General features: G+C 34.9%; 1 protein-coding gene across 1 annotated transcript; it reads left to right on the forward strand.

Annotated features, from left to right (window-relative positions):
* Positions 1-8,067: 8,067 nt before the first annotated feature.
* Positions 8,068-55,125, forward strand: LOC149564657 (leucine-rich repeat receptor protein kinase HPCA1-like). The gene is made up of 9 exons (XM_089816206.1): positions 8,068-8,167; positions 9,049-9,660; positions 10,033-10,110; positions 10,218-10,340; positions 10,819-11,040; positions 11,236-11,354; positions 11,470-11,730; positions 11,889-12,086; positions 54,970-55,125. Exons 1-9 carry the CDS (start codon positions 8,068-8,070, stop codon positions 55,123-55,125), a joined length of 1,869 nt encoding a protein of 622 aa, XP_089672332.1.
* Positions 55,126-72,089: the final 16,964 nt, after the last annotated feature.

Here is a 72,089-nt window from a genome sequence, read left to right on the forward strand (position 1 = left end):
AGGTGCATTAGTGAGTCCAAATGGCATAACAAGAAATTCAAAGTGCCCATAGTGACATCTGAAAGCAGTCTTTTCCACATCTTCACTCCTCATTCGGATTTGATGGTAGCCTGATCTTAAGTCAATTTTTGAGAAATATACAGCACCATGTAATTCATCAATGAGTTCATCTATGTGTGGTATGGGATACCTATTTTTTTTGGTCTTCTTGTTTAGAGCCCTGTAGTCTATACACATTCTCATTGTACCATCCTTTTTCTTGACAAGTACCACAGATGATGCAAATGGACTAGAGCTAGGCCTTATGAATCCCATGTCCAGGAGTTCTTTAATAGTTTTTTCAATTTCTTCCTTATAACCGCTTGGATGGCGGTATGGGGTTGTTATAACTAGTTTGGCACCCTGTTCTAACTCTATAACATGCTCAAAACCTCTATCTGGTGGTAATCCTAGAGGCAAATCATTGAAAACTATACTATGCTTATCAAGAATATTTTGAATTTCAAAATGGAAATTACCTTGATTCTTTGGAGAGCTTGTTGGTTGGATTATGACTCCTGCTGCCCATGTTGCTTGTCCTCTTCGAAAAGTCCTCTCCATCCTCTTTGCAGAGACCACCTTAGGTGCTCCATTCGATAACCCTCTCAATATGACTTCTTTTCCATTGGAATGAAATTTAAACTCCATAGTTTGATGGTTCATGTAATAGCCTCCGATAGAGTGCAACCATTGAACACCCAATACAAGATCTGTCTCCCCAATACCAACCACATAGAAGTCATCACATAACTCATAATCTCCTAAGGTCATCTTGAGTTGTTTCACCACCCATGTGCAAGGCATAGTGAATCCATCAGCTACAGTAACATTGAATCCCTCAAAATCTTCTGCTTTAAGCCTTCTTTTCATGACAAATCCCTCATCAATAAAATTGTGAGTTGCCCCACTATCAAGAAGAACAGTCAACCTTTGCCCTGCTAGTACCCCTCGAATTCGAAAGGGATAGTATCTTGGGACTCCTGATAATGCTGCTAAAGTGCCATCCTTGCTGATTTCTTTTACTTTCTCTTCTTCTACCTCCTCCTTAGTATCATGAAATTCCTCATGCTCATCTGAATCAGATTCTGAAGCAACTTCAATATAGTGCACTTGACCTTTCCCCAAATATCTGTGTCCTGGAACCCATGGTTCTCTACAAGTAAAACAAAGCTTTTTCCTTCGTAATTCACTCCTAGTCTCTTCATCTGCCTTCTTTTTTGCCACATTTGTCACATCTTTTGATGGTAGTGTTGGGAAAGTCTTTTTCTGAAAATTTCCCTTATGTTGCCAAAGATTTGGGGGTTTTTGATTAGTGATTGATTTCATAGGCACACAAGTTTCAAGTTGCAAGCTTCTTTTGATAGCTTCCTGTAAGGTTAAGGGTGAGAAAGCCTTAACCAAACCCTTAACAGAATCTTCTAAACCATCAAGAAAAAGATAAACAATCCTCTTTTCACTCATATCAGGTACCATAATAGCCACTTTTTGAAATTTTTCTATATACTCATTAACTTATTTGGTTTGCTTCAACTTTGACAATTCTTTAAAGTACTCTTCATCATCCTTGAGGTCAAATCTATCTATCACTCTTTGACTGAAATCTTCAAATGTAGTTACTTGATTGTGACCTTGAGTAGTCATTCCATGATACCACCAATCATAGGCTGCATCTTCCAAGTGTAGACTTGCAAATTGAATAGCATCACTCTCTTTCATGGGGTTAAGTGTGAAGAAAGTTTGTAATTTTTGTAGCCATGCTCTAGCTGAAATTTTATTTTTTCCATCAAAAGTAGGTGTTGTAAACTTGCTTGTTTTATTTTTGAGCTCTCTTCCACTTGTGTCATGCTCCCTCTTGTTCTATTTCTTGGGCATCAAAGCGTTCATCATATCCACATATTCTCTAAAAGGAACTGAACTACGAAAGTCATCATCTAAGCCATTGTAAGTAGCTCTTAATGTAATCAAATTACCTGTAACCTCTTCCACTGGATTAATGGCTGGATTTGGTACTGGTGGCTCATCTGTAGGCAAGAAAATAGATTTGGTTGATTTAGATAGTGTGGATCTCCCATTTCTTGGCTCCTCTGAAGTGCTCCCTTTCTCATTAATAGATGCAATTCCTTGTAATTTTTCTGTCAATATTCGCAAAGCCTCTCTAGTTTTCGCCAAACCATCCACTGTTTGCTTCTGAGTATTTTGGATGTCTTGGAAGAATTTCTTTGCCATCTCATCTGGATCAGCCATACTTTTTTCTTCCTTGAATTTTGTACTTTTACTTTCAATTGGGGGTTTGATCAAAATTTCTTTATTCTTTTCTCGCTGCAAATATCTTTTTTCTCTTTCACTTAGTTGCATGCAATCATAAAATATGACATGCAAGATCTGGGTAGTTGTCAAAACTTGACATGCAAGATCTGGGTAGTTGTTAAAACTGACATGCAACTTCTACAAACCCTCAGACTGGCAAGATCATGGCTCTGATACCACTGAAATGTCCCTTTACTGATTTTGTATGATATTTCCAGCCTCAAATCAGAACTTTAAAATTAAACAACCAATATTACAAAGATCTGCCAATTTTCCAATAAAACCCAAATCGGGTATGTCCAAATTAGTGCCAAAAACTTCACAACTTCACAATTTTTTAATAAATCTAAGAATGGACATTTTTACAGAAATTTCAGCAACATAACAGCCTACAAAATGAAATTTCCAGATTTGTATAGCCTTTACACAACAGCTCACAAATGTAGGGCAAAACTATGCTCAATCGGGCTTCCGAAATTAACACAAAAATGTCCGGAAACACCACAAAAACACTCATAAACTATCTCAGAAGTTTAATCACGACCCAATACATATATTCAGCTCTATTTTAACATCATAAAGTCTGAAATACAGCAGCAAACCAAACTAATATGAAACACTCAACTGAAAACCCAAACTCAAACCAAAAACAACCCCGAAAACACCCAAATCGGCACTATTCAGCACAAAGGAAAACTCTGTATGAGCATGCACATGGAATGGCTTCAAACTCCCATCCTTAGCCTTCCTGGAAACCTGCAAACTCCCATTCTTGGGTCTCCTTCTCCACAGGTTTGGCAGCCTCTAAAGAACAACAAGAAAATTAACAAGAATCAAGTTGTAGAATGAGCCCAGAATGCCTCCAAACCCCTTTTAAAGAGGGCATAACCCTAACTCACGTCCAAGAGGGGTTACTAAAATATAATTTAATAATAATTTTTATTTATTAGTCCATTGGTTTCCAAAGATTAGCCTCTTTTTTCGAAATTTCACCTTTTTGGAGCCTGCCTGCCTTAACAAAGTTTTTTTTTTTTTAATTATTTGAATAGGGGACATGACAGATATACCAATAAGAAAGGTATGAGGAAGATTATGATGAGAGTGTGAATTTTGCCTTATTTTCTCATAGTGATCCAATTTATTTTGAGGAAGCTATGGATGAAGAAAAATGGTGCAATGCCATGGATGAGGAAATAGATGCTATTGAAAGCAATGAGACATTGGAATTAACTACTTTTCCTCCCAAGAAGCAAGTAATTGGAGTAAAATGGGTCTATAATACCAAGTGTATTGCTGAAGGAAAAATAGATAGACATAAGGCATGCTTAGTGGTCAAGGGGTACAAGCAGTAGTATGACAGAGATTATGATGAGACATATGCCCTAGTTGCAATAATGAAAATTGTGTGTGCTGTCATAGCAATTGCAGTCGGACACAAATGGAAGTTATATCAAATGGATGTGAAGTCTACCTTCTTAAATGGTGCATTAAAAGAAGAGGTTTATGTAGAGAAGCCACCTAGTTATGAAGTTGCAGGTGAAGAACACAAGGTGTATAGATTGAAGAGAGCTCTATATGGGCTCAAGCAGGCTCCAAGGGCATGGTTCAATAGAATTGACTCATATTTGATGAGAAATGGTTTTAGAAAAAGCGATGGTGAGCCCACTCTTTACATCAAGGCAGAAAATGGTAAAGTTTTGATTGTTGCCTTGTATGTAGATGACTTAATCTTCATTATAAATGATAATTTTTTAATTGGTGAGTTCAAAGAGGCCATGAAGAATAAATTTGAAATGACAAACCTAAGTCTCTTGAAGTACTTTCTACTCATAGAAGTAAAACAAATGCATGATGACATCTTCATCTCTCAAGAAAAATATGCAAGGTAGATCTTGGAGAGATTGAAAATGCAGAATAGTAAGGCAACCCCAACACCAACAATAGTAGGTTTGAAGTTGAGCAAGGAAGATTACAACAAGAGTGTGAATCCAACACTATACAAGAGTATGGTTGGAAGCTTAATGTATTTGACAACAATTCGGCCAGACATGATGCATGCAGTAAGTTTGATTTTTAGATTTATGAAAATACCAAAGGATTCCTATTAGCAATTGGGAAAGAGGATCCTAAGCTATGTGAATGGTACCAAGTGATTTGGGATTTTGTATACTGTAGATAATAATTTCAATTTGGTTGGTTACATAGATAGTGATTGGGCTAGAAGCTTAGATGATAGGAAGAGCACTTCCAAATACATGCTCCATATGGGATCAAGTGCAATTTCATGGGCATCCAAGAAGTAACCTATTTTTTCTCAATCTATAGTAGAGGCTGAATACATAGCAACAAATGCAACAACATGTCAAGCTATTTGGTTAAGGAGAATCTTGATAGATTTGAATGAAAGGCAAGAGGATGGAACCACAATTTACTATGACAACATCTTCTCAATTTCACTATCTAAGAATCTAGTCATACATGGGAGAAGCAAACACATAGAGATCAAATATCACTTCATAAAAGAGTTGGTGGAGAATGGAGATATCAAGATAGAATATTGTAAGTCAGAGCATCAGCTAGTAGACATCTTTACTAAGCCCTTAGGCACTAGAATTTTTGTGCACCTAAGAGAGAGTCTTGGTGTAGTTGATTTGGATTAGGAGTGATCTTTGTTTTTTTTTAACTTAGGACAAAGAGGGAGTGTAATAAATTTAATGCATTTGGTCAGTTGCCCTTGGAGCCAAATGCCCACCTACCTGCCTAAGAACATTCAACTTGTTAGGTGTATTTGAATTTGAAATGAGAGGGAAAAAGATTTTTTCTAGAAGACAAAAGGAATGATTCTATTTTTATTCAATGATTTGGATTAAGTTGGAGACAGAGAGTGAGAGAGCAGAAGAGCAGTGTAGAGAAGAGCATAAAGTAGAAAGAAAGTAGATCAACAGATCAAAGCAAAGAAAAAAAGTGCTAAAAGTTCAAAAGACAAAGGAAGTTTCAATTTTCATGTTTGTAGCTGCACGTGTTGAATCATTTTGTTATTCTATAAGTTCATATTGATTATTCCTGTGAAGCAATGATTGCTCTAGGCATTGTTGTATGCAGCAATTAGTGCTGTAAGTTTGAAGTTTAAGTTTTATCAGTTTGAATTTTTTTTTAGGGTTTTCTAGTTGAATTCAAATGCTCCTAAATTTTTGTAATAGTTTTAACCTAGTTAAATAGCAAGAAAGCAAGCAGACATACTTGGCTCATTGTTGTCTCCCTTCTATTTGACATTACATGTTTTACATTTAAGATATTCATACTTGCCAGTTTTGAAGTTATCCCCTCTAAGTTTTAACGGCCAAAATGCTTAGATTATAAGTCTGTTAAACAACTCACTTGGTTTACTCTTTAACCAAGCTCTCTCTTATGTTGTTCCTACCGAGTTCACTCGGTATCCCAATTGATCGAGTTCATTCGGCAATGACCGAGCCAAGTTCCACCTTCCCTTTGGTGACTGAGCTCACTTGACACCCTCTTGTGTCGAGTTTCCCTTAGTGCCAAGCTACTTGGCTCCTTCATGTGCCAAGTTCACTCTACACCTATTGCTTGTCACTTGGGATCCATTGTATGCCGAGCAAATTGTCATTTGACACCTTCTTGTGTCGAGCAAAATTTTTGGAGTTTGTGATTTATTTTTTCACATGGTATTAGAGCTTTGAGGCCCCACATCCACAGTGAGTTAGGTATTTGTTTTCTAGGATATTTGACATGGCAGGAGATGTAGGAAAGATATGGCAGCAGCCATCATTCTTTAACGGATAGAATTATGATACATGGGCATAGAAGATGAAAACCATAATGGTAGCTAATGACTTGTGGGAGTTTGTGATCAATGGGTTTAATGATGTTAAATGGTAGCTAATGACTTGTGAGAGTTTGTGATCAATGGGTTTAATGATGTTACAGTCCCATTGTGTATGTTTCCCTCACAAACCCACAAAAGACTTAGTTGAAAGAGTCAAGGAGAAAGGATGCAAAGGGATTAAAACTGAGTTGTATAATGTCTTAAATAAGGTTTTGAAAAAGTGCGATCAAAATTCAACATTTTATTTAGCTCACAGAATCTTATATAAATGCATATTATTGTGGAATCATTTTGCATATATTGGAAGCTATCAAAATATTTTCGCAAATCGTATTCTTAATTCCTTGTCTGCAAGCAATGAGTATATAATTTTTTTTGTTTTTATTTCACACTGAAAATATAAGATCATTTTTGCATGTACGCTAAATGTTTTTTAACTGCAATGGCAAATTTAATAATATTGGCTCTCCATATGATATTTTGGTGTCCTTTTTTCCATTATCAACACTTTCTGAATTAATCTTGACATGTAGCAAATTTTTCTATGCATTTCATACACATTGTTGTGGTAACCACAACTCACACTAAAGTTCATAATATGTTCAAATAAATTCATTCGCTTTCATTCATGATTACTAATTATAAATAAATTTTAAATAGACTGAAATTTGTTTCATTAACGATATTTATTCAATTTCATCATTCCGTATTTTTATTATTTAGATCTCTCTACAAACAATGAATTTGTCTATAAACAGTTATAGAGATGTATTCAATACTTTGGCCTAGCTTTGTAAAGCACTGTTGTACACTATGATAGTCAATGCACTCTTAACTATTTACATTTTTTACCTCTTTATATATTACTAACAAAAAACTTGCCACTTGTTTGAAAAGGCTAATCTCTCAACTAAAACGTAATCTTGTGAATTTTCCATCAGAATTATGTGTTAGACTTTGATGACATATAATTATAGTTAAAATAATTTAATATAGAAAAAAAAATTGAAAGAAGATTATTTTATTTTTATTATTATTATTTTAATATTATAATTTCTATTCAAAGTTTAAATAATTCTACTTGTTGACAAGAACTTCGCTGCTATGCATGCGGCCTTGTTTTAAATGTAAACATTTTTCACTTAGAAGACATAATACAATTTACTTTAAAAAACATATTAGAAAAACTGGAAGTCTGAAGTAAAATTAAATTTAAATCAATAAAAGAAAACTATTAATAAAAATAAAATTTTTAACTATTAATAAAAATACAATTTTTATTTATATATTTTTAATTGAACCCAGCTTGAAAAATATCCTTATAAATGAAACTTTTAACCATAACAACCTCACACACACAAATGGTATATTGCATAACCGACATTATATATATATATATATATATGTTTGGCATTCTTTGGCAGATATTTCCAACGCAACGAGAAAACCATATAAGTCTGTTTAGCCTTGAAATATCGAGGTAGTTTTCTTGTTATTTATTATTATTTATTTTTTAATTGTAAAATTAAACAGGAAGCCGACAATATCGTTTTAAATCTAAAATCAGCTATACTATCGTAAATATCTAAATTTATTCAACAGTCATCAAAATTTTCAATACGTTTGTCCTAATAATTTGTTTAAAACAAATTGATGTTAAAAAATAGAGAAAGCCATCGTTAATAATTTGTTTAAAACAAATTGATGTTAAAAAATAGAGAAAGCCATCGTTAGGGACTATGCAAAAGGGACATCCTCACCGATGATCACAACAACCAGAGCATTCTAGTTTATACACAGCCTTTTCTCTGTTTGTTACAAATTTCGTAGAGAAAGATTAAGCAGCCTACTTAAGCAGTGTTTCAGTGCAGATTATGACGATGAAAAACGCAGGCGGAGGCAGAAAGTTCAGCCAATTGACAATTTATGTTGCCCTCCTCGCCATATTTTCCTGCACTAAGAGAACCGAAGCAGGTATTTTACATTTTAAGAAGTAGAAGTTCAGGGGACTTCATCTTTCATGAACCGTTATTGTCTAATTGAATGTCATAGAACGATTTATCGATGAAACCGCTCTTCTCTTTACAAGATTTAAAGAGTTGATAGTGTAGATTTCTAAAGATATTTAATATATGATCTTTTTCATTAACTTTTTTATGTGAAACATACGAAATTCTTTTACTCATTGGCTTTTATTAAAGCTAATAATTCTGATATTATTATCACAATTGATTTGTTCTTAAAAATATTTTAAATAAATAGTTCATAAGCAAACGGTAATTTGCTGAAGGTTTTGTCTGTGGTATTGCATCCAAAGTGGGTTTAGTAATAGAAAAAATTTCATAGTGTAGAAGATGTAGGAAGTTCTCGTGTGAGTGTTTAGTAGATCTAATAAGTGCTAAGTGTGGGTTTAGTAATAGAAAAAATTTCATAGTGTAGAAGATGTAGGAAGTTCTCGTGTGAGTGTTTAGTAGATCTAATAAGTGCTAAGTGTTTCTTTCATTCTTATGAAAGATGGATTCTTGTGAGTCACTACTCATAAAACACATGTCTGTGAGTTTGAATAAAAAACTACACAATTTAATTCTGATAGTAATATCATAACCTGATTTGTTATAGAAAATATCTACTACTTGTCAAAGCATCAAATCTTTTATACTAAAAATTTTTCAAGGAAAATTTACGCCGACCATGGAAAGAAGAAATTTATGTACCAATAAAGCAATCTAAGACCTTTGCTGTTATTTTGAGGAAATAATACAATGACATATGTATATAGTTCATTGTTCTCTTCATTATGTGGTCTTGTCTACTCACTAATATTGAAATCTGAAGGAATGCTCTCACATGTACAGATTGTAGCCTAGATTTCACGGTGTACCCGTATACGCCTTCTCCCAATTGCTTGAGAAAGAATGGCCGTGTACGTTGGAGGGCACTGGAGGCAGAAGCATGTTGTATGGATGCAAAGGTGGCTTTTACAGAAGCATTGGCCCTCAAAGCAAACCACAGTGGCAAGGGTCCCATCTTCTTGGAAACCGATGACATGTTGTCTTGTAGAGACATCTTGATCGACCAAGGCCATAATTCTGAGCTTGCACACTGCTCTTTTTACGAGTTCACCAAATTGGGTGCCGGTTTTTGCTACGATGAGAGCGTTGATGACATTGGAAAGAAGCTTGGAGAGTCGTTTAATACTCTACAAACAATATGTAGTGGCAGTGCACTCCAAGAGAGGGTTAATCATATGAACAACACCATGGCGGCCTGCAGGGATTGTATTGGGAACTTCACTTATGAAACCGAGGTTTTGAACGAGATGATGGGTGGTGAAAGTAACGGGACAGTGAGTGCACAAGATTGTGCACTGGCCCTTCTCATTACAATGGATGCTTTTCACATAGATGATCGTCGATCCATTGGGTCCTCAGCCACTTGCTTGGTGTATCAACAACTTGAGAGCCAAGGTGATCAGTTCTTTCATATACCTCTTAAAAGTACTTTAAACGTTTGATTAAATCTGTCCAATTACTTGTCACTCTAATTACTGAAATTAATTAGTTCCATCCCAGTTTATGTTTTAATTATTACTTGATAGAATCTAATGCATCTATTCTATTATTACTTTCGCTTCCAGGTCACTCTCATAAAAAAAGAAGAGTAAATCTCCTAGGTAATCATCCATATCATAAAGTCGAGAAATTTATTGTTGTTTCTTCTTTGTAATCTTCACGCTTTGAACGATACCGCAATTAAAAAACAAGAAATGAACTTTGTTTCTTGCAAGCAGGCACCCTTTCTGATTGGGTTTGTTTATCTGTGAATGGCTATATTTGCAGCAGTTGTACTCATTGCCATTGTTGTTATTGGGATGATTTGCGTCTGCCTTCCCAAAAAGGTTAAACAAAGGAAAGCAGGTATTTGAGCTAAATTTTGCTGAGTTCTATCGTATGACTGGATTTTTATAATGGAATCAAGCTGATATATATTCTACAATTGTTTATTTTTTCTTCTTCCACCACAGGTAAAGATAAGACCAAAGCACTTGGTTCAGATGGGTCTCCTTTGATTAGATTTTCAGCCAAAGAGATTTCAAATGCAATGAACTATACCTCTCCCTGGGCTTTCCTTGGAGAAGGAAGTACAGGTCACTTTATAAATCTTTGAACTATCTTTTTTTTCATTCCATCAGTCTCAGTCCTATCGCATATACAGTAAAAATAATCAATCGACTGAATCATATTGGAAAAATGAATCAGAGTACTAAGAGAATATAACAAAAATTTTGGTGGGGAAATAGGGTGTGTCCTCCATAGGCTAAAGAATACAGGAACTTCATTGGGAGTGTGAATGGGTATCATTATTATTGGTCTCATCCTTTCTTATAGGAAACATGCTATTGATCATTGTCCTCCCAAATTCTATAGGTGCCATCTTGGGGCTTTAATAGTTTAGGTACCATTTTTTTACAAAGATTTCAAGAACATTAAAAGAAACTCTACTTGTTAAATCTTTTTGAACACTGTACTCTTCAATTTAGTATAATGTATATTTTGCTATCTTATTATCCCCATTGACATCAATAACAAAATTTTAAATAATAAAAAGTTCCCCTGTTGTTGCAGGCAACGTGTACAAGGGAAAGCTTCCGAGTGGCCAGTTTATAGCCATTAAACACATTTGCAAAAACATTCCACAGGTTGATGCATTCGAAATTGAGATTGAGACCCTCTCAAAAATCAGGCATAAAAATCTGGTATCTCTGCTCGGCTACTGTGATGAGAATGGTGAGAAGTACTTTGTTTACGAGTATTGTGCCAATGGAAATCTATCTCAGATGCTTCTAGGTGAATAAGTACTCCACTCTTATCACTGCTTTTATCAGTACTTAAATGCATTATCTTAACATTCATATTCAGTTTTCAGGTTTTTTTTCATCCTACTGCAAGACATAAATAAATTACAAGTTACATTGGTGAACTTTGGTTATTCAAGAACATTATTGATGTATTTTCATTTCCTAAATTCTGCAAATCAAACAGGGCTACAGAATAAAGTGTTGACATGGGTGCAAAGGGTGAATATTGCACATGACTGTGTGGTTGGCTTGCGTTTCCTTCATCTCTATCCAGATGGATGCATAGTTCATCGTGATATAAAGGCCAGTAAAACCCTAAACCAACACTTTAGTTTCTTCTTCAAAGTCATACTGGAAAGGTTAGTCTTATATACTATAATACTAATTTGGTGCATGTTTTTTTCCCTCGACCATACAGCCAACAAACATCCTCCTCACAGAATCCATGGAAGCAAAGCTTGCAGATTTTGGGCTGCTAAGAATATTTAATATTAAGGAAACAAATGTTTTTACTGCTGTGAAGGGGACTTTGGGATATCTGGATCCTGAATATGTGAGCCAGGGAAGACTAACATGCGCTAGTGATATTTATGGCTTCGGTATCGTTTTACTTCAACTTCTTTCAGGCAGAAGAGCAATTGATCTTGACCAATCTCATCGAGAGTCCCTTGTTAAGAAGGCCAGTGCATTCTCACTTTTATCTAGAGATCATCTATATTTCTAAACATTAGAGATTGTCCATCAAGTTCAAGGGTTTTTCTTTATTTTATTTTTTTGTTGTTTGGGGTTTATAGCTGAATGCACTAGACGTGAAGCTATAATTTGATGGTGTTACAGGCACAGAAGGTTAACGAGGAAAATCCCATCGATCCATCGAAATATGCAGATCCAAGGCTGAATGGGCAATATTCGAGGGAAGCATTTGTAATTCTACTGAAGTTGGCTGTTCTTTGCACAGCTTCCTCAAGTCAAGGACGCCCAAAACTGTCAGAGGCGTATGAAGAGATAGAGAAGGCTTTGGAGGTCTCTAATTCCGTAAACCTCTAGGACTCCACCCACTTCTGCATTATACCAAAAGAAATAAGATTTCCCCGACGTAATTTTCATTTCATATGCTTGCTCATTTGAATTCAATCTTCTAGTATGGGCTTGGTTGTAAGATTAAATGTTTCTGTTTTTTTGTATTACAGTTAATTTTAATGTATATTTATTTGACACATTGACTACTAAATGTTTTGTATTTGTGTCAATAAAGTTCTATAATTCTAATTAAAATTTGTGTTACAAATTTTAAGTATGGAAAATCATTTTAAGTATAGAATATTAGTGGTTCTTATCATCACATGTGAAATATATTAATGAATTTATTATAATTCTTTTTTCCGTTAAAATTATTAACTAGAAAATAGAAAATAGTAATAGTTATTAGAAGAGAATGGTGAATAAGCCTATGTTCTTAGTGTTTGCGCACACACGTGCACGCACACATGAATGGTCAACACTAAGTCAACCTAACTCAGTTAACAAAGGAAACCGAGTGAGCTCGAAGAACTCAGTCAGGTAAGGACTGCGATAGCTCAGTTAACACAGTAACCGAGTGAACTCAGTTAACATTGCTAGGTGGAGGATGCTCGGTCAGTACACAAACATAACAAAGATCGAGTTAGGAGGAAAGACTTGGTTGACAAGGGGACTGAGATTGATGATAGCTGACTAATAGTCTGGTTTATCCACCATTAAAACACAAAAACAAGAATAGAGACTTGCAACTCTATATTGCACAAATACCAAACACAATGCAGAATAGATAGAAATGGAGACAACTGTAGGAATTCAAAGAATTGTAGGTAGACAAATATGCTTGTTTTCTTTCTATTTAGAAATGATTCAACCTATTAAAAATCTAGGAACATATGACTTCAAACTAGAACCAAAATACATTAAACTGCAACTCCTATTAATAATATAAACTTGTGGCTATAAGGGTTGCATACAATAAAGGCCTGGAGCAATCACTACTTCAACAGGACAACATACACTTGCAAAATACAGAAAGAGAGATCTTGGCTGCAAACTTTTTTATTCCTCTATTGTTGTTGATATGTAACTTTCTCCTTCTGCTCTCTTGTCTCTGCTCTGCTTTAACTTCTTTGTCTTTCTCTTGAAAAATAGAAGACATTCCTTCTATTTGTCTCCAAACAATTTTTTCCCCTCTCATTTCAGATTTGAACTCACTCTATTATTCCTCTATTGTTGCTAATCTATAACTTTCTCCTTCTACTCTCCTATCTCTGCTCTTCTCTAACTTCTTTGTCTCTCTCTTGAAAAATGGAATACATTCCTTCTATTTATCTCCAAACAAATTTTTTCTCTCATTTCAAATTTGAACTTACCTATCGAGATAAATGCTCTACTAGGCAGGTGAGTGGTTGGCTCAAGGGGAAAAAAATAGTTTTATATTTCAACACTCCCCCTTTGTCCTAAGCCAAAAAAAACAAGGCTCACTCTTAATCCAAATCATCCACACCAAGACTCCTTCTTAGGTGTACATAACTTTCTATGCCCAATGACTTAGTGAAAATGTCTGCTAGCTACTACTTAGACTGACAGAATTCCATCTTGATTTCTCCATTCTTCACTAACTCTCTAATGAAATTATATCTGATCTCAATGTGCTTGCTTCTCCCTTAAAAGACTAGATTCTTTGAAAATGCAATTGAGGAAATGTTGTCACAAAATATTTTAGTTGTATCCTCTTGTTTTTCAGTCAAATCTATGAAGATTCTTCTTAGCCAAATAATTTGACATGCTACTTCATTCATTGCTATGCATTCAACCTCTGTAGTAGATTGAGCAACAACTGGTTGCTTCTTGGATGCCCATAAAATTGCACTTGAGCCCATATGAAACATATAATCAGAAGTGCTCTTCCTATCATTTAGACTTCCAACCCAATCGCAATCAGTGTAACCAATCAACCTAAAATCATTATCAACAATATATAAAATGCCAAATCCCTTGGTACCATTCACATACCTTAACATCTTCTTTTCTACTTGTCAATGAGAATCTTTTGGAGTTTCCATGAATTTGACAATCAAACTTACTACATGCATCATGTCAAGCCGAGTTACTATCAAATACATAAAACTTCCAACCATGCTTTTGTATAATGTTGGATTCACATTTTTGCTGCAATCTTCCTTACTCAACTTTAGACCTACTATTGTTGGTGTTGGGGCTATCTTGTTGTTTTTCATTTTGAATCTCTCCAAGATCTTATAATTTGCATATTTTTCTTGAGAGATAAAGATGTCATCATGCATTTGTTTTACTTCTATGCCTAGAAAGTACTATAGGAGACCTAGGTTTCTCATCTCGAATTCACTCTGCATGGCCTCTTTAAATTTACCATTTTGGAAATTATCATTTTCAGTGAAGATTAAGTCATCTACATACAATACAACAATCAAAACCTTATCATTTTCTACCTTGATGTAGAGAGTGGGCTCACCATCTCTTTTGCTAAAGCCATTGTTTATCAAGTATGAGTCAATCCTTATATTATACCATGCTCATAGAGATTGCTTGAGCCCATAAAGAGCTCTCTTCAACCTATACACCTTGTGTTCCTCACTTGCAACTTCATAACCAAGAGGCTACTTCACATATACCTCTTCTTTCAATACACCATTCAAGAAGGCAAACTTCACATTGATTTGATATACCTTCCATTTGTGTTGAGTTGCAAATGGGGCCTATTTTTCCTTCAGCATTGCACTTGGTTTTGTAAACACATTTAACATTAATAACTTTTTTATTGGGAGGTAGATCAGTTAACTCCCACGTTTCATTTTTTTCTATAGCATCTTTTCCTCATCCATGGTATTACACCATTTTTTCTATTTCATAGCTTCTTCAAAATAGATTGGATCACTATGAGAAAATAATGCAAAATTAACACTCTCATCATAGTCTTCATCATACCTTTCATCTTGGTATATCTCCCTTAGACTCTTAGTATTTCTTGGTAATAGGGAGGCAAGAGTTGGATCTAAATTTTCAGTATTGTTGCTGCTACTATTATGCATACCAACTCGGAGCTAATTCTTTACATATTTGAGCTTGGTTTCTTTTTTTCCTTTATTTGAAGTCACCTATATTTGTTTCTCTTTCATTTTTATAATCACCAATTTCATCTTCTTCATTAATAGTCGACACTTTACTTGAAATGTTTTAAGATTCATATACCAAGCCATCCCATGACTAATTTTCAAAAAATTCCACATCTCTTGAAATGATGATCTTCTTGGTGATTAGATCATACAATCTATAAGCCTTTGATTCTGAGTTTTAACCTATGAAGATGCACTTCACACCTTTGTCATCTAACTTTTGCATTTGTTCATTTGGCATATGTCCATATGCTACACACCCAACCACTCTTAAGTGCTCAACTGTCCATCTATGTCTTGACCATGCCTCAAGAGGAATCTTGTCATAGACTGCCATTGTACGAAATTTTTTTATCAAGTATATTGTTCTTGCTACAACCTCTCCCCAATATTCAGTTGGGAGTTCCTTTTCTTTCATCTTGCTACTTTCCATATCAACAATGGTCATTTTGCTAGGAAGTATAATTGGTTGTAAGGCGCTCCTTCTTGATGCCATTTTTTCTACAAAAATTTACAAAAGAATTGGAGGTATACTCCCCTCCTCTATCCAAACTTAGGACTTTTACATAGTGTCCACATCCCTTTTTAGCTTGGGCTTTAAATTCAACAAACTTATCAAATTCTTGTGTAAGTGCACCAAGTTGTGGTGCCAAAAAAAGAGGGGTATAAGTGGCCAATTTTTTTTGAAATCAATAATTTCTGAACTTCAACAAGAATTTGAAGATAGTTATGCTCAAAATTTTAACATATAGAAAAAAAAAAGTAGTAGTCCTTTGAATCTAGTTGCTAAACTACTAATTTATTTTCAAAATAGTTTAGTTTTAGATCCTCAAAAAAGGGGGCCACAAAAACTAGTACAATTTTTTTAGAAATAAATAACATAGTGCAAACTATGGTCCTCCTAAAATTTTAAATTTATTTTGAAATTCTTTGATCACTATGGTCAAAAGTTACCTAACACCATGTAGTTTGTCCCATATTTTTAGGGTAATTTTATAATGTGTATTTTTTATAATGAATTTTGTAATTGGACACATCCCAAAAATGTGAAATATATGTATATACTCCCCCCTATATATGATTGAAAACTAATTTAAAAACAAAACTTTCTTTTTTCAGAGTTTGTAGAATGGAGTCTAGTTTCTAAGGAACTAAGTTGTTGCGAGATTCAATGAACGAGCTAAAATTTACACTCCAATTAGTACATGTTGGTTTTTGAGATAAAACAAGCATACATTCAAAATAAATTATAGTTGAAAGGCTTGAAATAGTTCAAATTTAAAATAAAATATATGGTTATATAGCTAACATAGAGATCTATAATGTCATATAACCTAACTTTATTGATGCTCAACCATGAGGAAACATGAAGGAGAGCACCCAATAAAAATCAATCATTTTTTGTATGCTTGTTGCAAAACACGTCTCATACCAGTTTAGAGACTCCAAACCTTTGGGTTGGATCCCCAAGAAAAATCTAAACCTTAGGCTTGGTAGAATCCAAAGCTTTAAATAGCACGTGCACACTATAGAGCACACACACTATTTAAAGCATTTAAAAATTTATGCTTATATAGCACATACACACTATAGTGCACACACACTTTGTAAGCCTGAATTTCAATAGAGAGGGAAGGAGAGAGGGAGAGAGAGGGAGTAGAGGATAGGGAGAGAGTAGGAGATGGGAGAGGGTGGGAAAAATGTGGGAGGGTGGGAGAAATGGAGAGAGAGAGAGAGAGAGAGAGAGAGAGAGAGAGAGAGAATGGAGAGAGAGAGAGAGAGAGAGAGAGAGAGAGAGAGAGAGAGAGAATGGGAGAGGGAGAGGGAGAGAGAGAGAGAGAGAGAGAGAGAGAGAGAGAGAGAGAATGGGAGAGAGAGAGAGAGAGAGAGAGAGGGAGAGGGAGAGAGAGGGAGAGAGAGAGAGAGAGAGAGAGATATGGGGATGGGGGAGAGAGAGAGTGAGTAGGGGATGGGAGAGGGTGGGATAGAGAGAGAGAGAGAGAGAGAGAGAGGGTTGGAGAGGAAGAGAGAGGGAGAGAGGGAGAGGAGATAGAGAGTATGGGATGGGAGAGGGTGGGATAGAGAGAGACGAAGGGAGAAACAGAGAGAGAGAGAGAGAGAGAGAGAGAGAGAGTAGGGGATGAGAGAGGGTGGGATAGGGGAGAGAGTAGGGGGTGGGAGGGAGGGAGAGAGAGAAAGAGAGAGAGAGAGAGGGTGGTAGGGAGAGAGTACATGATGGGAGAGGGTGGGAGAGAGAGAATAGGGGATGGGAGAGGGTGAGAGAGAGAGTAGGGGATGGGAGAGGGTATAGAGAGACAAAGGGATAGAGGATGAGAGAGGGTGGGAGGGATGGAGAGGGAGAGGGAGAGAGAGAAAGAAAGTAGGGGTGAGAGAGGGAGAGAGAGTGGGGGATGAGAGAGTAGGGGATGGGAGAGGGTGGGATATAGAGAGAGAGTAGGGGGAGAGGGAGAGAGAGAGCTAGTGAGAGTAGGGGATGGGAGAGGTTTGGATAAGGGGGGGGAGGGGGAGAGAGAGAGAGAGAGAGAGAGAGAGAGAGAGAGTAGGGGATGAGAAAAGATAGAGAGAGTGGGGGATGGGAGAGGGTGGGAAAGAGAGAGAGTAGGCAATGGGAGAGGGTAGGAGAGAGAGAGAGAGAGAGAGAGAGAGAGAGAGAGAGAGAGAGAGAGAGAGAGATTCCTCACATAGTGTGCATGCACTATAGTGCATACGCACTATATGAAAACATCAAAAAATGGTTATAAAAAAAGTTTGGGTTCCTACTAACCCATATTATCTTTTTTATTTGTTGTTTGTTCTACTATTCTGACATAAAACAAATATTTGATGCCATTGGAAGCTAGCAATCACCAAATTCAATTATTGAATACACTAATTGAATTCTTTCTGAACATTCTTTCATGCTATTGGAAGCTAGCAAATACCAAATTCAATCATTGGATATTTTATTTGAAGGCTTTTTGAACATTCTTTCTTTTTATAACTTTCTGTAATGATAGAGAAATCAAGAGACAAACTTATGTACATAGGACCCCTCAATAGAATGGGATAGCTGAAAGGAGGAATAGATCTATGATGGACTATGCTAGGACACTGATGATGGAGAACAATGTTACTTTGAAATACTAGAGAGAAGCTGTCAGTACAACTATCTATACCTTGAACCAAGTACATGTGAAAAAAGGTACAAATATCACACCTTTTGAATTATAGTATAGACACTCACCCAATGTCAAATATTTTAAGGCATTGGGAAGAAAGTGTTACATTATAAAGGACAATAGAAAAGGTAAAATTGATGCTAAAAGTGAAGAAGGCATTTTTTTGGTTATTACATAAGAAACAAAGCTTATAAGTGTTTAAATACTAACACTAACACAATTTTGGAAAGTGCTAATGTAAAAGTTGATGAGTATACAAATATATATGAAGATGAACAAAATGAGGAACCTAAAGATTACAAGATATTTTTGTACTACTATGAAGGCATGACTATTGATGATTTCAAAAATCAAGTTGTTAATCAACAAGAATCAGTGACTACCAAGTCACATACTATGGATGCCGAGTTGCATTTAGAAGTTGAGTTGCAGTATGATGCTGAGAACAAGTTACAAGAGAAGAATGTTGAGTTACCTACGGAGATGTACATAATGAACCTGTGATTGAACTTCCTAAACATCCTATTGTTGAAGAAAGAAGAATAAAGCCAAGATTATCCAAATATGTCAGAAGACACCATCCTACTAAATAAATCTTTGGACGAAGAGAAGATGGACCAATGACAAGGAATAGATTGAGAAATGATACATTCTTGTTGAGCATACATCAACCTAAATCTATGGAGGATGCATTAGAAAATGAAGATCAGATTAAATCCATAAATAAAGAAATTGATCAGGTTGAGAAGAACAAAACTTGGTCACTTGTACCTAGACCAAAGGAAAAGAATGTTATTGGAACCAAGTGGTTGTATAGAAATAAATTGGATGAGAATAGTGAAGTGACAAGGAATAAGGCAAGGCTAGTTTGTAAAGGTTATGCTCAAGAGGAGGGAGTTCACTATGGAAAGATGTTTGCCCCAATTACAAGATTAAAAGGGATAAGAACTCTTCTTTCTTACTCTACATACAAAAGATTGAATGTTTATCAAATGTATGTTACATCAACATTTCTTAATGCTATACTGGAAGATGAGATTTACATTGAACAACTTGAAGGATTTGTTGATCCTAACAATATAAATATGGTATGTAGATTGCATAAAGTTGTATATGGTTTAAAGAAAGCTCCTAGAGCATGGTATGAAAGATTGCATAAATATCTTGTGAAGATTAGTTTTGAGATGATTAATGACAAAAGTAACCTATTTTTGAAGACTAAAGGAGGTAACACAATTTTACTGGCTGAAATACTTGTTGATGATATCGTATTTGGAGGAAAAAATACATTGTGTAAGACATTTGCAAATGAAATAATCAAAGAATTGGAGATGTCTATGTTTGGAGAGATTAAATTATTTGTTGGTTTGCAAGTGTATCATATGAAATATGGTATTTACATTACTCAGTCAAAGTATGTAAAGGAAATATTGAAAACTTTTAGTATGGAAGATTCAAGACCAGTTAGCACGGGTATGGTGATTGGACACAAACTATCCAAAACTTATGATTCTGTTGAGGTAAGTCAAACATTATACAGGTCTATGATTAGGAAATTACAATATGTAGTTCATAGCAGACCTGATATTGTTCTAGTTGTTGGGATTATTGCAAGGTTTTTTGCAAATTCTAAGGAGAATCACTTAATGGCTGTCAAAAGGATTATGATATATCTAAAGGGATAGAAGATTATGGTCTATACTATAAGAAGAATGACAAATTTGAATTGAGATCCTGTACAGATGCTAATTGGGCTAGAAACATTGATCACATGAAAAATACAAGTGGTGGAGCATTTTTCTTGGGAAATAAATTAGTCACATGGAATAGTAAGAAATAAAATTGTATCTCACAATCTACTATTGAAGCTGAATATATAGCTTGCAATGAATTTTACAAATGTGGTGTGGATCAAAAAATTACTCAAAAGTGTAATGGAAGAAATCACTAAAATCTATGGTAATCTATTGTGACAATACAAGTGCTATAAATATTTCTAAAAATCATGTGATGTATAAAAAGATAAAACACATTGCAATCAAATATCATTATTTGAGAGAATTGGTTTAGGAAAAAGAAGTGAGAATGGAAAATGTGAATACAAAGGAACATATAGCTGATATATTCACAAAGACTTTACCTAAGGATGTACATAAATATCTAAGAGGTAAGCTAGGGGTGATACTCTTATCTCAAGATACTTAAAGGTGAAAGAGTGGTGTCCTGCATCAACTGAGTTAAATGTCATATTTTACAACTTAATGCAATGGATCTTACTTTAGGATCTACCTAAAGTAATGAAGGAGGTGAAATATAAGATTTACAACCACAAGAAAAGTGACAAATGGTGAACTTGAATTGTAGATATCTACATGAATAGATGACAAGTCTTTGGCATTGTTGTCAAAGAGGGAGATATAACATTGAAAATATTAAGAGATGAAGAAGTAGTAAGAGGAAGATATAAATTGAATATATTTAGAGAGAGTTTATTAGAATTCCAAGGAAATTTGAAGAAAAAAGAGATTACAAAGAAAACATTGCCCTATATAGAGGAAAGACACATACTGATAGAGGGAGAGCTTTCAAAGGTATTAAGTTTGTTTTTGGTATTGCTATTAGTATTGGTTTGCCATCAATACCAAAGAGGGAGATTGTTGAAAAAAATATTTCTTGTAGTGTTGGAACCTATCATGGAACAATCATTACTTTGTCAATGATGTCAAACATGCTACTTGCTGGTAAGCTAATTTATTTTTGGTTTGAATGCTATCATTTAATTAATTGATGAAGAAGATTTGAAAATAAAGGATAACAAGAGTACCTAGAGAAAGGTTGAGTTATATGGTATATAAAAGGAACACTAAGACCAGATAAGACCTTGATGATATGATGCATTGTTGATCTACTGAAGGCTAATGTAAAAGGTTACTTAAGCTTTGACAAGAAGAAAACTATGTATCAAAATGTGTCTGCCAAGTTTGAGCAAGCAAACAATGGAATCTGAGCGCTTTAGTTCAGGCTGAGAAGAAATGAGTAGGTGTTGAGAAAAAAGTTAGTGTAAGTTGAGCAAAGAAAAGTTAGTAGGTATCAAGAAAAGAAAAGTTAGTGAGTGTTGCTCAAGAATCAAGGTAATAATAGTTATGACCAAGAAAGGAAGACTTAGTTCATCCTGATCAACCCACTACTAGCCGAGCATTCAAATACCATTATTCCCAAGTAAAAAATATAGATGTTGATTGAAAGCATAAAGATTTTAATCAAAGATTTGATAAATTTGAGCTAACAAAGTTTATTTCTTGAATTGTGTGAAACATGTTGAAGATAAGTATGATAAGCTAGTGTCATAGAATTCAAGATAAAGCATTTTGAGATGGACCAAGGAGGATTGTAAGAGAAATTTCTAAAGGGAACCTAATAGAAAGAGGGAGGATTCAATGAATCTGACCTAACCCTAATATGGATGATTGTGATTGAGCCACAAAAGATCAAAATTCTCTTTCTAAGGGGATACAATGCTAGAAGAAAAGTGTCAAGAGTGAGAACCAGAGAAAGAAAAGAAGTCTAGAGGTGTTGCTTCATATGGTGGCCGAAGGAAATAACATGTTATTGGCATATTGAGCAAGAAGGCTTAAGGAGGTGAAGGCTTGAAGGGTGGACAAGAAATTAGAGGTGAAAGGAATGAATGCCAAGCAAAATAAAGGACTGAACGAGAGATCCATAATCTATAAGTGAGTCATTTTGTTATTAGGTCAAGTCCTACTACTACTTTCTAACCATTGTATCAGTCTAGATAAATCCTTTGGATTAAGGTTGACCAAACAGTCATGAGTAAATCCTTTAATAGGGTGACATTTTAATAGAATTTTCTAAAGTCCTCTAACAAGACTCACTCCTAATAGGATGATTGAAATCCTTTAATCAAGGTCACATTTAAAAGCATGCATTGTAACCTTTAACAGGGTTGGCTCCTCAAAAGGCTCACTTAATAAGAGTGAAAATTGGTAGCATGTTACTGGTGGTTTTTCCCAAATTGGGTTTCCACATTGAATCCTTGTGTCAAATTGTGTGAATGAGTTTTTCATGTTTAATGTTTATATTTTTGCAAATTTATTTTGACCTAGGATAATAATCTACTTAGTTATAGAGTTATAGGATAATCTAATCAATGCATGCACTTATATGTTTGGTGAGTACTGAAAAGTTTTATTTGTATATTTGGACCTTGGATAATTGATTCACCCCCCTCCTATTTATTCTAAATATTCCAACAGGAGGATCTAGTCTCTTAATTTAATGGTCAACACATTGCCTTGAAAACATAAAGGAGTTATGGGAGCATTTTCTTGCCAATGCTAAAGTATGTTTCAAGACTATGTTTGGTAAAGTGTGAGTTTTTACATATTTTTTATTATATTCTTTGGAATCATTTGCAAAAAGGGGGTATATATAAGATCCAAAACAGGGTGTATATAAAGGAGTATGTAAAAGATTTAAAGGAGGTGTTATCTATTCAGGAGGAGTATAAGTCACTAATTAGTCTTTTTCACTAGGAAGTTTTGATATTTTCACTATTTTTTGACATCAATGCTAAAGGGGTAGAATGTTGAATACCTAATATTGGTAGATGACATTGAGGATGATTTTGTATAGTATGGTTATCATTTCTAGGAAACCATTACATTTGTGAGATTTTTTTTGTAAGTGTATGAAGTTACCCCAACTAGTAAGCATATATAGACAATTGATAAGAAATAAGGTAATTAGTGAACATAACAACAGGTAAAGGTCGTATTGGTGAAAGGAAATAGGTTTTTTTACTTTTAAATAGGAAAGATAGAATGTAAACTAATGGTATAGGAAAGGGTGAAGATACTATCAATTAGTTTGTGTAGTAAATGGGTAAAAGCTAAAGGTTGTTAATCAATTTTGATCAAATGGATAAATTGGTCATGTTGGTAAACAATTAAATGAATCTGGACAACATGAAAAATGTATTGCATTGTTTGAGGAATTAACTAAGTCAATCCTTAAGTAATTTTTTATGGATTTTTGTATGAATCAAAGACCTATTTTGGAAAATTAAAATTAAGAAATATTTCTCATTGGAAATGATTATGATTTTGTTGACGTAGTGAGGAATTCAAGTTTTAGTGAGTAAATTAAGATTGGAAAAGTGTTGAAAAGAGATTGTTTGAAGTGTAAAAATTATCATGGAGGAATCATTATTTTTCCAATGATGTCAAACCTGCTACTTGTTGTTGAGACAATTGCTTTTTGGTCTGAATGCTATCATTTGGCTGATTGATGAAGAGGATTTGAAAAGATGAGATAACAAGAGAACCTAGAGAAGGTTGAGTTTTTTGGTGTATAAAAGGAGCACTAGGACCAAGTAATACATTGATACTATATTGTGTTGTTTATCTACTTCAAGTTTGTAATGAAGGATTACTCAAGGAAAGACTAGAAGAAGTTCAAGTAAAGAAAAGTGTCTTCCAAGCCTTGCAGAGAAAACAATGCAAGCTAAGTAGAAAATAGTAGAAGTCGAGTGAAAATCAATAGGTACTGAGAAAAGAAGACAACCAATGCAAGTCAAGTGAAATTTAGTATATGTAAAGTAAATTTTATTTGATGTCGAGCATCAGTAAACTTTATTGTTTACTGAGTGAACTAGTGTTGGCTAAGTGACAACATAGTATAGATGTTGAATGACAACAAAATATGTTTGATCAAATATTTGATGAATTTGAGCCGACTAATTTGATTTCTTGAATTATGTGAAGCATATGGAAGATAACTATGTTGATTTGGTGGCACAAAATTCAAGTTACACTATTTTGAGGAAAATTCAAGGATTATTGTAGAGGAAGTACAAAAATGGAAAGGTGGGTAGATTCAATGAATCTTACCTAGCCCTAAAATGTATAATTGTGGTTAAGCAAAAAAAGATCTAAATACTCTATTTATAGAGATAGCTAGCCAGAAGAAAAGGCTATCATGTGCGGGAACCTAAGACAAGAATTCTAGGGTGTTGCTTCATCTACTGCTTGAACAACATTGGAATTAAAATAGGAAAGGTAAACTTCTCAGAGGAGGTGGGTGGGGGGGGTGAATCAGTAGTTTACACTAGGACCCATAAAACTTTCATCATACATCCATCTCATACATTTTGCAAGTAAACTGAAATACCATGTAAAGGATGTATATCTAAGGCATTTAAGTAAGTAAAAATTCACACATTTAACACCAGATACTCAGAAACCCTCCAATGAGAAGGTAAAAATGGGGTGGGGATGACACCCACAAATCTTCACTACTGCATTAATAAAGTGTATCCAATCTAAAATCGCCTGTTAGAATGTCTCAGCATTGATCCTATGGTCAGCACTTGATTGCTTGATGCCAGATTGCCTCTAAACTGATGTATTCTCAATCCTCCTTGATCAAATGTCTCCTTGATGTATCCTTTTCCTTTCCTGTATTCTACTCTAACTAATTCTGCAATGTAGTCTTACTTCATAACTCCTTAGTCACCATGAATGCTTTATTTGCACATGCAAACTTCTCTCTTCTCTCCTTCAACAACTTACTAATGCTCTTCATTTCATAGATAGTTTAGGGTTTGTCCTCCTTAAAAAGATTTTGGTTACTTAGGGTTAGGTATGAATCCATGGTTGTGATTCATATTTTTTGCCACTTAAACTTTTCATTTTTCTGATTGGTTGCATATAATTGCATTGGGAATCCAACTTAAGATTCTTCCTTATCTCCAAAATATCATAATTCATCCTTAAGTCAACTCAAAAATGGTTTACATAGGGGTATGTGTAGGATCATGGTGTGCCAAAAAGTGGCAATGTGAAAAAATAAGAGTTTGAAAATGTCTAAAAACATTTCAAAATTTGCTTTGACTTTTTTCCACCCATCCTGATACCAAAGTTAAAAAGTAGGCCCAAGCCTTATCTGGTATCCAATTTGATATCAAATATCCAATATAAAATTGGATATTTGATAATATCAAGTATTCGATATCAAATTGGATACCTGATAATTGTACTAATATTTAAAAAAACAAAACCCAAGGGTTGTTGTTTCGATAGTGCGTTCACATTTTTAGCTCAAATATCCGATTGTAAAATGAAAATGTGAGAAGGTAAGTGACTTTAGGTTTTTCTTTTATGTTTTCAATCAATTTTATTATAATTTTTTTAGTTTTAATTGAATTTGTTAAAATTTAGGCATTTTTAATATAAATTATGTTTTGCGAATTAATAGGTATGGTTGACCAAAATGATGATACTGAGGTAAGGAATATTGTTCCTCATAACCCCCCACCAAATGATCCAGTGCCCCCTCAAAATAGTCCACCAAATGATCCTTTACCCCCTCAAAACCCTCCTCAAATCAAGGATTTGATATTTGAAAATCTCACCAAATTGAGGGCTTTGTGTACAACATATAATATTGTACCTGCATTGGCTCTTATGTTATCCATGTTAAACACCATAGTGGATAACATTGAAACACTTATTAAGGAACAAAATGCCACTTTTTGTTGGCATGACAAAATGCATGAGATGTTTGATGATGGGTTGGACTATGATGAGGTTGCGGCCCTCAATATAAGTAAAGATGATTTTTTTTCCCTTTTTGCAAACCCAAAAATTGGTTTACTAGTCAACCACAAAAAGCCCAAACTATTGATTAAATAGTGCACAAATGATGCCATACATGTGAACTTTTTGGATTTTTGGTGGATGGTTTTTGACATCCCTCCACATAGTAATTTAGAGGTGCCATTTTATTTCCTTAGAAAATTGTGTGCAAAATTTTTGTTGGGCCTCAAGGTGAACTATTGGAGCATGAAGCCCAACATGGATGTAGGACTAGGAGCTCCTTAAGATAAACCCTCTTCCCAATGGAAGAAAGTTGGCCCTTTTTTCCCCCCTACTGATGTCTCCCCCCCTCCTCAAGCGTAGCATCCTAATATCATTGCAGAGGCTAGCTCTCTGATTATTAGAGCCATCCATAGATTGAGTAGCCTGTTGATATCCTAGGCTAGGTCAATGCTACCTCCCCGTGTTGATGATGCTGGTGCAAGTTCATCATCTATGAGCTCATCACATGTTTGTGTGCCCCATACTTGCATAACATGCAAGAATATTTGTTTGGATCCCATAGGTGATCATTTTGAGTATCAGTTTGTATTTGACGAGGATACACCAGATGCATGTGCAGAGGCTACAAACCCTAATGTGAGAGAGGAGGGGCATACAAAAGCATGGACTCCTTCTGTGTCGGTACTTGTATACATTTTTTTGCTATGAAAAATGTGATTTAATGTTAATCTTTATAATAGAGTAATTTTTAATTTTTAAGCCATATTGAATTATACACCTATGTGATCTTCATTCATGTTTAGTTCACACCTAAATATTATATTGTATAATGTATGACATCTACCGCATATATTATAATGTATAGATGTCATACATTATACATTAGATGTCATACCATAGATGTCTATAATGTCATATAGTATACCATAGATATCTATAATGTATGACATTTACGGTACATTATGTTGTGTTCTCATTGTTTTTTCTATTTGATATTGTAGCATATATGGGTTCTAATCTTTTTTTAATCTTGTAGATACCACCTATCCCTAGGGGACAAAGTGCGGGGGATGAACCAGGACCCATTGACAAAGAAAAGGTAATTAGGTGCTTTCTATTTGATTAAATATCGATGCATTCTTGTAAAAATTTTATGGTAATGAAATTTAATTACATTCTTTATTGTATAGGGTGTGGCTACTGGCGATGAGCCCATGTAGATTTCATGTCGTAGACACTTAGGCATTTCCATTCACACTGAGAGCCCCATTTTATGTATAAGTATCATTTATTTATTTTTTTCCTTATTTTCATAAATAAATTCAAAACTGATTTATGTGGCATTAACAACTAGTATTTTGTATCTCATAGGAAACTCCTAGTGCACACGAGGTTGGACGAGAGAGTTTTGTATCTTTGATGATACAACCACAATATCTTGAGGAGGAGCCTACACTAGTAAGTTGTAGTTTGAATTTTTGATTATATGTTCTAAATTTAGCATGCTATTAATTATAATGTTATAGTTTAAGTTGTAGATTCATCTGGCAAACATATTTGAACATACATAGGGCAAAATTAGTGAGGTACAAGCATTACCGAGGGCATATGAGAGGACTCTTGAGTAATGCAGGAGGTAGACGAGGGAGGTATTTATGATGAAAGTTTAATAGTATAAATCTTCATTAAAAAAAATATCAATATGCATTTGATTAATTCAATGCTAGATACAAAGAATCATATAAATTTAGTAGTCTAATTTTGGTTTTTATTTTTTTGTTTATGTCAGAGTCATCCAATCCACCTAGTGCAACGAAGAGGCTACATTTTGATCATCCCCTAGAAGCCTAAGATAATATAGTTGTCATAGGATGCATCATGAGACATTTTGAGATGGCATATGCCACATTGTTTATAGAAATATTGATATTATACACATTCCAATGGCATGATCAGCCACATTTTGTATATGGATCTATGTATTTTGATATATATTTGTGTAATTTGTCTATGGATGCATGAACTTTGATATATATATATTTGTGTAACTGGTCTATGGATACATGTATTTTGATATTTTTTTAATTTTTTTATGTTCACAATGATATACATATTAATTTAGTATCTAGTATTGTTCAATTTATTGCGGATCATGTGTATTGTTCATGTTTATGGAATATCATTAATTTTGATCATGTTTGTTATATTTGATTCAAATCCAATAATTTGTGAATAAAATTTTAACAACCTTTTATTATTAAATTTTGATTCAATGTTTAATTTGAAGTGCTATCATAACATAAACACACTTGTTAACCTCCTACACAAGGTTCACATAACCCCAAATCTGATTTTAAACTCCACCTTCAACCTTGAAACTAACTCTTGGCTTCAAATCCAATCTCAACACACTTAAGGACTCCACTTCTCAACCATGGATTCTATTCCTAACCATGAACTCATTCCTAGACTCATAATCTTTGATAACTAGCCCTTCACTTTGTTACTATCCTCATACTACAACTTTTCAATTTCAACATAAACTCAAAATATCCCAACTTAAGAGACTTGATTGGATTAAACTTTTTTAACTTGGTTCCCCAATACCATATCCATATGAATAAAATCTATACATTTCTCACATTGATCATATTACCCATATTGAACCACTTAACAAAACTTAGAAACCAAATTATCCAAAATATACCTTCTTGTTGTCCTTTGTATAGACCCAAACACAATCATTCATAACTTTTGAACCATACTTCATTTCCTCAATCCAACCATCGATTAATGCATTCTATATGTAAACTAGCTTCATTAATGCATTCTATCATTTCAAAACCTATATAGGTGTTTCCAACCTTGTATGGTCGTGCTCAAACCCCTAACTAACTCTTTGCACTCATTTTCACTTTGCAAGAAAAAGTTGCAAAATTGCAATTTTGAGAAATTTTTGCTATAGCTTTAAATTCCTAATTAGACGAGTTCACCAAACTTGGTAAGGGGTTACCGATAGCCCACATAAGCTCCAAGTTACAACCCTTAGAAGATTGACCTTGATATGCACTTAGAGCATCTTGGAGACTCCTTTGTACCAGGTGGCCATAGATGATGGAGGCTCTCCATAGCCAAAACAAGGGTCTCACTAGGGTTGACCCACCCATCTTGAGCTAATGACACTAACGATTCAATTCCAAGATCAACGATTTCAAATTTACGATGTGGTGCACCTATGAACTGAGGCACACTGTGAGTTTTGGCATCGAGGAAGATTGCTATGTTGAATTTAAATGGAATTTGATCTCTCAAAAATGAGATAGATAATTTTAGGCCTTGGCATGAATTTCTTATAAAATTTGGCATTTCATCAATAGCCCTCACGAGCTCTAAGTTACAACCCTCAAAAGATCGACCTCAAAAGGCACCTAAAGCACCTTGGAGACTCCTTGATACGAGGTGGCTACAGATGATGGAGGCTCTTCGTAGCTAGAACAAGGTTGTGACTAGGGTTCACCTATCTATCTAGAGCTAATGGTGATGATAATTTGATGCCAATACCATTGGTTTCAAAGTTACACTGTGGTGCACCTATGAACTAAGGCACACTGCAAATTTTTGCATCAAGCGAGATTGCTGTGACAAATCCAAATGGAATGTGATCTCTTAAAAATGAGAAAGATTATTTTAGGCCTTGACATGACCATCCTATAGCATTCGATGTTTCATTGATAGCCCTCATGAGCTTTGAGTTACGACCCTCAGAAGATCGATCTTGAAATGCATTTAGAGCACTTTGGAGACTACTTGGTATGGAGTGGCCATGGACAATGGATGCTCTCTATAGCTAAAACAAGGGTGTCACTAGGGTTCACTTGTCCATCTAGAGCTAATGGCACTAATGATTCGATGACAAGATTAACGGTTTCAAAGTTACGTTGTGGTGCACCTAAGAACTAAGGCACACTATGAGTTTTGGTATCGAGCAAGATCGTTGTTCCAAATCCAAACGGAATGTGATCTCTCAAAAATGAGATAGGTTATTTTAGGCCTTGGAATGACCATATTATAGCATTTGACATTTCATTGATAGCCCTCATGAGCTCTGAGTTGCAACCCTTGAAAGATCAACCTCGAAATGCACTTAAAGCACCTTGGAGACTCCTCAGTACAAGGTGGCCGCAGACGATGGATGATATTCATAGTTGGAACAAGGGTGTCACTAGGATTCACACACCCATCCAAAGATAATGGCACTGACAATTTGATGCCAAGATCAACGGTTTCAAATTTATGTTGTGGTGCACCTATGAACTGAGGCACATTGTGAATTTTGACATCGAGTGATATCGTTGTGCTAAATCTGAACAGAATGTGATTTCTCAAAAATGAGATATGCTATTTTAGACCTTGGCATGACCATCCTATAGCATTAAATGTTTCATCAATAGCCCTTGTGAGCTTTGATTTATGACCCTCGAAAGATCGACCTTGAAATGCACTTAGAGCACCTTGGAGACTCCTTGGTATGGGATGGCCATGGACAAGGGAGGCTCTCCACGGCTGGAACAAGGGTTTTACTAGGGTTCACCCACCCATCTGAAGCTAATAGTGCTGATGATTTGATGTCAAGATTAACAATTTCAAAGCTACGCTATGGTGTACCTATGAACTGAGGCACATTGCGAGTTTTGGCATCAAGCGAGATCGTTGTGCCGAATCCAAATGGAATATGATCTCTGAAAAATGAGATAAGTTATTTTAGGCCTTAGCATGACCATCTTGTAGCATTCAACATTTCATTGATATCCCTCATGAACTTTGAGTTATGACCCTCGGAAGATCGACCTCGAAATGCACTTAGAGCACGTTGGAGACTTCTCGATATAGGGTGGCTATGGATGATGGAGGCTCTCTGTGGCTAGAACAAGGGTGTCACTAGGGTTCGCCTACCCATATGGAGCTAAAGAAACTGATGATTTGATTCCAAGATCAGTGGTTTCAAAGTTATGTTGTGGTGTACTTATGAACTGAGGTACACTGTGAGTTTTGGTATCGAGCGAGATTGTTGTGCCGAATCCAAATAGAATGTGATTTCCTGAAAATGAGATAGTTTATTTTAGGCCTCATCATGACCATCCTATAGCATTTGACATTTTATTGATAGCCCTCATGAGCTCTAAGTTACGACCCTCAGAATAAACACCTTGAAATGCACTTAGAGCACCTTGGAGACTCCTTAATACGAGGTGGCCACAGACGATGGATTCTCTCCACGGCCAAAACAAGGGTGTTACTAGGGTTCACCCACCTATCTAGAGCTAATGGCACTGATGATTTGATGCTAAGATCAGAGATTTCAAAGTTATGTTGTGGTGCACCTATTAATTGAGGCACATTGTGATTTTTGGCATCAAGCAAGATCATTGTGTCAAATCCAAACGAAATGTGTTCTCTTGAAAATGAGATAGGTTATTTTAGGTCTTAGCATGACCATCCTATAGCATTTGACATTTCATTGATAGCCCTCATGAGCTTTGAGTTACGACCCTTGGAAAATCAACTTTAAAATGCACTTAGAGAATCTTGGAGACTCCTTGGTACGTGGTGGTCGCAGATGATGGAGGCTCTCCACAGCCAAAACAATGGTGTCACTAGGGTTAGTATTAAAATAAAAAATATTAGTTTTTACCTCTCTCAAGTTTTTGGTGTAGGGCACAATGTAAGTTTGGTGTTAGTATGTATTAAAATCATCATTTTTTAGGTCCCACCACATAAATTGCATTAAGTAAAATCATCTTTGTTTCTTACATTAAATCAAAAAGTTTACATTTATAATATATCAATTTTTTCATCATTATTACATCAATACACAACTACCAAAAATCATAGTGTCAAAAATAGTAGTGTCAAAAATCATAGTGCCAGTAAAAGTATTATAAAAAATTGTAGTGTCAAAAATAGAATAGATTTTTCTTCATTTTGCTCCTTATTTAGCTTTTTATCTTCATGCATGGCTACTCTTCATGATGTACCTACATTCCAATATCATAAAATATATTAGTAACTTGTTGTATTAAACAAGATAATCATCGGTTCACTGAATCATTATGAAGAAAATAACATAAGAAGTAAATATACCTAGTCGAGTGTTCTAGTAGGGTCCTCTCTTTGTTTTAGGATCTCCAATAGGGCTTCATGATTAGTATTAGTAATAGTAAAAATTTATTTTACTTTTGATCTTCCTTGATGCTTCAACAACTTTACATTTGTTGCTATAGTAAGATGCGAATATATGAGAATTATTTTGTGTTTTTGATAGTCTTTGAATGCAGGAATTCCATTCCTTCTAAGCATGTATGTCCACAACCATGTTCCAGTGACAACCAATGAACGAGTAGTATATGTGAATCCATCATCATTTTTGATTGGTTGTGCAAGCTTTTGTTTACCTCTTACACAATATGCTAACCAATAATCTGATTTCTCATCATTCCCCTATGGTGCAACTAATGCAAAGACATGTCCTAGGTAAAGAAGATCTGATACATGGTTATGCTCAAGTGAACTTTCCATGTCATCATTTTTTATAGAGGGTATGATAGATAATGGAGAAAGATAATGTGGAGCTCATGTGTCCACCCACTCACTTGACTCAAAGTGAAACCAATCACACTAAAAATAACTAGGACAAAAGAAAGATAGCTATCATGTCCAAATGGTCCATGTACTAGAATCAGAGCTTTGGAATGAATGCATTTTTTATGAGTCTCTCACTATAGCACAATCTGATGTATCACCTCTGGACCCTTCCTCAACAGACCAAAAGAACTTGTGTACTACTGAGTCAAGAGTCCCTCGTGTGATAATATTGAACTACACCAATCAACAATGCTATGAGCATCAAGAATCTCTACTCCTGAAATCTTCAATTGCTCCTTAACTTTCCCCTTTCCCATGGCTAGACTCAAAAAAAATTCAACTATGAGGCACACCCCTCTCTACATGCATCCTACACAACCAATAAAACATGCGAGTATTCTTGAATTGACCTATACAATTATATGACCAAATATGTCTATCCATAGCAATTGCATGTTTCTATGAGAAATCAAAATAATTCTCGAAACAATGTTGCACAAACTTGTGAGAGCAAGATCTATCATGACTCATATAAAAATAATACTCTCTAATAATCTTTCGATTATCTTTCATATATCAGGAGCATGTCTATATATTATGTGGATAAAAATAATAATCTGAATGAAGTTGTAATACTGAGATTGTGTCTCATTTTGAGGTTGCAATGTGTAGTTCTCAACAAAGTCAACAACTGATATAATAGTGCCAATGGGAAAAGTCTCCTTACACATTCTAAATTTTTGATCCAACCACTGAGATCTGTGACTATGTCTTGCATACTTGTAGAAAAAAATTGTCTTAAAATCGGAAATAAAACTAGCTACACTAATTTTTTTTGCAACCAATTCACATCTAGAGCCCTCACCCCCACTCTTCAATGTGTATTTCACCATTTCATATACCTTTTTTTTTACTATTGTCTTTCCAAGATCTTGTTTGCACTCCTCATAGAAACATGTGTCAAACATGGATAAGCCACCACATTCTGAACACTTCTCATTTTAAGCAAGCATTTCTATATAAAAAACAACCATCGACTCTACAACATAAAAATTGATCTAGCAAGTCTCTTGATGATTTTGGAAACCCACTAGCACCACATTTCTCCAACATTTCTTTACTATGCAAAGTAGAATGGATGGAGCGTAATAGTTCATGATGCATAGAAAATTTGAAATGATATTTGTAACAACATGTATTTCAAATTTTAAGTGGCATACAATAAAATGTCTTCAAAGATTCAAAAGCCATTTGTGATATATGAAGACTTGGATGATTCTCTCTAAATTGTTTGAACAACATAGTTTTACTTACCTCCAAATAATTTTTAGGATGTGGTGTGCAATCTTTTATACCAATTCTTGACTTTAACATTGGTTGATACTCTTGAGCTAGAGTGCCAAAATTATGTAATTTCTTCCTTCACATCATCGGATAGCTTCTTATAAAAATGTGGAAGTCTCCCACCAAAAGCCTATGTTTAATTTTGAAGAGGATCATCAATTCTCTCTCATCTACTAAGTGCTCATCTCAAAGTAGTATGATTTAGGTTCAAGTCAATACAAGTTTGTCTCATATATCTACCTTTTCTCAAATGATGGCTTACCAAAGAGGTTGTAATAACCCTTTGAGAAACTCTCTTATCCTTCTCCCTATTTTTTTTTTCAATGCTATTGAGAGCACTTAAAAGATTCATCACAATAATGAAATTTTTTTTTTAAAAATTATTGACACAAATCTTCAATTTGGAAAGCATAGATCTCATCTTTTGCATCTTTAATAAGTGCATAAAAAGTTGACATTGCTCCATCACTATCTTGATGCCGAAAAACATCTTATATAGTCTTGAAGCCCATAACCAAATGGTTCTTTCTAATTTTTTCCCTTCCAAATTGCTAATAATCATTTCATCAATTTCAATTATCCATTTTGGTGTTCTAGAACATGTTGATTATAATTAGGAGATATGTAGGATTCATGTGCATTGTCATGTTCAGCATGGTCAATCATGCAATTTACATTATGACCTGGTAGCATTTCATCCTCTAAATTTTCATTCTCTAAATTTTCAATCGCAACATTATCATTATCAATTGGTACATTTTCATTCCCCAACTACACATACTCATTATCTGACTCTATGATTTCACCTTTGACCAATACATCATCAACTTGACTCACATTTAACATACCTTGTCTTTTTCTTCGGTGATTTACCTTGTCCCTTTCTCTATATGCCGCAACATCTTCATTGGATGCCTTCCTTTTACATTTAGCCTTTTGATGACTACTGCTCCCCATTCTGATGAAAATATCAAACACCTAATGATATATTATCCAACCTTTTTTGATCATTTGGGCCCCAAAAAGTCAGTTTTCCCAAAACCTGAGAAAATGGCCCACAAAAAGTGGTGTTTTCAGGTCTTTAGTGACAGAGAATATGTTGAAAAAATAATGCTTGATAATAAATTAGATATTTGATTTTAGATCAGATATCTAATAGTGATGCCCAAATTTTGGAGGGAATTATGGGCAATGTATGATGATTAATATATATAGGATTATTATTATGTATGGTTAAATGTATGATGATTAATAAATATAGGATTATAATTATGTATGATTAATATATATAGGATTATTATTATATATGATTTATTGAAGATAATTATTATATATGATTATTATATTATATTATTATTTTTAATATTATTATTAAATATAATAACATAATATATGTTATTATTATTATTATGACCTATGATCCATTTGGTTAGTTCCAATGTGTTGAGAGGGTCATACGTTAACCTATGACACCTATCAACGCATTTCATGACAACATTTGTCCCTAAGGGTCCTAGGGCCCCTAGGGATGCATTTGGTTGGTTCCAATGTGTCAAGAGTTGATGCATTTCATTACAACATATGGCCCTAAGGCCCCTAGATGCATTTAGTTGGTTCCAATTCATTAAGATGGGTCATAGGTTACCTATGACCCCTATCGATGCATTTCATGACAACGTATGTACCTAGGGGCCCTAGCACCCCTAGGGACGCATTTAGTTGATTCCAATGCATTGAGAGGAGTAATAGATTAACATATGACCTCTATTGACATATTTCATGACAACGTATGTTTCTAGGGGTCCTAGGGCCACTAGGGACACATTTAGTTGGTTCCAATGCGTCAAGAGGGATCATACGTTAACCTATGACCCCTATCAACGCATTTCATGACAACATATGTCCCTAAGGGCCATAGGTCCCCTAGAGACGCATTTGGTTGGTTCTAATGCATTGAGAGGGGTCATAGGTTAACTTGTGATCCCTATCGATGCATTTTATAACAAAATATGTCCCTAGGGGCCCTAGGGACGCTTTTTGTTGGTTCCAATGCATTGAGAGGGATCATAGATTAACCTATGACCCGTATTAATGCATTTCATGACAACCTATGTCCCTAGGGTCCCTAGGGATGCATTTGGTTAGTTCTAATGCATTGAGAGGGGTCATAGGTTAATCTATGACCCCTATCGATGTATTTCATGACAACCTATGTCCCTAGGGGGCCTAGAACCCCTAAGGATGCATTTGGTTGGTTCTAATGCATCAAGAGGGTACATAGGTTAACCTATGACCCTTCTCAATGCATTTCATGACAACGTATGTCCCTAGGGGTCCTAGGCCCCCTAGGGATGCATTTGGTTGGTTCTAATGCATTGAGAAGGGTATCGATGCATTTCATGACAATGTATGTCCCTAGGGGCCCTAGGACACCTAGGGATGCATTTGATTGGTTCTAATGCATTGAGAGTGGTCATAAGACCCATTTCATGACAACATATGTCCCTAGGGGCCCTAGGACCCCTAGGAACACATTTGGATGGTTCTAATGCATTGAGAGGAGTCATAAGTTAACCTATGACACCTATTGACGAATTTCATGACAACGTATGTTCCTAGGGGCCCTAGGGCCCCTAAGGATGCATTTGGTTGGTTCTAATGTGTTGAGAGGCATCATAGGTTAACCTATGACCCCTATTGACACATTTCCTGACACTATATGTCTCTAGGGGCCCTAAGGCCCCTAGGGATGCATTTGGTTGGTTCCAATGCATCGAGAGGGGTCATAGGTTAACCTAGGACCTCTATCGACACATTTTATGACAACATATACCCCTAAAGATGTATTCAGTTGGTTTCAATGCATCTATAGGGGTCATAGGTTAACCTATGACCCTTATCAATGCATTTCATGATGACATATGTCCCTAGGTATGCATTTGGTTGGTTCCAATGAGTCAAGAGGGGTCATAGGTTAACTTATTACCCATATTGATTCATTTCATGAAAATGTATGTCTCTAGGGGCCTTAGGCCCCTCAGGGACACATTTGGTTGGTTACAATGTGTTGAGAGGGGTCATAGGTTAACCTATGATCTTATCAACACATTTCATGACAACGTATGTCCCTAGGGGCCCTAGGACCCTTAGGGATGCATTTGGTTGGTTCCAATGTGTCAAGAGGAATCATAGGTTAACTTATAGCCCCTATCAACACATTTCATGATAATGTATGTCCCTAGGGGCTCTAGGACCCCTAGGGATACATTTTGTTGGTTTGAATGCATCGAGATGGGTCATAGGCTAACCTATGACCCTTATCAACACATTTCATGACAACATATGTCCCTAGGGGCCCAAGGGCACCTAGGGACACATTTGGTTGGTTTGAATGCGTCAAGAGAGGTCATAGGTTAACCTATGATCCTTATTGATGCATTTAATGACAATGTATGTCCCTAGGAGCTTAGGGCCCCTATGAACGCATTTGGTTGGTTTGAATGCATCGAGAGGGGTCATAGGTTAACTTATGACCCCTATCAATGCATTTCATGACAACGTATGTCCCTAGGGTCCCTAGGACCCCTAGGGATGCATTTGGTTGATTTAAATGTGTCGAAAGGGGTCATAGATTAACCTATGACCCCTATTCATGCATTTCATTACAACATATGTGGTTGGTTCCAATGCATCGAGAGGGGTCATAGGTTAACCTATGACTCCTCTCAATGCATTTCATGACAATGTATATCCCTAGAGGTCCTAGGGCCCCTAGGGACACATTTGATTGGTTCCAATGTGTCCTATCAATGCATTTCATGACAAGATATGTCCCTAGGGGCCCTAGGACCCTTAGGGATGCATTTGGTTGGCTCAATGCATCGAGAGGGGTCATAGGTTAACATATGACCCCTATCAATGCATTTCATAACAACATATTTCCCTAGATGCCTTAGGACCCCTAGGGATGCACTTTGTTGGTTCCAATGCGTCGAGAGGGGTCATAAGTTAACCTATGACCCATCTCGATGCATTCCATGACAACGTATGTCCCTAGGGGCCCTAGGGCTCCTAGGGATGTATTGGATTGGTTTCAACGCGTCAACCTATGACCCCTCTTGATGCATTTCATGAAAACGTATGTCCCTAGGGTCCCTAAGGCTCCTAGGGACGTATTGGGTTGGTTTCAACGCATCGAGAGGGGTCATAGGCTATCAATGCATTTCATGACAACATATGTCTCTAGGGTTAACCTATGACCCCTATCAATGCATTTCATGACAACATATGTCCCTAGGGGTCCTAGGACTCCTAGGGATGCATTTGGTCAATTTTAATGTGTCAAAATCTATGACCCCTATTCATGCATTTCATTATAATGTATGTTCCTAGGGGCCTTGATGCATTTGGTTGGTTCTAATGCATAAAGAGGGGTTATAGGTTAACCTATGACTCCTATCGATGAATATCATGACAATGTATGTCCCTAGGGGCCCTAGGGCCCCTAGGGACACATTTGATTAGTTCTAATGTATTGAGAGGGGTCATAAGTTAACCTATGACCCCTATTGATGCATTTAATGATAAAAAAAGTCCCTAGGAGCCCTAGGTCCCCTAGGGATACATTTGGTTGGTTTGAATGTGTCAAGAGGGGTTATAGGTTAATCTATGACCCCTATCAACACATTTCATGACAACGTATGCCCCTAGGGGCCCTAGGGCTGCTAGGGATGCATTTGGTTAGTTCTAATGCAGCGAGAGGTGACATAGGTTAACCTATGACCCCTCTCGAAGCATTTCATTACAATGTATGTCCCTAGGGGTCGTAGAGCCCCTAGGGATGCATTTGTTTGCTTCCAATGCATTGAGAGGGGTCATAGCTTAACCTATAACCCCTATCCATGCATTTAATGACAACATATGTCTCTAGGGTCCCTAGTGCCCCTAGGGACACATTTGGTTGGTTCCAGTGCATTGAGAGGGGTCATAGGTTAACCTATGCCTCCTATCGATGTATTTCATAACAACGTATGTCCCTAGGGTCCCTAGGGATGCATTTGGTTGGTTCCAATGTATCGAGAGTGGTCATAGGTTAACCAATGACCCCTATCGATGCATTTCATGACAATGTATGTCCTTAGGGGACTTGGGAGCCCTAGGGACACATTTGGTTGGTTCTAATGTGTTGAGAGGGATCATAGGTTAACCTGTGACCCCTCTCAATGCATTTCATGACAATGTATGTCCCTAGGGGTCCTAAGCCCCCTAGTGATGCATTTGGTTGGTTTCAATGCATCAAGAGGGGTCATAGGTTAATTTATGACCCCTATTGACACATTTCATGACAATGTATATCCCTAGGGGCCCTAGGATCCCTAGGGATGCATTTGGCTGGTTCAAATGCATCGAGAGGGGTCATAAGTTAACCTATGACCCCTCTTGATGTATTTCATGACAACATATGTCCCTCAGGGTTGTAGGGCTCCTAGGGATCCATGTGGTTGGTTTCAATGCATTGAGAGGGGTCATAGGTTAACCTATGATCCTTTTCGACACATTTCATGACAATGTATGTCTCTAGGGTCCTTAGGACCTCTAGGGATGCATTTGGTTGGTTCCAATGCATCGAGAGGGGTCATAGGTTAACCTATGACCCCTATCGATCCATTTCATGACAACATATGTCCCTAGGGGGCCCTAGGACCCCTAGGAATGCATTTGGTTGGTTCTAATGTGTCGAGAGGGGTAATAGGTTAACCTATGATCCCTATCGATGCATTTCATGACAACATATGTCTCTAGGGGCCCCAAGACCCCTAAGGATGCATTTGAGTTGTTCCAATGCATCGAGAGGGGTAATAGGTTAACCTATGACCCCTATCGATGCATTTCAAGACAACATATGTCCCTAGGGGCCCTTGGACCGCTAAGGATGCATTGTCATGAAATACGTCGATAGGGTTCATATGTTAACCTATAACCCCTCTTGACGCATTAAAACCAACCAAATGCATTATAACCCCTAGGAATGTATTTGGTTGGTTCTAATGCATCAAGAGGGGTTATAGGTTAACATATGACCCCTATCAATGTATTTCATGACAACATATGTCCCTAGGGACCTACAACCCCTACGGACACATTTGGTTGGTTTCAATGCATCAAAAGGGGTCATAGGTTAACCTATAACCCCTATTGACACATTTTATGACAACTTATGTCCCTAAGGGCCCTAGGACCCCTAGGGATGCATTTGGTTGTTTCCAATGCGTTGAGAGGGGTCATTAGGGGCCCTAGGGAAATATGTTGTCATGACCTCTTTCAATGCATTTCATGACAATATTATATTTAATAGTAATATAATACTGTATATTTTAATATAATAATAATATATTATTAGATTATATAACAATAATCATCATATATATTACTAAACTATATATTTAATAATAATAATATTTGTTATATATATTACTATATTATATTTAGTTATAATAATAATAATAATATTTATAATCATATATAATAATAATTGTTAATAATAATAATCATAATCATATGTAATAATAATATTAATGCCCACACTTCTTGAAAATAAATTTCCCTCTAAAACCCTCTAAAGTTTCCCTCTAAAACTTTCCTCTCAAATTTTCCTCCAAAATTCCCAATTGAAAATTTGTAGTAATCAGATACCCGATTTCATATCCGATTTCAAATCAGATACTCGATTTGACTTCAAGTATCTAATTAGGCTTGGTATTTACCAAGCCTATTTGGTCAACCCAAAATATGTGTTTGAGAAAGGTTTCACTAAGACTCAGACTTTGGCTAGCCATCTGACAATGTTGTTTTCATCAGAATTGAATGAAATGAAAAGGGTTTCTTTATAACACTGGAGATTCCACCGATATAATTGTTGTCAACTTCTAAGTTTGATAAGCATTTGTTAGTTAATTTTCAATGAAGATGATTGCAAAGTGTTGATTGACAGATTGGTTGAAAAATAGCTATAACTTTCAAATGGTATAATATTTTTTGAATCCAAAAGTTGCGTCACATTCTATGCTTCACCTAGTATAAGGAAAAAATAATAATTTGGTAAAGTTTTCAATTAGTTAAGGTGGTCAAACATGAGATTTTTCTTTTTCAAAATAATTTCTAGCAAAAAATTCATATTTAATTTTTTATTTGGAATAAAAATACTCAAAAATATGTGTCACATCTGGGCATGAGTCTACTTTTTAAATCTATAATTATATTAAAAAATATTATCATTTGATTTTAATTAAGGTGGTCAAACATACACCTACATTTTATTTTCGCCCTGAAACTTTCGTAGTATTGCATTAAAATCCAAACTTTTGACCATTCAAATATTTTTTTCTCCAAATAAGGCCTAGTAGTTTAGAAACTACATTTAATTTCCTATTGATTATTTTCTTACAAATTTTTGATATAAATTCCAAAACCACATTAAAATTGTGTGTCAAGTTAACATAACCCTGATTTGTTGATTTTTCACTACCACTTAAGGTCATAGTTTGGTTGACCATGATCCTGCACATACCCATAGTTGTTTGTGCCTTAACAAACAAATATGTCAAAACTGTGTCACTCAGAATCTAAAGTCTTTTGATACTTGACATATACTATTCTCTATGCTATGACTCGACATTTGTATCACTCGACATCCACTATTTACCTGGCTCTTATGTTACTCAACATACACTATTTTCTTGACACTTGAGTGGCTTGGCACGTGAATGGCTCGGTGCTCACTATTGACTCAGCATGCACTATAATATATACATATTGTGCTCAACATGTACTATGTGTTCAACATGAACTAAGTAAATAACTTAAGTGTGTTGACACTCACTTTTCAAAACTAGTCTAAGATCAACAATCTCCTCCTGTGACATGAGTGTCAAAAACACTTGAGTTTACATTAATATCCTTAATCCCATGAGCATAACATATTTCTAACTCAACTTATGTACAAAACTTTAAAATTTCAAAATTTTGTAACAATTAGATAACTCAAAAATATGATAACTCCCCCTGAGTTGATAGGTCTATTTTGTAATCTTACTGAGTAAATGTGTCTTAACTGATACTCTTTCATCTGATACTTCTTGTATTTTGATGCTTGTGATGCTTGCTTAGCTTAGTCTTTTCGTTGGCCCTTTTCTTACTCTTATCTCTTCCAATTTATGCTCCTTTTATTTCTTATTCTCCTTATATCTCCTTCAAAATTATCTCATTTTACTCTCCCCCTTTTCCCTATTCTCCCCCTTTATTCTATCTCTCCTTTTTCTTACTTGATACTTGTAATGACCCTTTTTGGGACATTAGCATTTCTTACTGTAAATATGTTTTCTCCCGGGTCCTTCCATTTGTAATGACTTTTTCTTTGATTTGTATCCCCTTTTTCCATATCTTTTTTTTCTGATGTATTTTCCACTGCATTGATATATTATATATATGAGTATATTCATAGAGTCGTGTCCTTTCAAATTAATATTAATTATATTAATAAGGTATTTTATTATTTTATTAATGATATATTATTTTTAATGATTATAAACTATAGTATTATATTAACTATATTATATAAATTATGTAAAGACTATTACAATATTATGTAATCTTAGATATTATGATAAATTATAACTATATCATTATTAAACATACCCTAAGATCAAAATAATGATATATTATTATACGTATTTAGATATATACTATATATATCACATATATTTAATATTATTTATCTTATTTATTATAATTTAAATGTGATAATAATTAGATATATTATTGTCTTATTGATTTACATTGTAATTATAACGTTTATTCCTTATATATATTGATATTATTATTATGAATAATAATTTCATTATATTCATATAAATAATTAAGTAAAATAGATCATAAATATTTATAGTTTATCAATATTATTTCTTTAGGAATAGTATATGAATTATTATTATATTTTATCCCATAATTATAGGATTCTCTTTAGGAGGGGTCATGACAAGTCCGCCCCTCTTGAATTTGCTTGTCCTCAAGCAATAAAAATTTTCATATTTGTTTCACCTTATATAATGAAATTGACTACTAGATCCTATTCAAATTTTTACTTGTAATATTACTTCGTTTATTCTATAAAAGAGTCACATATGTAGTATGCATCTAAATGCAAAGTATACACATGAATGTATGAAGACACAAAGCAAACACGAAGCATGCATGAAGTAGACACATGTAAACACAAAGCATACACGATGAAGATAGATGATGCATGAAGGCATGAAGTAGACAGGATGTAGACAAATGAAGACACAGAGCAAACCCGATGCAAAACATCATACATAACCTTGATTAGATCCTAAAATTAACAATGCGCAATGACTATACTTCTTCATTAGGCTTATGAACCCTGCAACCACAAAATAAGCATCAATACATGCATATAAATATATATAAACCTCAAAAAAAATTGAATAATAATAAGTTAATCCAAGCCAATTCCATACTAAGCCCAAGAGCGGACTTTGGCCCCCTTGGCCCCGGTGGTAGGTGTTAGGCATCCACACGAGATGGTCTACTTAGTGGATTGCTTGTTTGGCTAGAAATGTTCTTGTGAAAAGGAGCCATTACTATCTTTCCCTCAACTACCACTACAATAGGGTGTTTTCTCCTGATTGCAGACTCCATAGGAAAGTGGTAGGGTTCCCTTTTCTTATTTGCATAATCCTTTGGAAGGAATCTTTCTCCCTTTCCTTATTACATGTTGGAATATTCAAATATGGAAAGAGTACTTATGAGAGGGGGGGGGGGGGGGGGGGGGGGGGGGGGGGGGGTGTGTGGGGGGGGGTGGGTGAATCATAAGTATCACACTTTTATTAAATAAAACTTTTAACTGAAAGTAAATTGCATGCATGTATATACATCAAGTAAACATGAAACTAAACACATGCATCAACAACTCATAACTCTAGAATTTGGTAACCCAGAAACCCTCCAAGAACAAGAAGGTAAAACTGGGGTGGGGATGATACCCACAAAAATTATTGCAGCAATATTGTTCAACCACTTCTGATGGTCTGCCCTGTTAAAGGCCTGCCCTGTTAAAGGCTTTACACTGTATTAATAGTGACCTGGTTAGAGGATTTACAAACACTTAACATGAAGTGTCACCCTGTTAAAGGATTTAATCACCTATTTAAAGGATCTACGAAATAGCTGTTAAGATAACCTATCATCATAGGATTTTCATTCTAATACAATTGCTAGAAAGTATTAGGTATAATGAACCTGATAGATTACAATCCTTGATTGCTAAATGCAGGCACCTGTTCCGCTTTCTCTGATCTTGATCCTTTTGTGATCTGATAATCCTCGCTTCTGAAAATAGAATTCATTGTGCACCCTTATATGTCCATTCATACATTTACAATGAAATTTCATCTTCCTTATAAAGACATTTGAGGATTTAGGGTTAGGTATGGATCTACGATCCATATTCAATCTTCATTTTCCGCTTATTATTTGCACTTCTTCTATTGGTTGCATGCCTTCATCATTTTTCTTATTGGCTGCATGTAGATTGCATAGGAAAAGTAAAAGATTCGATCTCATCATTAAATCCTTCGTGATTTACCTTATGTCGGCTGTAAAAACTGTTTGCATCATAGTTTGTGCAATTACAAACTCTTATGTTGATATACTGAGTTACTCGGCTCCTGAAGTATTGTTGATACTCGGCACATGCTATTTCCTGGATAGCTCGACACCTAAAAAAAATGTATCACTCAACACCTTATGTTACTCGGCACTTGTTAACACTCAGCACCTTGTGTTGCTCGGCACTTGTTAACACTCGGTATCTGATCTTCACTCGATATTTGATCTTCACTCGGTATCTAATCTTCATTCGGTATCTGATCTTCACTCGGTATCTAATATTTCCTAACTCAGCATTTGTTGTGGCTCGGCATGCATGGTGTACTTGGCTCCCATATAAAGTAGGTAAGTTTTATTGGCACTCAAGTGTCAAAAACCATTATGAGGTTAACAATCTCCCCCTTTGACATGAGTGACAAAAACACTTAACTAACCTTATAAGTACATTTACTAATCTGATTGGTATATACAGAGTTTAAAGAAAACATGATCAAAATTTGTAGCTTACAATATATATACCTCAAAAAATTTGCAACTCCCCCTGAGTTGATTGTGCCTTGTCTGTATTCCTCCTTTGTATCTTTTCTCCCCCATTAATTCATCTCATAATATCTGTATCTCCCCCTATTATGTTTGTTTTCTCCCCCTTTCTAACACTTATGTCAAAGAATGTTTAAGGTTTAAGACCATATTTAGCCAAAAATGTGTTGTTTACCTCCATAATCATCCTGAGAGTTGCATCCCAATTGTTCAAAGTAATTTCCAGTGACTTATGCTGGATGGCAGTCTTGGCAGCAAGATGAATAAGTCGATCTGATATAGAAAGATTTTGGGTCTTTCTTGAGAACAGTTTCAGCATATACTTGCTCTTTATGGAGTATCTCTAAATGTGGGGTAATGGAGGACTAGAGCTGTATTAATTTGGCCTTGATATTAGCCTCATCTGCTATTAATATAGCTATTTCTTTGTGAGTGTGAAGCGATTGATAAAAATGCTTCTCACTTTGAGCTAGATCATTTGGTAGTTGCATTCTTGAAATGTTTAAATTTCTTTCCAGGCTTAGTATCTTTTGGCTTGTTTCTTGTGTGAAGTATGAAAAATCACACAGCTTTTTATACAATGAGAATATATTCTCAAGTACCTTTTTCACTTTGTCAATAAGCTTTGCCAATTCAACTTGTGAAAGTGCAATTTGACTTGATATTTTCTCATTCACTTTCCCCTGAAATTTTCTTTCTGACCATTCCATAAGTTTTGCATTTGTTTCTAGGTCTTCATTTGTCACCTGGTCAACAATATCTGTTAATTGCTCCATGATATTCTTAGACTCATCTAGTGATTGCAAACTAAAGGCATCCATAAAGATGTCCTTAATCTCATATAGTGTTTGCTTTTGTTTATACTCCTTCCTGAGTATCTCTTGTCTTTTCCTCCTATTCAATGCATCCTGCACCTCATTGATTTGATCAATGGTTATTGTTTTTGAGTCATAGCCTGGTATGACTATCTCCTCATCTAATTCAGGGTCTCCATAGTGAAGTACCCTTGCAACTCTGGTAGTACTAGATGTTGGTACAAATATTTGCAATGGCTGGTGTGAAGGAGTTCCCGAGTTAGGAAAATCTATTAATGTTTGTATTGCCTTTTGTTCTTTAGGGGTTTTCACTATTTCCTCCTCCTTCTATCTACCATTATCAATTATCGTAATCTTGGGAAGTGTACCTTGTGTTTGTGCTGTAGGATCAGATGTAATAGTCTATCCTATTTGTTCTATTCCTTTTTCTATAGCTGCACTTGGCTTCTGTATTACAACATCAACTATGCTTGTTGGCATTTGAAATTGACTACTAGTAGTTGTAGAGATGATAGAAGGTGGTTCTTGTGGATTCACCTTATCTTTGAATATATTTTCTACTAGTTTTTGCAATTCATCTATACTGACCAATATTGGATCTGTACATAATATTGCTTGTTGTGTAGATTGGTCAAGAATTCTTTTAAGATCTTCTATAGTTAATGGATTGATATTCTGACTAGAAGTATCAGGAACATCAGTAATAGTTATAGTGTCTACAGGTGAGATGGATGCTTGAGGAGGGCTAGGGGGTGGCAATTGTGTGTCTTGCACACTCTGATCTGGTTGTTGCTCTTGCTCAGTTGTTCCCATTATATCCTATTTTTGTATCTCTTCCTCCTCTCCATCTTTCTTTTCTTCTTCCTTCTTCTCTTCTTCTCTTTTCTTTTGTTTTTCTTCTTTCCTTTTTCTCCTCTCCTCTATTGGTACAGTAGCTTCTTCCTTGTATTCTTCTTCAAGAAAATCTTCAGTGTTTTTGTACAAGTTCTTCCATGATTTCATTGTTCTTTGAACAATTTCTTCCATCCTATTTTGGAGTATGAAGAATGCCCTATATTTAGGTGTAAACCTATTATTATGCCTTTTGACTGCATTCTTTACTTGTTCCCTAGTCAAATCTAGCAATACACTTTCTAGGGTTGATTCCCTCATCTCCTTCTCCATTTTCAAACAGAAATGCCATTTGTCTTCTACAACTTTTGACAGTTCTTTTGGAAATTGTCCATCTAGTTCAAGTGGAGTGTACTTGAACTGTGCCATCATTCCATAAACTATTTCTTCTATCTTATTCTATTCTTCTTTAGTAAATTTAGTGAAATCAACTTTATTTAAATTACTTAAGTCACCATTTCCAATCTTTGTACATAAGGTATCAACTGAAGAATAGCTTACCTTTTCAGATTGGTCTTCTTCATCAGTGTCAGGTTGAGCCACATATCTTCTTCTTTTCCTCAGCTCTTCCTGTGTTTCCTTGATTTGTTTCTTCTTTGTAACTTCTTCTTTGGCCTTTTGAGTAGAGGCCCTTGTTGATGCTCGTGTTGTTGGCTTTTGAGGTGATGGCGTGGTAGTTTTCTTTGATCTGGGCTTAGCTGAAGGCTATTCTGTTGCCTTTCTCTTCTTTGGCTCAGCTTCAGTTGGTGCTTCCTTGGCTTCTTCTTCCTCTACACCTTCCTCCTTGTCTTCTCCAAGACCTTGAGTTAATTCGATTGGCCCTTGTTCTTGCTCATCTTCATCATCACTGTCATCTTCTTCTTCTTTTGCTTCAGCCTCAATTTCTTTACCAAATTTCTTCTTAATCTTCTTTAATAATTTGTCTTTCTTCTTCAATGTGGAAGCAATTTTTAATTCCATGTTTATCTTTGATCTTACCACATCATAAGTGCCAAAATGTGCAGCACTTTTATCTATTTCTTCTGCCAATAATGCAGTTATTGCTACAGATGCCTCATCAATATTAATTTCATATCCAAATGGCCTTAGCCATCTTACCCTTGGTATTACTGCTTGAATATAGGTAAAATCAATGTCAACTAAGAAACATATATCATTAGTATGTTTTTCTACTAAGGAAGCTGGTATCCTTGATCTTTGCTTCATGGATTTCTTGAAATCCTCAAAATAGCTTGTCATCAAGGTATCAAAATTTTCTCCCATTTGCTCTATATATTCATTAATTTGGGCAATGATGGTTTTTTCATTCCTCCATGCCACTTTTCCAAAAGAAGGAAACTCATTCTAAACATAAAAGAATATGCAAACTAGGATTGCTCCAAATTTGGATTGAGTGCCCTTTGTTCTTCTTATGGAAGCTAGGTTTTCATTGATCTATTGTAGTTGTAGTTTTGCAAAATCATAAGTATGATCCTTTTTCACCAATGTGTAGCCTACATCTACTGCAATACATGGTACACTGTTGAGTCTACTGGATTGATAGAATTTATGGGCGATGACTCTATAAGCAAACTCAACTAGAGGATCATGTATGGTGTGAATTGTCATTCCTCTTTTGTTCCACTAGGCACCAGTATTCTTTTCAATAACCTCCTTTGATTCACTTCTCAGGGTTTTGTACCGATCTAGGGTTGGGTACCCTGTTACTCTATGTATGATTTCTTTGGTCAATTTTATGGGAATATCTTCTAACCACAAATTTCCACCATGAATTATGCTCAGTACAAGTCTAACCCGTTCTATTTTGAATACGGTGGGAAAGCTTAAAACTCAGGTCAAACCCTTTCTTTCAATGATTTTGAATTCTTCTTTCAAGACTCCATCTACGGACAGTTTCTCATAGGCTTGTCTTATTTCCATGTCTCCTAGAGCACCTATCTTACAGTTGTAACATTTTCTCACATCTTGAACCATTATAACTTTTGGGGGAATTTGGGAGAGAGCTCCGGCTGGGTCATTTTTGTAGGCAACTTCAGGTATAGGACGAAAATTAGCTTGCTTGACCTCATTTGAAACTAACCGAACTTTAGAAGACTCTTTTTCCTCAATTTTCTTCGATCTTGATGCCATTTATGCAAACTAGGGTTTTCACAACAAAAGGATACAAAACTACGTAGCTCGGCACAAATGAGAATACCTCAAGATCGATGAAAAATGTGTTGAATGTGGTTGCAATCTACTTGATGGACTGGATTCTTGCTATGAAGTCACTCAGCTCTCTTTCTTCTTCTTTTCTTCTTGATCGTGATGAGTAAAATTGATTGAAATCATGATAATATACCCTATTTCCATCGCATTAAATGCTCAACTACCAACTCAGCTTTTGAAGAAGTTTTAACCTAACTCAGCTTGCACTACATTTCCACTTTACTCGACTTCCATTGGAGTTATCCAACTCGGCATCAGTTATCAGCTCGGTTGCTGTTGGGAGCTCGGCATCTGTTGGAGTCTAACTCGGTATCCAAAGACAGCTCGGAAATAACATTTAGTTTTTGTCTTGACATCTTGTTTCATGTAGGTTTATACTTTTCTTATCTTCTTTGTCTTGGGACTGATGTGTGATATAGCTTTGTATATTAGTCCTGTGTACTTCTCATGCTTAGTTTGATGAAGTGTGATCACTTGACCCATTGGGTGAAGTGATCCCTCCACTTGATGTGTTGCACTCATCTTTCTTTTTCCAAGTCTTGTTCATTTGCCCCCTTATCTTTTCGACGTCAATTTTTCCTTTTCCCTTGTTTTCTTCAGTCTTGGGTGCCTTTGATCTTGTAGGAAAGTTTCTGCTAATATGACCAATTTTCAAACAATGAAACATGTAGTTTGATTCAACCATCTTTTGTAGTTTCCTCTGAAATGTGTTCTTATGCATTTCTGTGGTATATGTCCATATTCTTGACAATAGTGACAACTATACCTGGTGTTGTAATCCCAAAATTCTTGGTTTGATGTCTTTGTTGGTTGATTTAATGTCCACATAGGCTTTGATCTGCATTCAAATGCCCTATGTCCATACTTTTTGCAATTATAATAATGTCCATCAAATCTCTAAGTCCTTGTGACATTGGATCTACAATTTTGTGTCATATGTCCTTGCATGTTGCACTTGTGACAAAAACTCTTATTTTTGGGTGTATTTGATTGATTAAATCTTCTACTCCTGCACACATTAGCTGTATGCCCCTTCTTATTATAGTGATGACAAGTGGGTTTTGAATTCTTACCTTTATCACTTCTTTGTTCAGCACTCTTTGATGATTCCCCAACTTCGGTGCTATTGTATCCTAGTCCTGATGTATCATGGGCAGATTTTGGGGATTTTAGCAACTGTCCAAAATACTTGATGGCTTCACTTGATTTGTTGAGATTCTCTACTACCTCTTTTTCTATATTCAATTCATTCTACATTTGTTCATTCTGCATCTTCAAAGTAGAGATCTCAATATCTTTTACATTGAGTTCATGATGAAGGTTCATCATTTGGGCAAGTGTATCCATCTGCATGTTTGAGATCCTTGTCAATTCAGTACATTTTTCTTCAACTCTGTTTGCAAGATTTCTTTTGTCATTTTCAATCATAACTTTATCTTCAACTGCTCTTTTCTTGTGTTTAGTAATTTTACATATCATTATGGCCTGTGACTCATGTTCCATCTTGAGAGATCTTATCTCATCTGCTTGAACTTTATTTTTCTCCATCAATTCTGCTATTGCTGCATCAAACTCTTTTGTATCTCTATTGGAAGATATGTTGGTGGTATCAATCTCCTTGTAGTGTATATCATTTTCAGCTATGGCTAGATCCTTCCTTTTTTAAAATGAGTTTCTCAACTTGTTTCTAAATTCCTCCAAGCTATGCAGAGCAAGTTGCACATCTATCACCTGATTTTCAATGATCTTTCCAAGTTTCAAAGCTTCCATCTTTAGATCTTTTCCTCCAAGCTGTTAGGCTTTTCCTAGTGAGAACCTAGATTAGCTCTGATACCAATTGCTGGAATATTCAAATATGGAAAGAGTACTTATGAGAGGGGGGGGGAATCATAAGTATCACACTTTTAGCCAATAAAACTTTTAACTAAAAGTAAATTGCATGCATGTAAATACATCAAGTAAACATGAAACTAAACACATGCATCAACAACTCATAACACTAGAATTTGGTAACCCAGAAACCCTCCAAGAATAAGAAGGTAAAACTAGGGTGGGGATGATACCCACAAAAATTACTACAACAATATTGTTCGACCCCTTCTGATGGTCTTCCCTGTTAAAGGCTTGCCCTATTAAAGGTCTGCCCTATTAAAGGCTTTACACTATATTAATAGTGACCTGGTTAGAGGATTTACAAACACTTAACATGAAGTGTCACCCTGTTAAAGGATTTAATAACCTATTTAAAGGATCTACAAAATAGTTGTTAAGCTAACCTATCACCATTGGATTTTCATTCTAATACAATTGCTAGAAATTATTAGGTATAATGAACCTGATAGATTACAATCCTTGATTTCTGAATGCAGGCACCTGTTCCACTTTCTCTGATCTTGATCCTTTTGTGATCTGATAATCCTCGCTTCTGAAAATAGAATTCCTTGTGCACCCTTGTATGTCCACTCATATATTTACAATGAAATTTCGTCTTCCTTATAAAGACATTTGAGGATTTAGGGTTAGGTATGGATCTACGAATATTCAATCTTCATTTTTCGCTTATTATTTGCACTTCTTCTATTGGTTGCATGCCTTCATCATTTTTCTTATTGGCTGCATGTAGATTGCATAGGAAAAGTAAAAGATTCGATCTCATCATTAAATCCTTCAAGATTTACCTTATGTCGGCTGTAAAAACTGTTTGCATCATAGTTTGTGCAATTACAAACTCTTATGCTGATATACTGAGTTACTCGACTTCTAAAGTATTGCTGATACGCGACACATGTTGTTTCTTGGATAGCTCGACACCTAAACAAAACTATATCACTCGGCACCTTATGTTACTCGGCACTTGTTAACACTCGGCACCTTGTGTTTCTCGGCACTTGTTAACACTCGATATTTGATCTTCACTCGGTATCTGATCTTTCCTAACTTGGCATTTGTTGTGGCTCGGCATGCATGGTGTACTCGGCTCCAATATAGAGTAGGTAAGTGTTATTGGCACTCAAGTGTCAAAAACCATTATGAGGTTAACAATTACGATCATCATAAGATGGTAGATTTACAATGCAGAGGGCACCTGAAACAAGCTTCAAGTGTATCCGAAAAGTGCTCAAAATTACTCTGCCTCTCCCTCCACCAACTCCCTACCTTAGGATATCATAATGTGGATGAGAAGATGAGTATTTAATTTAATTTACTTAGTTCATTTGAAAGGATTTTTCTTATGGTACACAAACAACTTTCTCTCTCCTTGTTACAATCATCTTGATGGTAGAATGACGGTGCAGAGGGCGCGTGAAACAAGCTCCAAGCGTATCTGACAAGTGCTCAAAATTACTCAGCCTTTCCCCCCACCAACTCCCTATCTAAGATTACGTAATTTGGACAAGAGATAGACTCTCTGTACTATAATTGAAACATATTCTAACTACTATGTTTTCCTTAAATCAACATATTTATATTTCATTTTTTTCATTTTTCAAATATATATTTTCAATTTATATTTCATTTTTCATATATTCTGATTTTATTTCTTTGTAACTAGAATCATTGATAGATTATTCAATATTCTTCACAATAACAAATGTGTCAGTAATAAGAAAGTTACTAATAATGATATTTCATATTAATAATTTTTCAAAATAACCATATAAAGAAAATATCTAACTTACCTCATACCTTGTGTAATAGGGTGATGATTTAGGAATGTATGACGATCTTGCTCTCTCATTCCACATTAAGGTGTTTATCCCTTAATCATATACCATTTTACCATTGTTGATATTAATATGATTTTGGTTTCCTCACAAATGATCATATGTTGTTCACAAATAGGATCTTCTTTTTGCTCTCAAATTAAAATATGGTAAATGACTTATGAATGTGTTCAAAACTTCTTATATTCCTTCTCAGCTTCATAGAGGTTAGCTTCCTCACATTTTCCTATATATTTTTCTGATGTAATTGTTGGTTAATAAATTTTGGTGTTGCTGAATATATTCCCTCCATAAGACTTTCATTCCTTTATTTGATCCCATGTCATTCGGATTGTTATATCCAAGATGCTTTGATACAATCAAACAAATATTTGAATATAAATAATTTTAATTTCCTATATGTTGTGTTAGTTGTTTTAACTCTTGGTATACCTCACATCATATCCAACTAAGAGGTTGGCTAGTTAATTTTCAATATGTTTCACACTATGTATGCCACATAAGATAGTATGAGAGGTTTAGGGTTAATCAATCTTCATTGGCAGTGATAATCAATTGTTCATGTTTAGTGCCTAATTTTCACAAAATATTTCTCATACTTGAGCCTTCAAGGATCATTTCTATCCAGTATAATCACATTCAAGGAGTCAAATATTTGTGCTTCATGGAAATATAATAGTTATGGAAGTAGTTATTGATGAAATCAATGTAGAGCATGTGGGAATTTGACTTTCTCCCTTCTCAACTTATTTTGATGCTTACGACTCAAATCTGGAGGCATTGGGACTTTATGTGGTAGAGGCTCTCAATAAATATAAGATATTTTATGCGCATTTTGTTGAGCCTAGGATTTTTAATGTAGAGAGGACATTAGAAATTGAAAAGAGCCTAATTCCGATGAGAAAAGTATTGGAGGGCATATTTATGATCAAGATGATGGTAATGAAGTTATTTCTAGTGGCCAAGCCGATCTGATTGTTTACGGCTGATTATTTCTCACCAAACTCGATCTGCCAAAAATATTTGAGTTGAATGTGCCCCTCAATAAATACAATAGAGAAACATGTTATACTTCTGATCCTATTGTTGGATACACAAATTATCGATTCCTCCATTTCTTTGATCTGTACCATTATCTATGAAAATGAAATCTCCAAGGATCGAGTAAATTAATGGAGTCTTCTTTTGATGACTTTCAAATCAGCATTGACACCCATTTTGATTCTCCTTCAATATTTTCACATTATTTTCCAAAATGTCATTCTTACTTTGAAGCTTCATTACTTGATTACGAGATTCACTTAGGGTTTTTTCCAGGCCTGCAAGTTGTGTGGTGTGTTCATCTTCTGCTGATCTTAGTTCTTTTTGTAATTGGATGATTTGCATTTTTAACTAATCTATAATAATTGTATCCTTGGCAGAGCGGCTTTCAAAAGATTTGATCTTTTCAAGGCTTTCAATCAGATTAGTTTATGCCCTGATCACTCTTTCCTCAGTTCTTGTTCTAAGCCCATTATTTCCTTCTCTATCATTTAATTAATAGTCCATGTCTATAACATTCTTATTTCTTTTACACCAAGAAGTGTAGATTCTATTGTTACATTCCCCATTTAATGATTTCCTTCTTGTACTGCTGATGACTTCAATATTGACGATCATCTATTTGTAAATATCAGATTGCTACTGACTACTAATGATCATACTAAGAATTTGGAACAACCTCCGTACATAAGACTTCTGATGTGACAAATGGAAAGGGTTTAGATCACCTACAACCTCCTCAAAACCTTGTACAAAAATACAACTTATTCTTCGCATGAAGTAATATGGTTCTCCATATAAGACCAGACATGTTTTCCTTATTTGTTGGATAAGAACGGTGGAACAATTTTGACTATACCCCTCCAAAAAAAGCAATGGTGTTTGGAGTAGCAATGCAATTAGAAGTGTTGCAGTGAGTTTTAAATTCTCAACAATTATTATTCGGGTGTCGTGTACATATCAGGAACAAAATTTGACAAGAAATATGCTATCATTCGTCTCTACAAATCCAATAGATGCAATGAGCGACTTTCAATGTGTTTATTGTTACAGCCATGTTATGTTGTCCCGGCATCTGTCGTTGCTTTTGCTAAAATTACAGTAGTAAACCAATTCAATCTGACCAGAGGCCATGCCAAACCCGATACTGGAGTCATTGCTGGAGTCATCATTGGATCAATTGTTGTTGTAGTAATTGATTCAATGTAGTTTTAAATGTTTATATTGACTTATGATTACCTAAGTGGAAGTTTTATTTATTGGTTCTTCTTATTGTGTTCAGAAACATTGATTGAAAACCGTTTTTACATGGCTAATTATAGAAGCACTTTACTCATCTCTGTGGACTTTGAGAAAATCATATCTAATATAGATCTTCTTTTCTTTAAAATCATATTATTAGAAATAGAGCTTCTGTTGAAATACTTTAACCTTCCTTCCTCAATAAGTATGCTCTTTATTTTGGAGGCATATTGACCGCTTAATCCTTAGCATGGTAACTATCCCTGCCAGATTTTTCTAATTACAATCTCATAATTATCGTATATTGATATCCATCATGTAGGTTTTAGAGTCAATGGCCACATTTGGCACTAAGATTTGCAATTCATATTCTTCTCTAAATTACTCGATATATGCACCCATTAAAAATGTCAGTTCCAGTACGAAAGAGGCGTAGGATGGATCCAGCTATTAAGTGTAATATCCTGAGCACTTGTATGATTACAAAATATTTTTCACAAGAAGTTAAATCATGATATTGTTAATCTAATTGTAAATTTCTTCCACACAGGATGGCAAGATCATAGCTCTGATACCATTTGTAATGACCCTTTTTGGGACATTAGGGTTTCTTACTGTAAATATGTTTTCTCCCAGGTCCTTCCATTTGTAATGACTTTTTAGGGGTCATTCATTTGTGACTTTTTCTTTAATTTGTATCTCCTTTTTCCATATCTTTTTTCCTGATGTATTTTCCAATGCGTTGATATTATATATATATATATATATATATATATATATATATATATATATATATATATATATATATATATATGAGTATATTCATAGAGTCGTGTCCTTTCAAATTAATATTAATTATATTAATAAGGTATTTTATTATTTTATTAATTATATATTATTTTTAATGATTATAAACTATAGTATTATATTAACTATATTATATAAATTATGTAAATACTATTACAATATTATGTAACCTTAGATATTATGATAAATTATAACTATCTAACCTATATCTTGTTTTTTTTAGTAGTGACTTGTGTTTCCACTGTATCTTTTTCAAGTGCATCAACCTTCTCTCATGTATCTTCAGGTACTTTGTCCAAAGGTTGTACATGAGTGACTTGAGGGGGCACTGTAGGTGGTTCTTGTATATGCACCTTCTCCCTTGTTGTATCAGTCATTGTCTTCTGCAATTCTTCCACACGCACCAATACAAGATTATCACATTTCTTTTCCTATAGTGTGGACTGATCTAGTATCTTTTTGAGATCTTCCTTTAAAAGGGGATTGATGTTTTGATCTGTGACAATAGAGACATCCTTAATAGTTATTGTTTTAGTATTCTCATTTGTTTCATGTTGGGGCTGACACTAGGCAATTGTGTGTCTTACACACTTTATTCTTCTTGTTGCTCTAGCCCAGTTGGTGTCTTGTCATTTGTATGCATTTTAGTTCCTCCCTTAATAGTGTTAGCATGATATGAGCTCTTCCTCACCTTCTTTCACTATAGTTAACCTATATGTAAGCTTCCACATCTGAGTGGTCTTCTTAACTACATCCTCAATGTTATTTTGCAAAATCCTGAAGGCTTTGTATTTAAGTACAAATCTAACTATATATTTCTTCATAGCCTTAGAAATTTGATTCTTACTTAGTTTAGGCATCACTTGTGCAAGAGATGTCTCTTTAATGTGTCTCTCCAAGTTCAAACAATAGTGCCATTTCTGCTCAACTCTATCATACAAAGTCTTAGGCATTGAGTTGGCAATCTCTAGTGGGGTAGTCTTGAATTTTTCCATCATGACATATATAGCCTCCTCCACTTGATTCTTCTCTACTTCACCAAGATTGTCAAAATCTACATGAGAAAATCCTGATAGATTTGCACTATTCTCAACATTTTCACAAAGGTTCTCTAGATCTGGTAAAGGATTATGATTCACCACTTTGAATTGGCTATTGTCATCTGAATTTTTTTTCTCCTCATCATAATCTACTTGTGCCACATATTTCCTTCTTGGCCTTTTCTGTACTTGACCTCCTTGTTCTACTAGTTTGGTCTTTTCTTTAGCCTTTTGTGTAGTTGCATGTGTAGTAGCTCTTGTAGTAGGTGCAATAGGCTTGGCTTGGCTTGGTTTGACAATTTTCTTAGCCCTTGCCATAGGTTGGACCTTATCCTTCCTCTTCTTTTCATCAGTGAGTGTAGATGCTTCCTCGACTTCTTCTTCCTTAGCACCTTCAGTAACTTCAGTCTCCACTTCTTCCTTGTCTTCTCCCATACCTTATGTAAGTGCAAGTGGTGCTTGAGTTTTTAAATCTTCTTCCTCTTCATCCTCTTCTTCCTTCTTGCTTTGCACCCTCTCCAAATTTTGCTTTCAATTTCTTCACCAAATTATCTTTCTTCTTAATTATAGAAGTATTTTTCAGTTCCATTGAGATTTTGGCCTTTGTCATCTCATAGTTTCCAAATGCATTTGCATTTTCATCAACCTCTTCTACCAGTAAAGTTGTTATAGCTATAGAAGCTTCATCCACATTGATTTCATACCCTAAGGGTCTAAACCATCTCACCCTTAATGTAGCAGCTTGTACAAAAGTATAGTCAACATCTACTAGAAAACATACATCATCATAATGTTTTTCTACTAGAGATATTGGTATTCTCATTCTCTTTTTCATTGATTATTTGAAGTCCTCAAAATAGCTTGTCATCATAGATTCAAAATTCTCTCTTAATTGTTCAATGTAATTACCAATCTATACTGCCACTGATCTATTTTTTTTCCATGCAACTATTCCAAAAGTAGGAAAAGTGCTTTGCACATAAAAGAATATGTATATCAATATAAAACAAAATTTACATTGTGCACTCTTTGTCTTTCTAATTGCTTCAAGGTTCTCAACTAGTTGTTGTAATCGCCCAAAAATGGTCATCTGGACTATGAGCCCCCTTTCTAGCATTTTTGCTTAATTTATCTATTGGTTATCTTTGATCAAATTCTCAAAAATCTATTTATTCAATTATAACCTATGGTATGACCACTTTATCCCAAGTTCATATTTAATTAAAAGAATATGTCCCCTTTTAATTCAATAAAATTCCCCACTCATCTCTTATCTTAAGTGTTTACACATAAAGCATTATTCCTATTTTAGAAATAAAAGAAAAGGCATTTTTGTCTACACATGAATGCACAATTTCCTATGTGAGAGGAATTTTCTATTTTTAAAATAAATTTAATTCTCCTCCACACATTTCAAACCCTCTCAAAAGTCAATTATTAATTGTGATTGGTTGAGATGATTGTGCACATGGATCACTCAAGATGTATTCTCCTCTCATGATTATTCATCTTTTGCCTCTTAATCTCTACCATCCATTTTTCTTTAAAATGGAGGGCTCTCTTCTCATTCCAAAAATCTTAAGTCTCTCATACTATCATTATGCTACAAGTTTTCTTGTTGATTTTGGAGACTTGGAGCATTCTTGCATTTTTGCATTTTAGCTTAGCTCTCATTCTACTTGCATTATGATATGATTTTTAACTTAGCTTCATTTATGCTTTAGCTTAGTTCTCTTTTGTAGCTTGAATTTCATTTAGAATAGCTTGCATTTGCATTTCATTTTATTCTAGATTCTTAGATATTTGCACTCTTGCCTCTACTCTTTCAATCTCTCATTCTATGGTGCACCTTGCAAGGGTTGCATAGTTTGGTTCATTTGAGAGCCACCATCTCATAGCTTTTTCACTTCATAGATAGAGAGCTATAAGCTTGCTCTTGAGACTCCCTCTTCCATGGTTTCTCTCAAGAATAATGGTTTATAGAAGTGTGACACTTTTATGCACATATTTTTGGTGCCCACCATGGGGCTTGAATCAAGTTTCTAACTTCATTTTCTTTCATTTCTCATTTTTGATTTTTTATAGTAGCATATTGGATCTAATCAAGTGGTTTTGTAGAGTTCTCACTTTGGTTTTAAGGCTAACCCATATGTGGATTGGTTTGAAGGCCAAAACCCTAGATTTTTGAAGATTCGATCATATCTCCTAAACCACTTGTAGTTTAGTTTTGATTTTTTTTTGTAAGTTGATTATGTGTTCGATTTATAGATCATTTTGACTTGGATTTTGTTAATTATGAATTTTTCTTTGTTTTTCATAAAAAATAATTTCTGGTTGTAATTAGTGACTTTTTCAGAAAAACCTACATTTTCAGCAAGGTCTCTTAAATCTAAAGGGGGTTAGCTCTTTTTTTTTGACTTGTGAACTCATATTAGGCCTCAAAATCTCGATTTGATAAATATGGCTTGTTTTGACAAAATGGGTTCCTAGGGCACAAATTAAGATATTGTTTTGAATTTCTTACATTTTTGGAAAGCTCTTTGGTTTTTAGTAGGGGTCTCTTCTTTTCATTTCTATTTTTAGATCCAAAATCATAGCAAACAAGTCCAATCTTGTTGACTAGGTCAAAATCAAAGAGTAAAAAAGAGATCATTTTGTGATTAGATTGCACTTTCTTAGCATACATTTGGTTGGAAGATAACTTGGATTTTTTAGGCAACTAACCACTTTTTTTTGGAGGTCTAACTTGGTTATTATGCCCTAAGGTTGGTTTTTTTGTAGGGAATTTCTCATTTCATTGCTAAAAAGAATGCATGTCAAAGCTTCAAATGCACAAAGGCTACTAAAACCTATTTGCAGGGCTGCCCAGTGCATAAAATCCAAACTTTCTTGTATTTTTTTTAATTCCATGTGCAACATTCTACTAGTTGCTTTCATTTCTTAGGAACATTAAACTTTCAATTAGGATTCCTTAGTGATAAGAGAGTATGCTCTTCACCCTTGCAATGAATCAGAAATCTTGACCCACCTTTGGATTTTGAAAGCAAGGGGGTAATTAAATCTTCTTGGTGCATTTGGGGGAAGCAATAAAGATAGAAGAGTATGCTCTTAACCCTTGAGGTAAATCAGGAATCTTGACCCTTGAGAGTGGATCTATTTTGTGGTAGTTAGAATCCTTTAGACGGCCTACTCTTGGACAACCTAATAGGAACAACCCAAGTGGGAACAAGAAAATTACCTAGCTCTTCCAACCCACTATAAACTCAAGGCTATCAAGGACACAAAACATTGGTAGACATAGTGTTTGTCTTCGCTTAGTGTGATTGCTTATGGGATTTCAACCATGAGGATATCACTAGGCAAGAACACTTAAGGTGCTCTTGTGACCGCCAGGTCTGTTACCCACCATAAGGTTGGGTGTCCCTTAATTGGGTGCAAGAAAAAAATTACAAATGGAAGCCATTTCTAAAGACCCTAGGTTAGTAGCTACCCTATTTTTCTGCTCAACTTCTTCATGCAAGGATCAATCCTAGTGGACTACCTAGATCCCCCCAATATTTACACTCACCATATGTGTTCCCTTGGTTGTGCTTATGGCACTTCCATGAAAAATTCAATATCTCTTGTGGGAAACCACTTTGTGTGAGGCAAAGGAGCATCAAGTGTGGGCCAACTTGTTGAGTAATTAATTGTGACTTTTAGGTAGATATTGCTTGATGTGTTCTTGAATGTGCTAGACTTGTGGAAATCTTTTGAACATACACATGACAATAGCTCTAGAGCCTTCTTTTAAGGCCTCACATATGCTTGTATCATGCAAAGTAAACTTTAAGAAATCCACCTTCAAAAAAAGATATAAAATATTGGCAAATCTTTCATTATTTTGAAAAAACAAACTTATTTCTATTGACTAATCTCTCAATTTTTATTCTAAGTATGATTAACATTGGCGATTATTTTCAAGTCATAATTTTTTTGTATAAAATATTGACGAATCTCAATAATAATAAGAAGTTCATTAATCACCATGGAATATTAAAAATCAAAATTATTTTCTTTTACATTGTGGAATATTATGAGGATCATTACATATACTTTGAATCAATAGTGAAAACTAAATATTGGTGATATATCCCTAAAGTAACTAATAATTATGATAATTATTGGTCAATTAAATATAATTTCTCCAATAATATATTATATTTAAGTGACTCAAATCTAATCATGTAATAAATATTGTGGTAAATATTTGAATTTAATTTTTTCAAAAAAATAAATTATTGAGCGATTTTAAATATTCTAGAACTAATTTTTTAAAACTATGGCAATTTAGGTTGTATCAAATCTTAAATTACTAGCCAAAAAATTCTAAAATTAGCCAATTTGCAAATATTATCCATTGAAAAATACCTTGGTATCATGCAAGGTTTCTTTGTCCCTTGCTTGATTGTTTGAAGACTAATCCACGTGTCACTATCTTGCTTGGAAAGAAATTGCTTTTGAACATCAAACTTGCTATGCTATCAACTATTGTCAAACTTTTTCAACCAAGTCTTAACTTTTTTGTGTTTCTTGCTAAGGGGAGTCTCATCATTTGATTTTTCTTTTCTATGTCTCTAGTGCTTGAACATGCTTAAAGTGACTCTTTGGTCTTAGTGCTCTTGGTCTTTCTATCTTCATGGTCTATGTCTACTTGCTAATTATCTTTTTGCTAAAATGGTTACCTTGATTTCTTGACTACACTCTTATGTTGGAAAAGTTGTTCACTTATCACCCAGCTTGCTCTATCTACTTGGCTATTTGGCTTCTTGCCTAGATCTTGACTTGAGTCACTAGTGTTGGAAGTTTCTTGGACACTTTATTGACAAGTCACTTTGCTCTATCTTTACAATTTTGGCAAGTGAACAGTCTACCTCTTTAGTTTGGAGATCATGTTATCTTGTGTCACCTTCTTAGCTTCCACTAGTCTCTTTCATGCTTGATTATCTATCTACCATTATTACATTCAAACCTTGTTCTACCAAACCTCAACTAAAACTAGATGATCATGATATCCTCTATGGCACTAAAGAGTTTCAAGATCTATATGCTCAATACAAAGAATTAGAAGAGACAAATGATCTTTCTTACCTTCATTTCTCTAAGTGTATGATAGAAATGAAGTCTAAACTTGAGAAAAGATTAGAGAAGAAGATTTCATTCTTAAATGAATATCCCTTAAGACCTTTACATACACATGTTTCATCTTCTTCAAGGTCTACATGTTCTACTCCAAGACATCAAATGTATTCATCTTCTAGATCTAAAGGCCTCCTTAGAGAGAAAGAAAGTGGTACATTTTTTAAGCCTATTCTAAGCTGTCATTATGGACCTATCTTTGACCAAGGAAATGATGAAGACATGGATGCATACCATTCACTTGAGAAACAACAAAAGGAATCTAGACATACTTTTGATAGAATTTTTTCTCCCTTGGAAGAAACTTATGATGACACTTTGCAAATACTTCTTGGCACCAAGCTCATCATGTTACCTAAGTCTAGCTCATATGGAAACCTATTCTAAGATATCTATTGTGCTTATCATCAACATAATGAGCATACTACTTCAGATTGCATTGAGTTAAAACATAAAATCCAAGATCTTATTGATAATGGGATTATTGATACCTCTAATGACTCATGTGATGAGGATACTTTTCTTGAGAAAGATCATATTAATGAACCTATGTCTAGTGATGGTTTCCTTGATACCTCCACTTCTTCCAACACTCATGCACCTCCAAACACTTAAAATATTTCCAACATGCCTCTATCAAATAAAGAACCTAATGCTTTTCATGTACACTATGCCTATCCTCAAGGGCTACCTCTAAAAGAAAATCAAGCTAACCTTCAGTTGGCTGCAAAACTTTTCCATGCTACTAAGCATAAAGATCCAAGCACTATTCAATCCACTCTTCATTCTCCCTTGTCCTTAGAACTGGCTCCATATCAAGAGGACTCTCAAAAAGAAAAAGCTATAAATGTCAAGAAAGATCAAGATCAAGCACCCTTTCATCTCTTTCAAGATTTTTCCCCTCCATATCCTATGTCTTTTCCATCCCCCAAGTATGATGAAGATACTACTTCCACTATCTTCCTTGAGATTTATAAAAATAATGAGAAAAATTATCTTCCTATGCTATCCAAAGCTACTTGTCAAGATCAAAGAATCCCTTCATGTTCTACTTCTTCATATCCACTTCAAAATTGTGCTCAAGCTTCAAGTGCTGCTATTAAAAATGTTATTCCTATCAAAGCTACTCATGAGTCTATTGATGGATTAGACCAGGTTTCTCACTCTAAAGATGTTGATATCCCTTTCCACTATCCATTTTCATCTCCTAAGTCTATCCTTGGTCTTCATCCATCAAAGCTAAAGCCTTCAAACCTTCCATCTATATTGGGACCTTATGTTCCTTCATCTCCTACATTTTACACTCCTATCTCTCCCATCATACCTCAAGATCAACAAAGACACTCATCCTTGATGACTTTTCACCCATCTATCCATCTAAACTAGTCATATTAGTGTTATTCATCCATAAATCTCAAGTCCTTTGGAAGTGAAAATAAACATAAGAATCCATTGAAAAATGAAGATCACTATGTCCCATCTAAATGACATGTGAATTATAAGAAGGAAAATGCACAAAATAGATCACAAAGATCCACTACTAAGAGAGCTAAATCAAAGAAAATATGGTTTCCTAAATCCATTGTTGAAGAAATGCACTCTCAAACATCCAAAGAACAAGAAAAATCTAAAGCTATATGGATTCCCAAGTCTCTTTTGAAAGACTTGAATATTGAAAATACTTCAAAATTGACATTCAAGCTTCCAAAGCCTTCCACTTTACTTTTTTCCAAATCTATTTTACCACCTCGTACATCTAAACCTCAAGCTAGTTCATCCATGATTCCTCCATCATTCCAATACCCTTCAAGGTTTTTTTCAACATTGATCTTTTCCAATATTTCAGCTATCCTCATGAAATCCTCTAAAACTTACACTTACTTTCTATCCATGCTCATTCATTTCTTTCAAGACATGAACCCTTATCCTTCATATACTTCTGCTACTATCATCTCCCTTCCATCATCCTATCAACATCTTTGATCATACTTATCTATGGTCTTAGCTTATCATGACTTATCCTTTCTATAAGAGCATTACCTAAATTGAAAAAAAGCTTGACCTATTTCTAAAAATTTCAAAAATGAAGAAGAAATAATAGAAATAATGAAAAAAAATGAAAATGTGCCTAGGTGAAAACCACTTCTTGTGGCACCTTGGTAGCAAAAGTAAAGACAAATACAATTCATCCTATGGTGCAAATTACTTCTTGTGGCAACTTGGATAAGTACCATGATGAAAACCTAGTAAATAGTTATTATGCGTAATTCTTCCATCATCCATCTATCCCCTTTTTCCTCTTCTCTCTTTGATCTTGACAATGTTGAGCTATCTTTACATATTGGCTATCTTATCCATGAGATTCTCTATTGTGCTTTCTCATCACTCATAGCCCCCATCTTGAGCTTTATTCTTATTACTCTATCCCATCACTATCCTATCTAGTTGACCCCTTGGTCTTGATCACAATAAATAAAACATGGTTCTCATAGGTCTCTTGACATCGATACTCTTTTAGACTACATGCTTCGTGCTATCTCACTTATTGGCTTCCATTACTTATCCCATATGCTATCTCAGTTAGTGGCTTCCATTACTTATCCTATATTTTATCTTTCTCATTGCTTCCATTGCTATCCAAAACATTATTCATTTAGCTATCTTTCCCTAGCTTGTGTACTCTTGAGGAGTCAATCCTTGAGGATCACTTTCACTCGCTCCATACTCCTTTCTTATCCATCTCTACTTATCCACCAGCTTACTACTATATCACATGTTACACCTTGCTAGACATTGGGATAAAATGATGTGATCTTTCTTGAGTACTAGTAATCTCTAAATCATTCTAAAAAATCCGAAAAAAAATCATATATGATGCTAACTAAAAATTAGAAAATGTCATGAAAAAATGATCATCTTAGTGAAAACCTAGCAATAGGCACTTTGATGTATCACCAAAAATTCAAAGAATTCAAAAATACAAAAAAATACAAAAAATTCATGAAAATTTTTCCAAGTGGTTAGAACTTGGAAACAAACACTACTTGTGACCCTTGCACCTATGTCTATCAGTCTCAATCACTCACTCTACAACACATTTCCTAGCTTGGAATTGTTTCTTGTCCTCATCTCAGGGGCATCACTAATTAGCCTATTTAAGGTTTCCTTGTGCATTAGGGTTTCTTTGGCAACTCACAAAACAATGTTTCTCAACACTACCCCCAACTTGACATCAAGTGTTTCTCAACACTTTTTAGATAGTTTACATACAGTCTTTGATGTCATGATATTTCTCACCATCAGAATCAAATCTTGAAGAAATGGCCAAGTAACTTACACACATGCACTTAAACACTTAAATGACTAAGATATGATGAACTTTATTTACTTTGTTTGTTGTCTATGACAATTTCTTTGCTATATGTTCGCTCCATACTGGTCTTTCAAGGATGTCATAGACTAGAAGATTGGGGGCATTGGGCATGTTTTCTTGAAAGACTTACTTGTGGGTATACTTTGTTAGTCTATATTTTTTGAGCGTTCATGCTTGTACTACTTAACACTTTGACTTACAAATATATCATCCTTGACTATTTTTTTGTAAGACTACACTCGGGGGTTATCTTGGTGCTTATTCCTTGGTACAAGTGTAATCTTTCTATACTAAAATTAGGGAATCTAACTACATATTCACCTTGACCCATATTTCTTTGATGCATAGGTTGGATTCCCACATACCTATCTAATATAGATCATATTCATATCCTCATAGTTTATGCTAGTGATGATTGTATGATCTTCTAATGTCCCTAATAAGGTTCGATGATAAAAACTAGGACCTGCTTATGTAACCCTTGCAATTGCACCTTTTCATACTAGCTTGCATTCTAGGGTTCATTCTAGCTTAGCTTTGCATTTTGCATGTTGAGAGAGCTCTCTTCTTTATCTTTCATGGACTTTTCAGCTATATGCATTCATTCTTCTCTTGTGTCTTCTCGATCTTATCTTATCTCTTCTTTCCTATTTCTCACTTCTTTTCTATCTCACCATCTCATCTATTCTTTTGACCTATCTTTTCTAATCTCGACATCCTAGATCCATTTTCTAGATTGAAATCCAAATTTGAGTTCATCTTGCTAGTCAAATTTTCTTCCTTCTTCTATGTAGTTGGCTGACCTATTGAGGCTTAATCTTTGAATCTTGTTGGGGAAATCATTATTTCTTTATTTCTTCATCATTTATACTCTCTTGCACTCTTTGCTTTCATTTCTGTTTCATCTTATTTCTTCTTTCTTCTTTTTGTGACCTAATTCTTATGCTTTATCTTTCTTGGTCAAAGTTAGTCAAACTAGGGCATATTTTCATTGATTGGTGGTCATTCTTTGGTTGTAATCTATTATCTATCATCATGAACTTTTATTTATTCTAAATTGATCAAATCAAGCATATTTCTACATCTCCTCTATCTCATCTTGATTTCAATCCTGAGGGCGCATGAATATTCTATCATTGTTTCAAATTTCTTTCTTCTACAACTATCTATTTTCTCTTGATCTATCTTCTTTTCTTAGTGTTAGTACTCTTCTTGTGTTCTTATATTGTCTCTATCCTAGTGTTCAGTACTATCATTATCAAACTATACATTCAAGACCTACTATCTCTTCCTACATTTTATTCTTCATAATCAGATCTCTCTATTATCTTAGCTTCTTCATTCTTTGACATAATGTGTTCCTAGATCGATTACACATTAATCAAAGAGGGGAAAATGTAATCATCCAAAAATTGTCATCTGGACTATGAGCCCCCTTTCTAGCATTTTTCCTTAATTTATCCATTGGTTATCTTTGATCAAATCCTCAAAAATCTATTTGTCTGATTATAACCTATGGTATGACCACTTTATCCCAAGTTCATATTTAATTAAAAGAACATGTCCCCCTTTAATTAAATAAAATTCCCCACTCATCTCTTATCCTAAGTGTTCACACATAAAGCATTATTCCTATTTTAGAAATAAAAGAAAAGGCATTTTTGTCTACACATGAATGCATAATTTCCTATGTGAGAGGAATCTTCTATTTTTAAAATAACTTTAATTCTCTTCCACACATTTCAAACCCTCTCAAAAGTCAATCATTAATTATGATTGGTTGAGATGCTTGTGCACATGAATCACTCAAGATGTATTCTCCTCCCTTGATTATTCCTCTTTTGCCTCTTAATCTCTATCATCCATTTTTCTTTAAAAGGGAGGGCTCTCTCCTCATTCAAAAAATCTTAGTCTCTCATACTATTGTTATGCTACAAGTTTTCTTGGTGATTTTGGAGACTTGGAGCATTCTTTCATTTTTGCATTTTAGCTTAGCTCTCATTCTACTTGAATTATGATATTCTTTTTAGCTTAGCTTTATTTATGCTTTAGCTTAGTTCTCTTTGTTAGCCTGCATTTCACTTAGAATAGCTTGCATTTGGATTGCATTTTATTCTAGATTCTTGGAGATTGGCACTCTTGCCTCTACTCTTTGAATCTCTCATTCTATGGTGCACCTTATAAGGGTTGCATAGTTTGGTTCATTTAAGAGTGACCATCTCATAGCCTTTGCACATCATAGATAGAGAGCTATAAGCCAGATCTTGAGACTCCCTCTTCCATGGGTTCTCTCAAGAATAATGGTTTATAGAAGTGTGACACTTTTATGCACACAGTTGTTGTAGTTGCAACTCTGATAGATCATATGTATGATCTTTCTTGACAATTTTATATCCCACATCTACTATTATATAGGGCACATTTTTTAATCTACTAGATTCATAAAACTTGTGTGGAATGACCCTGACAACAAACTCTATAAATGAATCAATAATTGTATCAATATTCATGCCTCCCTTGTTCCATACAGCTCTAGTGTTATTCTTAATCACCTCCTTCGAATCACTTTCCATTGTTTTAGGCCAATCTAGGGTTGGATAACTAGTAACTCTATGAATTATCCTTTTGGTTATTTTGATACGTCCATTATCGAGCCATAATGAACTATCATGTATTCTACTTAAGACTATCCTAATCCATCCAGTTTTGAACACATTTGTAAAATATAGGGCTCGTGTTAACCCTTTCTTCTCAAAAATTTTGAATTCTTCTTTTAAAACACCATTATCACAGAGTCTATTGTATGCTTCCTTGATATCCATATCGACAATGCTACCAATTTTGTAGTTATAGAATTTTGTAACATCTTGTACCATTAAAACATTTGGTGGTATCATGGATAACACACTAGTAGGATCTTGCTTGTAGGAGATGTTAGGAATAGCCCTGAAAATGGTTTGCTTAACTTCATTACTAGCCATTTGAAGGTTTAAAACCTCCTTACCCTCTACATTCTTTGAACTAGATTCCATTTTGTGAAGCTAGGTTACAAAAATATAAACTGTGAAGCTCGGCTCTTGATAAATACCTTTATAAGATCTGACAAAGCGATGTAGAATCTCTACTCAAATCTTCTACAACTACTTTGGATGAGTTTTCTAATTGCCTCTATTCTCCTTGTTCTTTCTTAATTTTGAAATGGTGAAAAATGAATCAAAAATTGATCAAATACCTTTTGAAACCTTGCAATAAATTTTGGTGCTTACACAACTATAATCTCAACATTGATTAATTTCTAACTTAATTGGCATTCATTAACATTTCAATCAATCAAAAACCATTACAAGGTCAACATCAAGTAGCCACTCTATTTCGACATCTTCTAGTAATTTACTCGACACACATAGGAAGTGTTTCCTACTCAGCAGAGACATGAAAAACATAAAGAATTTTCTTGAATATCTTGCATCTTTGTTCATGTTTATATGATCTTTTCAATACTAAATTCCTTTGGAACCGATGTATGATATTGTTGATCTCAGATTGGTTTTGACAATTGAGTGTCAACACACTTAAGAAATTCTCTAAGTTCATGTTGAGTATAATATAGATGTCAAGTTGTAATAAGTGTTGAGTCACTCATGTGCTGAGTAAATAGAAAGTGTCGAGTAGATAGATAGAGCTGAGAAAGTTTCAAGTGCCAAGTGAAGAATAGATGTCAAGCAAGTTCAAGTGCCAAGCAAGACACAATTTCAGTATGTGCCAAGCACTAGTAATCAACAAGTGTCGAGCAACACATTATTGACATAAGAGTTTCTCAAGGCACAAACTATTATGTAAACCATTTTTGAGCTGACATATGGATAAATCTTGAAGGATTAAAGATAAGATCACATCTATTTGGATTCCCTATGCAATCAACATGCAACCAATGAGAAAAATGGAAGAATTTGAGTGGGAAAATTGGATGAATCTCAATCATAGATTCATACCTAACCCTAAGTCACAAAATCTTTTTAAAGGAGATGAAGCCCCATACTTTATAGAGTGTGAGAGAGAATGCATACAAGGAGATAATGCCAGAAAAAGATTTGAAGGAAGTGAAAGGGGTGAATTGATCAAGTTGAAGGTGACTTAGAAGAAGGACAAAATTGCAAAATCAATTAGCAGAACAAAGGATCAAGATTATGACATTTTCATATCATATCATAGAGGATCAAGATGAACTAAATTGAGATCTGAAATCAACAATATCAAATTCTAAGTGTATCAGATTAAACATTCTATTGTACTCTCTAACAATTGTTACAATAGAATGAAATCCTATGGAGTTAGGTTGGTTTAACAGCCATTGTATAAAGCCTTTAACATGGTGACATTCCAAGTGAGTGTTCTAAAGTCCTTTAGCCAGGCACACTTCTAATAGGGTGTTAAAATCCTTTAATAGGGTAGGATCTAACAATTCTTTATAAGCCTTTTAATAGTGCAGATCATGAGAATGGTCATAATATGTAACCTTAATAGGTGAACTTTATTGCTGCACTAGTGAAGAGTTGTGGGTGTCATCCCCACCCCAATTTTACCTTCTCATTGGAGGGTTCCTAGGTAATCATATCTAGTGTCAAGTATTTGTGTAGATGCATATTTTTTACATTTTATTTCTATATGTTTATGCATGCAATGTTTTAAAGTTGAAAGTTTTATTGGTTAGAGTTTAGTACTTCTAATTCATCCCCCCCCCCTCTTAGAAGTATACTTCCTACTTGTTAATTCCAACAATTGGTATCAGAGCTTAGTTCTCATTAGGAGAAGCCTTATGACTTGGAGAAAATATCTTGAGATGTAAGTCTACAAGTTGGGAAAGACCATTGAGAATCAAGAGATTGAGATACACCTCTTACTGCAACAATTGGATGAAGCCAAAAATGCCTTGAGGAGTTTGCTAAAGAGAAGGAAAGAGATTGCCATAGTAGAAAATGACACTTAATACAAGGATATTGACACCACAAAGTTATTTGTAGATGGTAAATCTTGTGAGTTTAATGCATTAATTGCAGATCTCATGGGCAAGAATAGAGCACAAGCTGAGGAGATTAGAAATCTCAAGTTGGAGCAAGAATCACAAGCAATACTTCTATGTGAAGTGATTGAACAAAAGAAGAAAGCTATAGAGGACAAGGCCATGATTGAAGAGGAAAAAAGAATCTTGTCAAGTAGATTGGAAGAAAAATCAGCAGAGCTATCTATGATCTCAAACATGCAACTAGACAGCCTAAGTCAAATGATGAATGCCCATCATGAGTTGAATGTCAAGGACATTGAGATAACTACATTGAAGTTACAAAATGAGAAAATATAGAATGATCTAAAAAGAGAAAAGGAGTTTCTAGAAAGTTTCAACAAGCCAAATGAAGCTATCAAGTACTTTGAGCAATTATTAAAATCCCCTAGATCTAGAAAAGACACATCAGGATTGGGCTATACAAGTACTAAAGAAGGAGAGTCATCAAAGACTACTAAACAAAGGCATGACAAAGGTAAGAACTCTAAACTTGCTTGTCATCATTGTGGAAAGAAAGTAAATACAACTAATGTTTGTAGGAACAAGAATGCTAGTCAGAATGCTAAGTCAAAGAACATGACACATTGTTACAAGTGTGACAAACAAGGTCATTAGGCACATGAATGTAGAACCAAGACTATGCATGCACCAAAATTTGAAGGACGCTAGTACAATTGTTAGAATTTTAGACACAAAGCCTTTGAGTGTAGATCCAAGTCCACATGATCATCAAACAAGGGAAGAAGCCATAAAAATTCCTATAATTGGGACTACAATACAAGATATAGCTGCCACTACTATCAAGAATATGGACACATCCCTAAGAATTGAATAAGAATACATTTTAGTGGAAGCTATAGTAGATGGTTGAGCCAGACTACATGCTTTGGTTGTTTGAAGACTGGTCATATCAACATGCACTACCCAACAAGGAAAAGGGCACCTAACTTAGAGTCAAACAAGGGAAAAGGAAAGGTAGATGTTGAGCACATTAGAGGAGAGATGAATAAGACATGGAAAAGAAAAGATGGAAGCAGCTCATCAAATGGAGGGATCACTTCATCTAACAGGTCAAGTGGTCACACCTCATCAAACTAAGCAAGAGAAGGTATGTGGAACTAATATTTAAATGCTTTATCATACATTAGTTCTTGGAATGAGTTAGTACTAAAAAGGATAGATCAACATGAATAAAGATGCAAGGCGAAATCTTCAAATTTTTCACACTGTTGTCAAGTAAGGAAGATTGCGTTCAGATGCCGAGTAAAATCCTAGTATATGCCCAGCTACTAGAAAAAGCTAGTTGAAGCTGAGTTAGTAGTGGTTGCCAAGTAAAAGGAAGTTCCTATTGAAGCCGAGTAAGAGAAACTCTAGTGGATGTCAAGTGTTGGAAAATCAATGGAAGCTAAGTGAGAAAGAATTACATAAGGAGCTGAGTGTACAACTATATATGCACTAAGCATTAAATGCT

The sequence above is a fragment of the Cupressus sempervirens genome, chromosome 3 (assembly GCF_028749045.1).
Source record: "Cupressus sempervirens isolate cs-2001-9-10 chromosome 3, ASM2874904v1, whole genome shotgun sequence".
Taxonomy (NCBI): domain Eukaryota; kingdom Viridiplantae; phylum Streptophyta; class Pinopsida; order Cupressales; family Cupressaceae; genus Cupressus; species Cupressus sempervirens.

Excerpts from the sequence above, each read along its gene's own strand:
- LOC149564657 (XM_089816206.1), top strand. The coding sequence starts at position 8,068 with ATGACGATGAAAAACGCAGGCGGAGGCAGAAAGTTCAGCCAATTGACA. Across the intron at positions 8,168-9,048 it reads CACTAAGAGAACCGAAGCAG|ATTGTAGCCTAGATTTCACG; the intron begins GTATTTTACATT and ends TCACATGTACAG. Across the intron at positions 12,087-54,969 it reads CTTTGGAGGTCTCTAATTCC|CCATGTTATGTTGTCCCGGC; the intron begins GTAAACCTCTAG and ends TTATTGTTACAG.